The 50,564-nt window shown below is 44.6% G+C and overlaps 1 protein-coding gene across 1 annotated transcript; it reads right to left on the reverse strand.

Annotated features, from left to right (window-relative positions):
* Positions 1–10,295: 10,295 nt before the first annotated feature.
* HIKESHI (heat shock protein nuclear import factor hikeshi) lies at positions 10,296–40,962 on the reverse strand. The gene is made up of 5 exons (XM_040340091.1): positions 40,796–40,962; positions 37,035–37,272; positions 32,640–32,791; positions 16,362–16,480; positions 10,296–10,679 (listed from the first exon to the last, which is right to left on the reverse strand). The coding sequence occupies exons 1-5, from the start codon at positions 40,823–40,825 to the stop codon at positions 10,625–10,627; spliced, it is 594 nt and encodes a 197-aa protein (XP_040196025.1). The 5' UTR covers positions 40,826–40,962; the 3' UTR covers positions 10,296–10,624.
* Between the last annotated feature and the right edge of the window lie 9,602 nt (positions 40,963–50,564).

Raw genomic sequence — 50,564 nt, forward strand, 5'->3', positions numbered from 1 at the left:
CCACCCAAAAACGGAACTTCCACTTTTCGGATTTCCCCCTCCCCCTCTCTGGTGTCACATTTGGCACCTTTCAGGGGTGCTCCCACTTCTGGACATAGATCGCCCCAATATCCGCGGCAATTTACGCCATGTCCGGCCCCTCCTCCATCCCCCTGCTGTCTTCTGGGAGACACACGGGTACCAGAAGACAGCAGGAAGTGGGACCAGCGAGAGTGCGCCGCACGACTCGCGCATGCAAAGTAGGGAATGGGCACTGATTGGCAACATGGATCCATCAGTGCCACCCCTCAGTGTCCATCAGTACCACCCCACAGTGTCCATCAGTGCCACCCCACAGTGCCAATCTGTGCCCAGTGCCCACCTATCAGTGCCCATCTGTGCCACCCATAAGTACCCATAAGTGCCACCCATAAGTACCCATCAGTGCCACCCATATGTGCCGCCTATGAGTGCCCAGTGCCGCCTATGAGTGCCCTTCAGTGCCGCTTATGAGTGCCCATCAGTGCCACCCATGAGTGCCCATCAGTGCCACCCATGAGTGCCCATCAGTGCCTCCTATGAGTGCCCATCAGTGCCGCATACCAGCGCCCATTAGTGCCGCATACCAGCACCGCCTATCAGTGCCACCTCATCGGTGCCCATCAGTACTACCTTATCGGTGCCCATCGGTGCCCATCAGTGCCGCCATATCAGTGCCCATAATTGAAAGAGAAAACTTACTTATTTACAAAAAAATTATCAGAAAAAAATAAAAAAAATTAATTTTTTGTCGAAATTTTCAGTCTTTTTTTAGTTGTTGCGCAAAAAAATAAAAATAAATCGCAGAGGTGATCAAATACCACCAAAAGAAAGCTCTATTTGTGGGGAAAAAAGGACGCCAATTTTGTTTGGGTACAGTGTAGCATGACAGCGCAATTGTCATTCAAAGTGCGACAGTGCTGAAAGCTGAAAATTGGCTTGGGCGGGAAGCTGCGTAAGTGCCCTTTATGGAAGTGGTTAAAAAAAATGGTATCGGTGCAGCTCTAGATTTCAGAATAGCAGAGACAGTGTTGTCAGTTCAAACAGGAAGTAAAAAAAAATATTAGGAGCTCACTGGATCGATGGTACATCAATAGGTATTTTTCTGCACATGCAGTGTTTGTAAAAAGAAAAGCACACGCATTGCAGAGATGTATTGCATATGTTGTGTTTTCCATTTTTGCCCAGTCATACACTTTGATACTCATACCAATATACCAGCATAACACCACCAATGCTATTTTGTGACACAAATACATTTTATTTAAAGCATAAAATAGTAAAGCGCAACATGAGAAAATGTTTAGAAAAAAAAAAAAAAAAAAAAAAATACTGTATGCCAGAAATCACAATTTTTTTATTTCAAAAGCAGCAATAACATATAAAAAAACAGCATTACCAAAACTTCAAAAATGGTTTCATATTATTTGGCCTTATTTTTGATAATAATAATAATAATAATAATAATAAAAAAAAAGCAGATAGTTTCTCATATATACAATAATTGGCCATGTAATCAGTCAGTTTCTAATACTCTAATATTGGAAGCAAGTCAGCAGCAAAAAAATTATAGAAGAGCAAGAAAACAGCGAGACGAGTAAATGCTGGCAAATTTCTACTCCTCACACAGTTAAAGGGAAACTATCATTTTTTTATACAGATCTTTATGAATATCTGAATGTAACTGGCTTGATGTGAATCATATAAATCAATTGTAATATCTGGTTTCTAAATATGGCTTGTTATTATCCATGTGGTGCGCAGCCATGTTTGCCCATTACATATGCAGGCTGTACTTTTTTCTTTTTTTGTAGTGTTGCACAGTGACTGTGTTTTAGGCCAGGTTCACACCTATGCGAATTGAGTGCGGCTTAAACCGCATCCAATACGCAGAACATTTCTAAATACATTGTTTTCAATGAGGCTGGCTCACATATGTGCGATGCATTCGCACTGCGCATTGCAGTAAAACCGTGTGCGTCTTTTAGGCATTGCGGTGCGGCTCAGGTGCGAATTCAAGCCCATTATCTTCTATGGGTACGCAGCTGATTCGCAGATGTGTTCAGTTTTCTTCAGGAATTTCTCTTATTCAGCTCAATACACTTCTCCCCAACTCTCCTCTCATTCGTAACTTCTGCTGAACAGTTCTCTTATCTCTCTGCAGAGATAAGAGAGCTGAAATTCGCACCGCACTAGTGTGATTCCGGCCTTACTGCTCTCTCTCAGTGGAACTTTAAGGCCCCATGCACACGAGAAGCAATTACAAACACCTCTAAACTCACGTTTTCAAAGGCAAAAACCGGCGTTTAAAACGCCCGATTTTGACGCGAATTGCGCGACGATTTGCGGCGTTTTACCGCGTTTGCGGCTGTCAGTGCTTATCTCAAAGACATTGTAGACCCTCCCAAAGTTTAAAACGCAAAAATAAAACGCTTCTGAACCCAAAATTTTGCGTCTGAAAAAAACGGACATAAACCCAACTGCTTTAAAATGCCAAAAAACTTGATTGTGTGCATGGACACATAGGATAACATTAAATGTGTTCAGGGGCAGTTGAAAAAAATGCCCAAATGCCTCTGAACTCGAGTTTACCAGCGTCTTGTGTGCATGGGGCCTTAAAAGTTTCAACCTAATATAGTCACATGCTACAATATCTGTGTATTAGTCTTTAAAACTGATCCCAATTTGCTCTTGGAAACCCCTTAGATCCTGGCCCAGGCTGTTCACGGTGCCTCAGGTGCGCAAAATCACGCATTGGGTACGTCGACCCTTTAAGAGCCGCCAGCAAGTGCACGCCTGCTGCTCCGCGGGGGACCCGCTGTGCGTGGCCGGCAGGCGCAATCGCGTGCACCAGCACAGGGATTTGAGTGTGTGAACACACAAATCCCTATGCTGTCAGGGGAGAGGAGACATGTCGTTTGTTCCTAGTAAGTGGGAACAACGATATGTCTCCTCTCTTACTCAGTCCCATCCCCATACAGTTAGAACACACACTGAGGAAACGTATTTAACACCTTGATCGCTCCCCCTAGTGTTAACCCCTTCCCTACCAGTGACATTTACACAGTAATCAGTGCATTTTTATAGCACTGAAGTTCACTTACTGTTGCGTTTTTTTTTTTTAAAACGGGTCAGAGATTTTTTTTCCCCCCAGAGCAAGTTTCATTTTTGGTTTCATAGACTTCAATGGAAACGCATCAAAAACGCATAAGAAAAAGCAGTGCTTGCGTTTTTGATGCGTTTCTGCTAGTTTCTCCCTCAAGACAACAGATACCTCCCAAAAACGCAAAATGCACTAAAAACACACCGGGAAAAAACGCATCAATTGCAACCTGCGTAGGTGTGAACCAGGCCAAAAGGTGTGTTCGTAGCCAACGTTTAAGAATAGAACTTCCAGGCAGCTAGGGAGATTCACCCTCCACTGGTTGCCCACCCACCCTGGATACTGTTGACCGAAAATAGTATCAAATCCATAACTTGCCACCAGAACAAGTGTATAGAGCAGTCCTGGGCAAACGGGCCTCATCTGGCCCTTTAGCTCTGTTTGTTGGGCCCTCGATGCCTCTACTGTCATCATACCTCTCCAAGCCTGTCAGCTTGGAAGCCGATGGGCTTAGAGACAGCTGACAGAAGTCTGCTTGAATTTTAGCCACGTATTTACATTAGCGTTTTTGCACATTTTTGGACCTTTTTTCATTAAAAAAACAAACAAACACACTCCCTATAATGTAAAAACGCCTTAAAAACATCAAACGTGGTTTTATAATTTTTTTACTTCTCCTGGAAGCTCAAGATGTCGTTTTTTTTTTCTACTGCCCCTAAATGCCTCTGACAGTGTATGTGTGCATATACACATAGGCCAACATGGAGGGGCTTTTAAAGGCAGTTAATAAAACGTCAAACGCCCCTAACAGCAGCTGTAAAAACATCCTGTGTGCATGAGCCCTTATAGTCTAAAGTAGTGTGCTTGGAGTAGTGTGCATAGGAGAACACTAGTTAGCTTCTAGGAGCAGGGCATTTTTTTTTATGACGGCTTCTAGTGTGCATGGAGCTTTACTTTAGCTTTAGGATATTTGCAATGTCGCTGTGCCGTTTCAAGCTGGGGCATGACCCCAGCTTGAAACGGCACTGGGGTCATGCAGCGGGAGTGACGTCACACGACTCCGGCCAGTCACAGAGCTGGAGTTCGCAGCCCCGGAAGAAGAGGGGTGAAGAATGGATGCTCGCTGCCAGCGAGGAAGACGGGGACATCGTGGGCAGTGTTGCCAACCTACCAGTTCGAAATGTACTGGCACGACACCCAAAATTTACTGGCGCAGCCACGTTTTTACTGGCATTTCACAAAAGTTACTAAATTAAATTTTTAGGTGCAAATTTCAGTTTTTAGGCTACAAACAAGTACGCTAGGCAAATAGCAATCTGATTTAAAGTAGATATTAAGGTAAAAAAAAAAAAATGTCTTCTTATTTTCGATATATGGGCAAATTATTTACCCCCTGCCACCAACACCCCCTGCCTTCACCCCCCTCTGCAGTGCCACAATCTCCCCCTGCCTCCAATCTCCCCCAGGCCCCCTGCCTCAATCACCCCCTGCCTCCATCCCCCTCTGCGGTGCCACCAACAACCCCTGTCTCCATCCCCCACCCTCTGCGGTGCCAACATTCCCCTCTGCGGTGCCACCATGCACACCTGGGCGTTTTTTAGAGTTAATGAGCTTTGGAGTTTATTGGCTTTTTTCTGAACGCCCGAAAATTTCCGTTCAAAGTGCAGTTTTTTTGCGGGAAAAAACGCTGAAAAACGCCGATGCCAGCGTTTAGCGTTTTTTAATCCATTGGTAAAAAAAAAAAAAAAAAGCTACACTGAAAAACGCTGATTAAAGCTATTGCAAAAACGCAAAAAAACGTTGAACGGCTCCCTGCAAAGCTACTGGCGTTTTTTTTATAGCTTGTATCAGCTTCAGTGTGCATGGAGCCTAATACAGACATTTGCAAGTGCCACAAGATTTCACCACCTATTGTTCCACCTTCATCCACATTCATTTTTAGACCATATCTGGAGCTGTTGTCGAGCTAAATATCTTTCTGACATTGGCATCTGAATCTTGGGCTTTATGCTGGTTCCAGGGCAATAAAACACTTGCTCAGCATTACTATGAATTGAGAGGACTGCCCTGAAACTAGTATACAGCATGTAAGTGTGCAGGCAGGTTTTACAATGGGGCACGGGCAGCCACCGCTATTTTTAGTGGCGCTTTGCCGTTGTTTTTGTGGAGGTATTCGGCCACTAGCGGAGCGCTTTTAACCCCCCGCTAGCGACTGAAAAAGGGTTTAAACCACCCGCAAAGCGCCAATGCAGCGGCGATTTGCTGGCGCATTTGCTGCTGCAGCATTAAAGTGGTTGTAAACCCCTATTTTTCACTTTTACGTACAGGTAAGCCTATAATGAGGCTTACCTGTAGGTATAAAGAATATCTCCTAAACCTGTAAGGTTTAGGAGATATTCCCCTCGCAATGCGCCACTGATTGCAGCGGCGCATGCGCAGGGGAGAATCCACGGCGAAAGGACCGGCAGCCGCCGGACCTTGGCGATTTTAAATCTCCCGCGCGCACGCGCGACGTCATTGCCGCTCCAGCCAATCACAGCGCTGGAGCGGTGATACCCGGAAGACACGCCGGAGCAAGATGACATTTCGCTCGGCGTGGACCAGGTAAGTGTTCTTCACCTCATCCCGAGGTAAGTATTTCATAATCAACTATTATGCGGTGCATACTAGCTGATTACAGTATGCCTTTTGCCTTGCAGGTTTTAAATAAAAAAAATAAAAAAATAATAATAATTATATATGCGGTTTAAAACCGCTTTAACTTGTAACAGGTGGCTCATCACATACCCCAAAATACAGAGGACAACTAGAGGGAGCACTTACATGTCTTAATATAAAAAAAAAATAATCAAAATATCAAAAGAGCAAATCAAGAATTTTTTTTAAAGTCACATAAAAATATGTTATAACAATAGAACTAAATATACGTTGCCTAAAAATACACTATAGTCTCCCTTTAAAGTGACTATTACGAAGAAAAACAAAACAAAAACAAAAAAAAACACAACTGCTGATAAGTTAATAGTGTTGCCTGTATACTCTGCATGTGAATGAGCTTTAATTGCCTTCTGCCTGATTGCAAGGTTGTTTTGATGAGCAAAGCTTAAAGTGATACTTAAAGTGGAGTTTCCATCCCAAATTTTTTTTTTCATTATTGTGCTCATTAGACCTAAAAGGGTAAAAAAAAAAATATATATATATATATTTTTTTTTTTACTCATCTGGAAATGCCTGTTGCTATGCGGTCCCACGAAATCTGCCTTTGAAACCACCTAGGATTCTGACATCATCTCCCTCTAATGCTCCTGGGAAATGTGTGTCATCATTTCCCAGGATGCAGTGCGCTGTCCAATTATCACTCCCCATCCAAGACTTCCAGGAAGTAAGTGCTTGTAGGCTTCACAATGCCCACAAGCAAAATGACAACGGTGTAGATATAGTTTTATAAACCATCTTTTTTGAATATCTATGCGGATCGGCGGCGGATTGTAAAATAGTAAGTGACCGGATTTAGATAAAAAAAAGAATGATGAAAGGACATACATTTAAAAAATGCTAATTGTGGTTGGAACTCCGCTTTAAAGGCTGTCAAGACCCCTGCCAGCGCTGTCCACTTCTCCTTCTCCAGGTACTTCCTTAGAAAGTCGCTTGTTAAAGCACCCATGTGTGTGTCTATAGAAAACACACACAGTGCCAGTAAGCCACAGGTGTTTTTTTTTGGGGGGATCATGTCATTTTTATTGGGTTTTTTTTCCCACCTTACAGCAAAAAAATGAAGAAAAAAAAATGCAGTGCCCTTTGGGTGACTTACACATAAAAATAAAAAAAATAAAAAACAGTGCATGACATTGCGTCTTACAAAGGTACCCTCCTCACAGGAGTTTGATTGACAGCAGCCTATGGCTCCCGCTGCCCTCGGTGTCTCCTGTGAAAGCGAACAGGTAGCTACCATGTTTCCCCAAAAATAAGACCTACCCTGAAAATAAGACCTAGCATTATTTTCCAGGAGGGCTGCAATACCCCGAAAATAAGCCCTAGTTAAAAATTCTTGTAAAATCCACTCTATTACAGTATTATATAATGTACAATGTGTGTGTTTCTGTAATATAAATGCGGGGAGGAGAGCTCCGGCCGGTCACAGAAGCGCAGAATGGCGCTATAACAAAGGTATTTGGCACAATTACAGGAACACGCACATTGTACATTATATAATACTGTAATAGAATAGATTATAGGATTTTACAAGCATTTTAACTCAGTTCACACTGGGGATTCCTGACAGGCAGGGAGGGGGAGAGAAGACAGCACAATACATAGTAAGACCTACCCCGAAAATAAGCCCTACTGTATCTTTTGTTGGCATAATTAATATAAGACCCGGGCTTATTTTCGGGGAAACACAGTAGGACATCGCTGAAGCACTGACAGGAGCCGGGTACATTTTTAGGGATAAGTAGAACAAGTAGTGGGGCCTTTTTTTTTTTTACCTTAATGCAGAGAATGCATTAAGGTATAAAAACCTTTAGGACTTTGGAGCCACCTTAACTGCTTGCCGACCAGCGCACGACTATATACGTCGACAGCATGGCACAGACAGGCTGAAGATCGTATATACCGTATATACTCGAGTATAAGCCAAGTTTTTCAGCACTTTTTTTTGTGCTGAAAAGGCCCCCCTCGGCTTATACTCTAGTCACTTTTTTGCTCCTGATCTCCCGGACTTTGGGGACCCGGTACCGGCTGGCCGTAAGTCCCCTAGACCCCAAACTTGGCACACATCCTCCCCTACAAGTGTGCAAAGTTTGTTGTCCGGGGGACCTACGGGTGGGGAGCACCGATTTTTCAAAGCCGGGCACCCCTTCCATAGACTCCCATGTTAACCACTTAAGACCCGGACCTTTATGCAGGTAAAGGACCTGGCCAGTTTTTGCGATTCGCCACTGTGTCGCTTTAACTGACAATTGCGTGGTTGTGCGACGTGGCTCCCAAACAAAATTGGCGTCCTTTTTTTTCCCACAAATAGAGCTTTCTTTTGGTGGTATTTGATCACCTCTGCGGTTTATATTTTTTGCGCTATAAACAAAAATAGAGCGACAATTTTGAAAAAAATTCAATATTTTTTACTTTTTGCTATAATAAATATCCCCCAAAAAGATAGAAAAAAATAGTTTTCCCCAGTTTAGGCCGATACGTATTCTTCTACCTATTTTTGGTAAAAAAAAAAATAAGATAAAAATCGCAATAAGCGTTTATCGATTGGTTTGCGCAAAATTTATACCGTTTATAAAATAGGAGATAGTTTTATTGCATTTTTATTTTTAATTTTTTTACTACTAATGGCGGCGATCAGCGATTTTTTTTGTGACTGCGACATTATGGCAGACACATCGGACAATTTTTACACATTTTTGGGACCATTGTCATTTTCACAGCAAAAAAATGCTATAAAAATGCATTGTTTACTGTGAAAATGACAATTGCAGTTTGGGAGTTAACCACTAGGGGGCGATGTAGGGGTTATGTGTGACCTCATATGTTTTTCTAACTGTAGGGGGGCGGGGCTGGACATCATTGATCGTGTTTCCCTATATCAGGGAACAGACGATCAATGAAGCTGCCACTGTGAGGAACGGGGAAGCTGTGTTTACACACATCTCTCCCCGTTCTTCAGCTCCGGGGACCGATCGCGGGACTCCAGCGGCGATCGGGTCCCGCGGTCACGGAGCTTCGGACCGGGTCGCGCGCCCGGGGCTGGGCACTTAAAGAGGACGTACAGGTACATGCTTGTGCCCAGCTGTGCCATTCTGAGAAACAGAAAAAGACTGGAACACCGCTTTAAGACGAAAGGTGACTTTTCAGGTTACTGTTCAGGCGCAATTAACATTTCTAGAAGTTTCCTTTTAGATGGCCATTCTGTACTTTTTGAGTTCAGGTCCACTTTAATGCGACAAAGCTCTGCCCAATCAGAAACCCAATATTCAGGCAAGGGGGTAGGCAAGAAAAGCTACTCTAGGCACCTCTAGTAGCGCATACTTTATGGATATCAGCAGCTTTTGTTTTTTTTGTTATAGTGGAGGAGTCACCAATTTATATTTAAAGCAAGAAGCTAATAAAACTATCACAGTTAAAAAAACAAAAAGAAAAAAAAAAAAAAACACCTTTCAGCACCTTGAATTATTTCATTAAGTCAGGGTTTGACAAATTTGCTTGGAATCTAGGAGCCAGCTAAAAAAGTTAAAAATGCGCCCCGTCCCGACGAGCTTGCGCGCAGAAGCGAACACATACGTGAGCAGCGCCCACATATGTAAACGGTGTTCAAACCACACATGTGAGATATCGCCGCGATTGGTAGAGCGAGAGCAATAATTCTAGCCCTAGACCTCCTCTGTAACTCAAAACATGCAACCTGTAGATTTTTTTAAACGTCGCCTATGAAGATTTTAAAGGGTAAAAGTTTGTCGGCATTCACGGAGCGGACGCAATTTTGAAGCGTGACATGTTGGGTATGAATTTACTCGGCGTAACATTATCTTTCATAATATTAAAAAAAATGGGGATAACTTTACTGTTGTCTTATTTTTTAATTAAAAAAAGTGTAATTTTTTCTCAAAAAAGTGCGCTTGTAAGACCGCTGCGCAAATACGGCGTAACAGAAAGTATTGCAACGATCGCCATTTTATTCTCTAGGGTGTTAGGATAACAAATATATATATAATGTTTGGGGGGTTCTAATTAGAGGGAAGAAGATGGCAGTGAAAATTGTGAAAAATGACATTAGAATTGCTGTTTAACTTGTAATGCTTAACTTGTAATACCAACGGCCACCACCAGATGGCGCCAGCTCACATCTGGTGGTAATAACTTGTAATACCAACGGCTCACCACCAGATGGCGCCAGCTCACAAAAACCCAAAAAATTCTTTATTTTTTTGCCCACCTTTCAAGCCAAGTCGCCAGGACACTATTTCTAGTCGCCATGGCGACCTGGCGCCCGGGATTTGTCGAGCCCTGCATTAAGTACCTTTACTAATCCACTGATGGACGATGGAAAGTTAATCAATGAAAACATTTGGTAACCATTTCTGCTTACTCTTCACTTGGTAATTGGATTTCAATGGCCAAATATTCTAATCCTAACAAAAGTTGACATGCTCATCCAAAATAAAACTAAATCTGTTCTCAGAGCAAATAATTTAATGGCAGCCGAAGACGGATAAGCGATCATAGTAAAAGGGAACCTTAAAACAGGTTTAGTAAGATACTTATTGAAAAAACAGCACATATCTGAGAGAAAACGCGTGAGGGGGGCCAACTGAGAAAAAGCTGCCAGACCCCGCCCCCAAAAAGTCATCCAATGAGATCTGTGTGATGCCTGCCATTCAAAAACACTCCTTGCTGGAGGAAAAAGGGAGGCAGGAAAAGGGGTCCAGCAAAGAAAGTGTTAAAGGGAGGCACAAAATGTAGCTTTCCAATTAGGGAAGGCCGGTGAGGGAGGCAGCCGCTCTACGTCTTCCAGAAAAAGGGGTTCTGTGCCAAACGCCGCTGGAAGTTCTCGTACCTGCAAGGCGACAAGAAAAACAGATTAAAGGACTCGACCACTTGTTTTATTTTTTTTAATTATCAATTTACCGTATTTATCAGCGTATAAAACACGCACCTTCATTTTAAGAGGGAAGTTTTAGGGAAAAAACATATTTAAAAAAAAAAAAACAACAACTTTGAATTAAAATAAGGGTCAGTGCCCATCAATTCAGCCTGATTAGTGGCAATCTGGAGCCTCAATGCGGCCTAATCAATGGACATCTGCAGCCTCGCCATCTCTCATCAATGCAGCCTGATCAATGCCCATCTGCAGCCCATCAATGCAGCCCATCTCCCATCAATGCAGCCCGATCAATGCCCATCTGCAGCCCATCAATGCAGCCCATCTCCCATCAATGCAGCCTGATCAATGCCCATCTGCAGCCCATCAATACAGCCTGATCAATGCCCATCTGCAGCCCATCTCCCATCAATGCAGCCTGCTCAATGCCCATCTGCAGCCCATCTCCCATTAATGCAGCCTGATCAATGCCCATCTGCAGCCCATCTCCCATCAATGCAGCCTGATCAATGCCCATCAGTACAGCCTGATCAATGCCCATCTGCAGCCCATCTCCCATCAATGCAGCCTGATCAATGCCCATCTGCAGCCCATCTCCCATCAATGCAGCCTGATCAATGCCCATCTGCAGCCCATCTCCCATCAATGCAGCCTGATCAATGCCCATCTGCAGCCCATCTCCCATCAATGCAGCCTGATCAATGCCCATCAGTACAGCCTGATCAATGCCCATCTGCAGCCCATCTCCCATCAATGCAGCCTGATCAATGCCCATCTGCAGCCCATCTCCCATCAATGCAGCCTGATCAATGCCCATCTGCAGCCCATCTCCCATCAATGCAGCCTGATCAATGCCCATCTGCAGCCCATCTACCATCAATGCAGCCTGATCAATGCCCATCTGCAGCCCATCTCCCATCAATGCAGCCTGCTCAATGCCCATCTGCCGCCCATCTCCCATTATTGCAGCCTGATCAATGCCCATTTTTAGCCTCAATGCTTACCTGCAGCCTAGAGCTGCACGATTCTGGCTAAAATGAGAATCACAATTTTTTTTGCTTAGAATAAACGATTCTGTTTCTCGATGTAACATCTTCTTCCACAAAAACAAATTGGGCTAACTGTTGTTGTTTTTTTTTTTAAATTCATTAAAGTGTATTTTTTTTTTATTACATTTGAAAAACCGTTGCACAAATACGTGCGACATAAAACATTGCAACAACCACCAATTTATTCTCTAGGGTCTCTAGGTTTGGGTGTTCCAAGTACTGTATTTATTGGCGTAGAACACTCACTTTTTTACCCTGAAAATAGAGGGGAAACTGTGCCTGCGTGTTATACGCAGGGGGCTGTGGAAAGTTTTTTTCCTGAAACTTTCCTCTTAAAGTTAGGGTGCGTGTTATACGCCGATAAATACGGTAATTTTCTAGCAGAAAATAATTTTTTTACAACAACATTTCAGAAAAGATTTGGTCTTTAAATGGTTAAACTTCCTTCATCTACACGCTGGAGTTCTTTCCTTTGAGAAAAGAACGAAAAGATACTTTGTTTCCACTTATTCACATTTTGTATTAAAACTTGACAGACTGCCTGGATTTTGTTCTTCCAGCTGTGAGAACTCTCTGCACTTGTTAGATCCATCTGTTTGCGTATGAAAAAGGGACATACTATTGGTCCCTATGAGATCGCGGATGTAAGCGATGAACATCCGCTGACACCCGATCTCGTCCGCCTCCGCAAAGACCCGATTTTGCAGACGCAAGAAAACCCTATTTTTCCTTCCGTCTGCGGATCGGATGAACACGGACAGGCGGTCCGTGTTCATGCGATCCCCCCATAGGGGAGAGCGGAGGAAAGACAGGGCGGTTCCTGCACAGTGTGCGGGGACCGCCCTGTCATCCGCCGGCTCAGCGGGGATCAACGGAGCGATCCCCTCTGAGCAAACGGAGCATACGGAGGCGGATCAATACTGATCCGCCCTGTGTGAAAGGGACCTTAGGCCCCAGGTAGATGGGGACTCTGCAAAACATACGTTAAGGCCCGGTTCACACTGATGCGAGTTCATAACGAATGTGATGCGTCAAAAAACATTCTAAATTCGCATTTCATCCATAAAGTCACTGGGGTAGATTCAGATAGAATTTACGCCGGCGTATCCATAGATACCAAAATAGTGAAAGTGATTCTGCGCAACGTATCTCACATCGCAGTGACACACAAAATTTAAAACACAAAAAAGTGAAACACGATAAAAATCGAAAAAAATATATAAATAAAATAAATAAATTCAGTGCAATATCAGTGATATAAGAGAGATAATCCCACTAAAATATAAAAACAAACTATATAAGTGTAAACCAGAGTCCAAACTGGGAACCAAATATATAGTCAGTAGAGTGATGTGAAAAAGAGGGCAAGTCCTTAAGTGTAAATAAATAAGCAAATAGATATAACAAATAAAGGCTGCCGGATGAAAGGTTAGACGATGCTGAATCCAGTGAATACAATGGCAAGTAGATGATGGAATATATCCTTCACTAGGCTCTCAAGCCTCTTACCTTCAGGAAGGTGTAAATCAGCATTAGATCTCTCACACAGTGGCAATCCTCTATAGATGGTTTCCTGTCCGTTCGCCCCTTGAGCTGGCACCACGTCTCTTTTAAAGATCCATATAGTACTCCGCCCAAATAGATAAAAGGAGAGAAACAGAACAGAGGAGCCTCCGATGGTGAAGTACAGTAAATTAGGGTGTACTTTATTAAAAGAAAAATCCGTGCTTACAATTAAAAACAGACGTGCAGCAATTTTAAAATGAGCGGCGTTCACAGCGCCGGCTTACGTCACTCCAGGTGTACGCCAATCCCTACGCGTTACGACACAGGGTCACGTGTCTTCATCTGGGGCATCTGATTGGCGAGCATTCTATTGTTTATGTATCTAAGGAAACGGAAATAGTATCGCCGCCATTTTATTGAAGTCCAAGTGTTATATATTATGTGCCATCTATAGAGGATTGCCACTGTGTGAGAGATCTAATGCTGATTTACACCTTCCTGAAGGTAAGAGGCTTGAGAGCCTAGTGAAGGATATATTCCATCATCTACTTGCCATTGTATTCACTGGATTCAGCATCGTCTAACCTTTCATCCGGCAGCCTTTATTTGTTATATCTATTTGCTTATTTATTTACACTTAAGGACTTGCCCTCTTTTTCACATCACTCTACTGACTATATATTTGGTTCCCAGTTTGGACTCTGGTTTACACTTATATAGTTTGTTTTTATATTTTAGTGGGATTATCTCTCTTATATCACTGATATTGCACTGAATTTATTTATTTTATTTATATATTTTTTTCGATTTTTATCGTGTTTCACTTTTTTGTGTTTTAAATTTTGTGTGTCACTGCGATGTGAGATACGTTGCGCAGAATCACTTTCACTATTTTGATTCCTGTTTTTGTGTATGGTAAACACTGCTAGGTTTTGCTGCACTGTATACATTTTGTTTGAGGTATTGATTATTAAGGATTCATATTAGCGCGGAAGCACTTGCCACTATATCCATAGATACGCCGCGTAAATTCAAATCAGTGCCGGCGTATCTACTTTCTGTATTCAGAAAGCTAGATACGCCGACATTAGCCTAAGATACGACGTATCTTAGGGTGCATTCTTACGCTGGCCGCTAGGTGGCGCTCCCGTAGTTTTCAGCGTAGAGTATGCAAATTACCTACTTACGCCGATTCACAAACGTACGTGCGCCCGGCGGTAGTTTTTTACGTCGTTTGCGTAAGTCGTTTTCGTCGTAACGTTGCTCCTGCTATTAGGAGGCGCAGCCAATTTTAAGTATGGATGTCGTTCCCGCGTCGAAATTTGAAAATTTTACGTCGTTTGCGTAACTCGTCCGTGAATGGGGCTGGACGCCATTTACGTTCACATCGAAACCAATGACGTCCTTGCGACGTCATTTAGCGCAATGCACGTCAGGAACTTTTAGGGACGGGGCATGCGCAGTACGTTCGGCGCGGGAACGCGCCTAATTTAAATGATCCACGCCCCCTACCCGGATCATTTGAATTAGGCGGGCTTGCGCCAGGGGATTTACGCTACGCCGCCACAACTTTACAGGCAAGTGCTTTGTGAATCAAGCACTTGCCCGTAAAACTTGCGGCGACGTAACGTAAATGTCATACGTTACGCCGCCGCAGATTTTCCCGATTCTACGTGAATCTGGGCCACCGTTTTCAATGACAGTCATTCACATACATGCATTGCGATTCTTCTACGAATGCGATAAAAAAAAAAAAAAAAAAAAAAGGGTCTTGTGAGAGTTTACAGCGTTGCGAATTTAGTCTCCATAGACATCAAAGTAAATCATTCTGGAATCGCATTGATGGTTCACATATGTGCGAATTTCACCACACTACTCTCCACAAAAACCAGCAAGTACACAGGAAGTTAACACTTTTTTAAAAAAAAAAATTTACATTAAGTTTTCATTGGCTAAAACATTAAATCGCAGAATGTCCAACTCCTGAAATTTGCGGTAAAAAAAAAAAAAAAAAAAAAAAAAAATAAAAAAAAAAAAAATCGCACCTCACACAGGACAAAAAAAAACAGAACAAATTTTCAGCACAGCCGTGTGAACCGAGCCTTAGAGGCAGTTGGACGCTTTTTCCAACTGCCCCTGAACACATCCAATGTTATCCTATGTGACCATGTACACAGTCTCGTTTATTGCCGTTTTTAGGCAGTTGCGTTTAACCACATTTCTTTGAAAGCAAAAAAATGGGTTCAGACGCAGAAGATTTCCACGTTTCAGATGCCAAAACGCGACTAAAGCAGTAACCCACAACACGTTTTTGTCCATAAAAAAACAAAACAAAAAAACATTTTAACTGACAATGCGACGTGGTTCCCAAACAAAATGCGTCCTTTTTTTCCCACAAGTAGAGCTTTCTCTTGGTGGTATTTGATCACCTCTGCGACAATTTTGAAAAATATTTTGCTATAATAAATATCCCCCAAAAATATATATATATAAAAAAAAAATGTTTCCCTAAGTTTAAGCCGATACGTATTCTTCTACATATTTTTGGTAAAAAAAATAAATAAATAAAAAATAAATCTCAATAATCATTTATTGATTAGTTTGTGCAAAAGTTATAGGGCCAGATTCATGAACAATTACGGCGGCGTAACGTATCCCCTTTAAGAAGATGGCAGTGAAAATAGTGAAAAATGACATTAGAATTACTGTTTAACTTGTAATACCAACGGCCACCACCAGATGGCGCCAGCTCACAAATAAATAAATAAAAAAAAAATAAAAAAAAAAATTATATATATATATATATATATATATATATATATATATATATATATATATATATATATATATATATATATATATATATATATATATATATATATTTTTTTTTTTTGCCCACCTTCCAAGCCAAGTCGCCAGGAAACTTTTTCTAGTCGCCATGGCGACCGGGATTTGTCGAGCCCTGATTTTATATATATATATATATATATATATATATATATATATATATATATATATATATATATATATATATATACACATACACACACACACACACACACGTTTTACAGGTTTTCCTTACCATTTGAGGACCACATTGGCTGGTATGAAGACTTCTGAAGGGTTAGGTGTCATCTGTGTCTGGGATATGGCAAACGATGTCGCAAAATTATAGAAGTTGTCCAACATTTTCTGAGTGAACTGGAAGGGGAAAAATAAATGTAAACAAAATTCCAAGGAGAGAGTGAACCACCCTTAAAGTGGTTGTAAACCTCAGACATGAACTATGAACAAAGCACATCCCTCTATAGTGGTGGTTTCCTTACACCGCACTGATGATGGGCAAAAAAAAAAAAAAATTGTGTTTGAAAAACTGTTGCGCAAATACCATGTGACATAAATAAAAAATTGCAATTCTGTTTATTCCTTAGGGCCTCTGCTTTAACCACTTAAGGACCGCCTCCTGCACATATACGTCGGCAGAATGGCACGGCTGGGTACAAGCACGTACCTGTACATCCTCTTTAAGTGCCCAGCCGTGGGTCGCGGGCGCGCGCCCGCGACCTGGTCCGAAGCTCCGTGACCACGGGACCCGATTGCCGCTGGAGTCCCGCGATCGGTCCCCAGAGCTGAAGAATGAGGAGAGCTGTGTGTAAACACAGCTTCCCCGTTCTTCACTGTGGCGCTGTCATTGATCGTGTGTTCCCTGATATAGGGAAGCGTGATCAATGACGTCACACGTCCAGCCCCGCCCCCTACAGTTAGAAACACAGATGAGGTCACACTTAACCCCTTCAGTGCCCCCTAGTGGTTAACTACCAAACTGCAATTGTCATTTTAACAGTAAACAATGCATTTTTATAGCATTTTTTGCTGTGAAAAATGACAATTGTCCCAAAAATGTGTCAAAATTGTCCGAAGTGTCCGCCATAATATCGCGGTCACGAAAAAAAATGCTGATCGCCGCCATTAGTAGTAAAAAAAATTCAATAAAACTATCCCCTATTTTGTAAACACTATGGGCCAGATTTAGGTAGAATCGCCCTACGCTGCGGCGACGTAGCGTATTACATTTACGTTACACTGCCGCAAGTTTTCAGTGTAAGTGCTTGATTCACAAAGCACTTGCTGTAAACTTGCGGCGGCGTAGCGTAATTCCCCCCGCCTAATTCAAATGGGGCGGGGACCATTTAAATTAGGCGCGTTCCCGCACCGAACGTACTGCACATGCTCCGTCCCTAAAATTTCCAGACGTGCATTGCGCTAAATGACGTCGCAAGGACATCATTGGTTTCGACGTTAACGTAAATGGCGTCCAGCGCCATTTACGGACGACTTACGCAAACGACGTGAAATTTCAAATTTCGACGCGGGAACGACGACCATACTTAACATTGGCTAGATCAGGGCAGGTTTAGTTTTACGCCGCGTTAATCTCTACGGAAACAATGTAAAATTTACAGCGACGGGCAAAGCGTACGTTCGTGAATCGTCGTAACTAGTCATTTGCTAATTCTACGCCGACCGCAATGGAAGCGCCACCTAGCGGCCGGCCTGGAATTGCAGCCTAAGATCCGACGGTGTAAGTCACTTACACCTGTCGGATCTAAGGGAGATCTATGCGTAACTGATTCTATGAACATGACAAATCGTATCTCAGAGATACGCCGTCGTATCTCTTTTATGAATCTGGCTCTATAAATTTTGCGCAAACCAACCGATAAACTCTTATTGCGTTTTTTTTTAACAAAAATAGGTAGAAGAATACGTATCTGCCTAAACTGAGGAATAAAAAACTTTTTTTTTATAGATTTTTGGTGGATATTTATTATAGCAAAAATGAAAAAATATTGCATTTTTTTCAAAATTGTCGCTCCATTTTTGTTTATAGCGCAAAATATAAAAACCACAGAGGTGATCAAATACCACCAAAAGAAAGCTCTATTTGTGGGGAAAAAAAAGGACGCCAATTTTGTTTGGGAGCCACGTCGCACGACCGCGCAATTGTCAGTTAAAGCAACGCAGTGCCGAATCGCAAAAACTTGCCGGGTCCTTTACCTGCATTTTGGTCCGGGGCTTAAGTGGTTAAAATAATTATATAATTTTTAGGGGTTCTTAGTAATTTTCTAGCAACAAAATACAGATTATTACATTATTAAAATGCCTCGCCTTCAAGTGGTTAAAAAAAAAAAAAAAAGAACACACAATGTAATTTTTTTACATCCTGACTGAAAGAAAAAAAAAAACATTTTTTAAAAGATTATATTATAGTCATCGCCACATTCCAGAAAATATATAAAAGCAAAATGAAAAGGTACCATCGAAAAATGTCACATACAGAGTTTCAGCAAGTTTATCATCAATATAATTCATCTTAAGTCGTGTTCACGTATGACAAAATTTTTTCGAGTTTACGCCTCCGTTTTTTTTTTCTTTCCCTTTGCATTCTAAGCAGTCGTAGAGCGCCCTCTAGTGGACAGCAAGAACATTTCCGTTACTTAACCACTTAACAACCAGGCCAATTCTGACACTTCTCTCCAACATGTAAAAAATCTAAAACATTTTTGATAGAAAATTACATAGAACCCCTAAACATTATATTTTTTTTTTTAGCAGAGGCCCTAGAGAATACAATGGCAGTCATGTTTAAAAAAAAAACCAGTAAATTTAGCCCATTTTTTTTGCATAATGTGCAAGATGAAGTTACGCTGAGTAAATAGATACCCAACATGTCACACTTCAAAATTGCACACGCTCGTGGGATGGCGCCAAACTTCGGTACTTAAAAATCCCCATAGGTGGTTTGAACAGCGTTTTCATATGTGGGTGGGACTTGCGTATGCGTTTGCTTCTGCGTGCGAGTACACAGGGACACTTTAAAAAAAAAAAAAAACGTATTGTTAATTTTACTTACAACAATGTATTTTGACACTTTAAAAAATAAAAATAAAAATGTGATCACTTTTATTCCTATTTTATTCCTATTACAAGGAATGTAAACATCCCTTGTAATAGGAATATAGCATGACAGGTCCTCTTTACAGTGAGATATGGGGGGTCAATAAGACCCCCACATCTTACCTCTAGGCTGGGAAGTCTAAAATAAAAAAACGATCACCGCTTCACAGCCGAAGCGGCGCAGTTTTTTTGAATGCAGAGGCTGGGTGTGATGTCATAACATCGCGCCCGGCCTCCAACGATCATAGAGACCATCTGGTCTGCTGGAAATCTCTATGATGAACATCCGGGGCCGGCGAATTTGTTCTCCGACTCACCGATTGCACAGGTGAGACGGGAGAAGCACCGGAGGGTGGCGGGTGGACGTCTCGCTGCCCGTAAGAACGATCAAGCGGTGGAACAGCCGTTATGATCGTTCTTATGGTGGAGGGAATCGCCGGCTGAAAATGCAAATATCTGACTGATGCCTGTAGCTGCACCCATCATTCAGATATACCACCACAAAGCCGAGGACGTCATATGACGGCCAGCGGTCGGCAAGTGGTTAAACAAGAGTTTAAGGCTGCATGCACACCTCGGCGTACAAAATCGCGGCGTTTTGTGCAGCGACAAAACGCTGCGATTGTGAATGCAGCCTTCACCCCCTCTATGGAGATGGTTCACATCTCCTATGCCGAACGCCACCTGAAAAAAGGGTCCGGGACTTGTTTTCAGGCGGCAGGCGTACGGCGTAGAGATGTGAACCATCTCCATAGAGGTGCATGGTAAATCATCCCTCTGGCGTCTCAGGGGCGGCTGCGGCGTCGCACTACAGGCGTATATATACGCCTAGGTGTGAACGGGGACTAAAAGTATTGCATTGGATTTCATCTACTTAGTAGTGGTTGCTCTCTTTGCTAAAGGCCCGTATACATGATAAGAAAATCGTATGAAAATTTCCATACGAGGAACAAATCAGTCGATTATCTGTTCGTTAGTATAGTGCAGGGTCTCCAAATTGCGGCCCGAGGGCCAGATGTGGCCCTTTGCAAGCCTTTACCCGGCCCTTGGGGCATTATTCCTCCAAATGATATGAGGAACTATTCCTCCCACTGACACTAGCAATGGGGCACCATTTCTTCCACTGATACCAATGATGGAATACTCCTCCTCCTACTAATACAAATAATGGGGCACTACCCATCCTGCTGACCACCAACCCCCGAGGCCATATTTATTCTCACTGATGTTGGGCCCAGGACTTTTTCTACCCCCACTGGCCACAATCCAGCCCTCCTAAAGTCTGAAGCACAGTAGACTGGCCCTTTGTTTGAAAAGTTTGGAGACCCCTGGTATAGTGTTTCAACAGCCAATTCCAACTGTTCGGACAAAAAAAAAAAGAAGAAACCTGGAGGAGCATGTTAATTTTTTTTTATCAAAACAACGACCGATTTTCCTTCAATGTGTACAGTAATCGTACAGAAATAACCAAATAGAAAAAAAGAAACTGCACATGATTGGAAGAAAAGAACGACCCTACACTATACATTGGGGGTTGTCCCGATACCAATACTAGTATCGATATTTGCGGGAGTACTTGTACTCCCGCAAATACCCCCGATACCAAAATAGAATACTCCCCCGCCGCTACGCCGCATCCCCGCTCGGTTAATACAGGCGGGGAACATTACACCTTTCATTTGAATAGCTGTAGTCTTTCCCGCCGCGCATAGACACTCCCCCTTGCTCGGGTGAACTGTCCAATCCCGAGCAAGGGGGAGTGTCTATACGCAGCGCGATAGACTACAGCTATTCAAATGCAAGCTGTAATCTTCCCCGCCTGTATTAACCAAGCGGCGCGGCAGCATGTAAGGTAAGGGGGACATGGCTGCATATATGGGGGGGGGGGACATGGCTGGATATGGGAGGGACATGGCTGCATATATGGGGGGGGACATGGCTGCATATATAAGGGGGGACATGGCTGCATATATGGGGGGGGACATGGCTGCATATATGGGGGGGGACATGGCTGCATATATGGGGGGGGGACATGGCTGTATATATGGGGGGGGGGGGACATGGCTGCATATATGGGGGGGGACATGGCTGCATATATGGGGGGGGACATGGCTGCATATATGGGGGGGGGAACATGGCTGCATATATGGGGGGGGACATGGCTGCATATATGGGGGGGACATGGCTGCATATATGGGGGGGACATGGCTGCATATGTGGGGGGACATGGCTGCATATGGGGGGGGGGACATGGCTGCATATGGGGGGGGGACATGGCTGCATATGGGGGGACGGGACATGGCTGCATATATGGGGGGGGCATGGCTGCATATGTGTGGGGGACATGGCTGCATATGTGTGGGGGGACATGGCTGCATTTGGGGACACATGTAAAAAAAAGTATCGGTATCGGCGAGTACATGAAGAAAAGTATCGGTACTTGTACTCAGTCCTAAAAAAGTGGTATCGGGACAACTCTACTATACAACATCACTTCCTCTTCTACTATGCTAGTTTGCGGTTGCGTGATTTTTTTTTTATAAATGAACAACCATTCTCACTTACATCATGATACACAACTTTGTGGACGATCGATCATTCGATTAACTCATAGGCCTGGATTCAGGTAACACTTACGCCGACGTATTTTTTTTTTTTTATAATTCTTTTTTTTATTTTAAAACAAATCAGTACAACACATATATATATATAAAAAAAAAAAAAAATACATAACAGAACATTATTACAAAACAACAGTCACAGTCCATCTTATTATTATACATCCCCTTTAACCTTGTTGTCAAAATCAAACATATATCTCCTTCTTACATATCTCTCCCCTTCCCAAACATCCCAGAGAGAGAAAGAAGAAGAAAGGGAAAAGAAAAAAAAACGAAAAAAAACAACCCACCCTGCTTCCCTCTCCTCCGACCCTTCTCCATATTTCTGTGGTTTCTCATTAAATCCCACATATACCCAATCCAAGTTCCCGGGCTCCTTCTATACCATTCAGCCTTATCCCCCTTAACCTTCCCCCCTGTGGTCCATATAGGACTTCCAGGGAGTCCAAGTTCTTAAATATTTTTCCCTTTTATATTGTGTTGTCAGGACTAACTCTTCTAATTTGCTTATTTCCCTAACTTTACATATCCACATCTCCGCTGTTGGTGGGACTGGTGACTTCCACCTCTTCGTTATACAGGCCTTAGCGGCATCTAATAGATGGCATATAGTCATTTCCCTATAGGCTTTTTCTGGTATTTGGTTTAAATGCAGAAGGTAGAATTCCGGATCTTCTGGAATCTCATAATCTGAGCAAAACTGTAAAGCACTTTTAATCTCTGCCCAAAAACTCCTTAGCATTGGGCACTCCCAGAATATATGTAGCATCGTTCCTTTGCTTCTCTGGCACCTCCAGCATTTATCTGATACCTCTGCAAACATTTTGCTTAACTTTTCTGGTGTCCTATACCATCTTGTGAAGATCTTATAGTTTGTCTCTTGTATTCTCACACATATTGATGTTTCATGTGTTCGCCTGTATATACATTGTCGCTGTTCCGAACTGAAGGACTTCTCCAATTCCCTTTCCCATTCCTGAACGCACCTCAGAGGGCCACCTCCTGATCGTACTAATAACTCATAGCTTATTGAAAGACTATGTAGTAATGTTCCTTGTTCGTTACATATTTTCTCAAATTTCATGAGTGGTCTCTCAAAGCTCTCTGGGTTTGGCAAAGTGTTCAGGAAGTGAACTATCTGAAGTGCATTCCAGAATTTCAAACGGAATACATTTCCTATTTCCATCAGTTCCGCTATGGTTACCCATCTTCCCATGTGGATATACCTTGCTACTTGTATACACTCTCTTTTTCTCAACTGCCGGAATACTCAGTCTTCGTATCCCGATGGGAAGAGGGGGTTACCTATCACTGGGTATAGTCGGGAGGTCCTGGGCTCGATGCCCATCATAGGTAGTGCTGCTGCACAGATCCTCACCGTGTTACCCACTATTGGATTTTTATTCATTTCTTTAGGGAGTGAGGCAAACCACAACGGTGCTCTTTCTAGAGGTGTTTTGAATTGCGCCTGTTCGATTTGTACCCATAGCTTCGTATCTGAATGCCTATTCCAGTCTATTAGCCTGTTCAGATGTGTTGCGTAATAATATTTCCTTATATCTGGGACTCCCAGTCCTCCCTGCTGCTTAGTGCTCATTAGTTGTTTCCTATGTATCCGGGGGTTCTTATGTGCCCATATGAACTTAAAGATCACTCTCTGACACTGTTTAAAATACTTTGATGGGATATGTATTGGTAATGTTTGTAATAAATACAAGATTTTCGGGAGTATGTTCATCTTAATAATATTGCAGCGTCCTAGCCAGCTATGAAAACCCTGGTTCCACTTATCCAATAAGATCTTTACTTTCTGTAAGAGGGGTGGGAAGTTCAGCTCAAAGATCTTCTCCACCTTCCCTGCTAATTGTATACCAAGGTATGTCAGAGCATTGTCAGTCCATTTAAACTTAAATTTTTGTTTTAGATAGTTTATCGCTATATGTGGGACGTTTACCCCCATCGCTTCCGATTTATTAAAATTGATACGTAGGTTCGATAAAGATCCGTATCTCTCAAATTCCTTCATTAATTCTGGAATTGTAATCAACGGGTTTGTAAGACTGAACAACATATCGTCTGCATAGGCTGTAATTTTACAGTGGTTCTTCCCTATTTGTATGCCTGAAATATTAGAGTTTGCTCGTAGCGTACACAAAAAGGGCTCTAGTGACAGGGCAAATAGAAGTGGAGACAGAGGGCAGCCCTGTCTTGTCCCATTTGAGATTGTGAGGGGCTCGGACAGAATTCCATTGGCCCGTACCTGGGCTGTTAAGCCTGAATACATGGAGAATATCCACTGTATTATTTTGTTCCCAAAGCCGCCATATTTTAGGACTGCCCTCATGTAACTCCACCTCACCCTGTCAAAGGCCTTCTCTGCGTCCGTATTGAGAAATACGCATTGCGTCTGTGTTGAGTTGGCTAACTGCACCAGGTTAATTGCCTTGATTGTGTTATCTCGTGCTTCCCTGGTAGGGACAAATCCCACCTGGTCCAGATTTATTAAGTCTGGGATATGTTGTTGTATCCTGTTTGCTAAGACCTTGGCAAAAATCTTCACGTCCGAATTTAATAACGAAATTGGTCGGTAGCTTCCACATAGGGCTGGGTCTTTCCCCTCTTTTGGTATCACCGAGATATATGCTAGCAGGGTATCTTTGGCTAAACTGGCCGATGTCCCTAAGGCATTAAATAGTTTAACCATATATCCTGATATCGAGGGAAACAGAATTTTATAATATTGACCTGTAAAGCCATCAGGTCCCGGGGCTTTCCCCCTTTTCATTATGCTTACTGCTACTTTAATTTCCTCCTCGGTTATAACGTCATCTAATTTCTGTCTATCCTCTTCTGAAAGTCTTGGTATTGCGGATTCTGTTAGATACAAATCAATTTGTTCTCTAGTCGGGGGCTTGCTCTGTATATTGTAAAGAGAGTTATAGTATTCCTGGAACTCCTTCGTTATATCATTTGGTTTTGTAACCTTGTGTTTCTTGGGTGAGTTAATATGTGGAATATAGTTACTCAGCTTCTGTTCTCTTAGTAGCCTCGCCAGTCTTTTCCCACACTTATTCCCTGACTCGTATTCAGCCTTTTTGCATCTCTGCATTGCCGCTTTTACTTTATAGTACAGGAGATCTGTGATTTCAGTTCTTTTACTAGCTAGTTCTTTCTCTACATTTGTTGACCATGTTTGCTTATGTTTGCCTTCCAAGATGGCTAGCTCCTTTAATAGCCTGTTTAACTTTTCAGTACGTTTCCTTTTGATCCTAGATCCATGTTTAATTAACACACCTCTAATAACCACCTTGTGTGCTTCCCATATGATTCCAGGGTCGCACTCTGGTATGTCATTAGAATTGAAATAAAACCTCAATTCTTTAATTACATCTTCTAGGACCTCCTTATCTTCCAACAGGCTTTCATTTAGTCTCCACTGGTTTGGTCTGGACTGTCTTAAATCTTTTAACTCATATACCAGGAAGATCGGGGCATGGTCCGACCATGTAATTGATCCAATTTTAGTCGACTGTACAGAGTGTAATTGGGCATGTGGAATGAGGAAAAGATCTATCCGGGAGTATATTTTATGTGGTGCAGAGTAGAACGTGTAGTCTCTTTCTTTATTGTGTAGCAGCCTCCATATATCAATCAGTTGACTTTTATACAGAGTTTGCATAATATGATTTCTCACACTGAAAGATGTGGATGACTTTCCCGATGAGGTATCCTCTTTGGGATCTAAGGGAATATTCAGGTCTCCTCCCATAATCAAATGTCCTTCTGTGAATTCTAATAGGCGTTTAATTGTTTTGTCTAGGAAGGTTCCTTGATGTTCATTTGGGACATACACTGTGGCGAATGTTACCCCTATTCCTCCTATTTTACCCTTCACGAATAAATATCTCCCTTTGGGATCTCTCATGGAGTCTACATATGTCCATTGAATTCTCCCTGCTATCAGAATAGACACCCCCCTTGACTTTGCCTCTTGATTTGTCGCATGGTATGCTATTGGGTATTTCCTATTCTTTAATGTCGGAGTTTTGTCTTCTCTAAAATGTGTTTCCTGTATATACGCAACGTCAATACCTAATCGTTGTAGGTCATGCAGGAGGATTCTCCTTTTTTCGGGTAAGTTCAACCCCTTCGCATTTATTGATAGTACATTTAATTTCTCCATCTATCTTCCTATATTCCCTGTATCAGTTTAGAGCATAAACCTAGAGGGCAGACAATTAAGGAGGAGGGGGGGAGGGGTGGGATTGGTAAAAGTGGGTAAAAAGAACAAAACAGAAAAAAAATAAAAAAAAATAAAAAAAATAAAAATAAAAAGGACAAAAAAAAAAAAGAGAAGAAAAAAAAAAAAAAAGGAGATATTCTCCTTTCCTAATATTAGCTATCCTGCTAATAAGAGTGGAAACACTCACCGTATTAACGGTATTTGAGCGTCAACCTATGTTTGGGGGGCGTGCTCCATAGGTGGCCTTCCGTTGTGCTCCTATGTGCCAGTCTCTTTCCTCCCTTTCCTTCTCCTTTCCTTTTAAATGTAATGCTTACACAAAAAAGATATGAGAGAGTATCCCACTTATAGGGACACCTTCAGTAGAATAGGGTAGAGAGAGAGAAATACAGGGAGCACAAACAAACCAAAAAAAAAAAAAAAAAAAAAACACGAGCTCTAAGCTCCGGGTCTCCCTATGATTCCCATATTTTCCTTCCAATTCTCCCAAAAAAAATATAAAAATTGAAGAAAAGAGAAAATTCCCTTTGCCCCCTGGCTTCTCACGTTCCTTCATTCTGTCAATTGTGGGGGCCCAAGTGTGACTCCTATCGCCAAGTCCCTTTCCCTTCTCTTCTGCTCGTTCCCCCTCTCCATAAGAGAAAGGGAAGGGGAAGACCTACAGAAATGTGAGCATACATTCCTACTATATCTACTATCTAGTAATTATAACACATAACATTTAACATATTTCACATATACATATATACATATATATATATACACATATACACATACACACATACATACATAGAAGGTTACAGCCATGGCCCATACCATTACTTTATATTGTACCCCCCCCTTATATCGAGAGGGTTATCTTTCATTATTCTATTGTTATGCCCCTTTCTCCCCCTTCCCCCCCATCCCTCACCACACCCTCATTTATTGGTCTCCACTCTCCAACTATCCAACTCTAGATGGAGGTGGGAGTGAAGTACAATCCAAAAAATATAATTATAATCACATTTCCCACTAGGGGGAAGGAGACGGAGAAAAGAAAGAGAAGGTTCAGTAATATCCCAACTGTTGGGTATCAAAGGGGGGTTCGAGAGGGGGAAAGAGTGGGACCACTTTTTTTCAATTTTCCAGCTCGCAGCTCTCTGCTTCCTCTCTATAGATATTCACCAATCGTATCATTCCATTTCTTGTATTGTCATTAAATGCATTCCCCAAGACGGGGGGGGGGGGGGGGGGGGGGTCGACCTGCCCCTTCCTAACTCCACAGCATCTCGTCAGGGTCTGCTGGGTATTCTGTACAATGGGGGGCCCCTCTATTGTGCCATGTGCATATTGTGCTCCCCAGATAGCGTACTACATTGGCACCTGGGTGCATCAGTAGTTGTGTTGTGAGTTGTGTGTGTGTGTGTGTGTGAGAGAAAAAAAAAAAAAAAAAAAAAAAAAAAAGAGAGAGAAAAAGAGAAAAAGGGGGGGGGGGGGGGAATCCCCTACCCCTTTGTCGTGAGACTATATATATCGGTGTATCTCTGTGTTAGTAAGTGTCTGTGTTGTCTATATGGTTATGTGGCAATTATCTAAATCGCTATGTGTGTGTACGATGTGTTGTGCACTAGTGTCGTTCCTGTCGTTAATACTGGGTTCGTTAATTGTAATTGGTGTTGTTTGTTTGTTGGGGTGTATCTCACTCCCCGTGTATGTGATGTGAAAAAAGAAAAAAAAAAAAGAAAAAGGGCCCCCCTTCCCCCATACAGCCCTCCTCTGGCGGGCTACGCTTTTTCCCTTGGTGAGTATCTTCCCCTCCCATCCCCCCCTATCCCCCACCTGAAAAGAAGAAATAGAGAAAAAAATAAAAAAAGGGGGCAGAAGGGTGAGGCAGAGAGAGGGGAAAAAAAAAAAAACACACCACCATCTTCCACTCTCCCAGCTCTCTCCACCCTCCCATCCATATCTGCCTATTGGCCCTATACCGTTTACCTTATGCCATAACCTTTCATATTAAATCATACTATACCATGTCTTAACACTCCAATACACTCCATTCCTTAGGATACTTTCCTTGGAATGCAGTCCCCTATATACTGCCCCGTTACACCTGGTTTTCCCCTTTTTCAAAAAGTTCCCCTTTTTCAGAACTTCCCGACCGCCCCCCCTATAAAAAAAAAAAAAAAAAAAAAAAAATTCTTTGGGGGGAAGGTTATATGATCGAAGGGTGGAGGTATTAAAAGGAAAAAAAAAAAAAAAAAGCTCCCCAAAGCTGGTCTCTCTCCATCATTTTTTTCTGGCCATGGCTGTCTCAGTTCCTTCTTTTATCACATTTCTTCCTGCTGGTCAACTACTTCCCTTCAGGGACCACTATTTGTCTCTTAGGGGATCCCCCATCTTCCCTGGTGTCCGCTGTTTGCATGTTCAGTGGGGTCCTCCCTTGCCCTGATTTCATTTGAGGCCTTCCTCTATTACCCGTGTATGTTATTGGTAGGAGCCAGTTTGGTACCTGGATTGATGTTGTCTCAAGAAATATAAATAGTTCTGGAAGCTCCGCTGGGGCTCTGAGCGTAAATGACGCTGCAGACTTACGAAATGTCACTGCAAGTGGGTACCCCCACCTGTATGTAGCCCCTTTTTCTCTAGCAAGGTCCAATAACTGCCGCAGGCATGCTCTGCGCTGAAGGGTGGCCCGGGACAGGTCTGGTAGAATTTTTACAGGCGCGCCCTCATATACTATGTCCTTTATGTCCCATGCTGTCCGGAGAATCGCTTCTTTTTGCTGATATTTATATAATCTACAGATGATGTCCCTTGGCCTATCTAAATTAAGTGACTTAGGGCCTGGGGCTCTATGCACCCTCTCTATCTCAATTTCCATCTGGGGTAATTTTAGTACTAACCCGAAGACTGCCTTGACTTTACTGTCCAAATCCTCAGTATCTGTTGCCTCCGGAACACCCCTAAGTCGCACATTATTCCTGCGACTTCTGTCTTCTAAAACTTCCAACTGTAGTTGCAGGTCTATTAGGGATTCGGCTGCTATGTCCATTCTACTACGCTCCAATTCCTCCACGGCTCTCTCGATGGCCCCCACTCTCTGCTCTATTGAGACTATAGAGCTTTCTCTTAACATCACCTTTTCTGACAGGGCACTTAAATCTTGTCTTACCGCCTGTAGGTCCTGGCGTTGCGTCTCCTCCATATGGCGTATCATTACCTCAATCTCCTGCCGGGTGGGGAGCCGCTCGATGTCCTGGCGTGTCGGGAGAGCTGCAAGCATCGCTTTGATCGTATCTTTATATACGCCGCGTAAGTGCACAGATGCGCTGTCGTATCTATGCGCCTGATTCTTAATGCAAGATACGCCTGAAATGTGGCTTCGTCCGACCGACGTAAGTTCCCTACGTCGTCGTATCTTGGGCGCATATTTACGCTGGCAGTAAGAGGCGCTTCCATTGATTTACGCGTCGAATATGTAAATGACCGAGATACGCCGATTCACAAACGTACTTGCGCCCGTCGCAGTAAGCTACGCTGTTTACGTAAGGCGTACGTCCGGCGTAAAGTTATTCCACCTATAGGAGGCGCATCCCATGCAAAGGTATGGACGACGGAACAGCCGTCGTATTTTACGTCGTTTACGTAGTAGTACGTGAATGGGGCTGGGCGTAGGTTACGTTCACGTCGTAGGCATTGAGCCGTCGTATCTTAGGGAGTATCTTCGACGTGATTCTGAGCATGCGCACGCATGCGCCGTTCGTTCGGACCATCATTTGCATGGGGTCACGGTTCATTTAAATGGATCACGCCCACCTACTTTGAATTAGGCGGGCTTACGCCGAACAATTTACGTTACGCTGGCGCAACGTTGGGAGTGAGTGCTTTGTGAATACTGTTCTTGCCTCTCTATGTTACGTCAGCGTAGCCCATATGAGATGCGCTACGCCGGCAGAAAGATGCGCCGCTCTACGAGAATCCGGGCCATAGTGTGTACTAGACTTAACCACTTAAAGATCGTTCGCCGTCGTTCTATGTCGGCACTTTAACCACTTAAGGACCGCCTCATGTACATATACGTCAGCAGAATGGCACAGGCAGGCACATCAACGTATATATACGTGCCCTGCTTGACGGGAGAGCCGTGTGTAAACACGGCTTCCCCGTGCTTCACTGTGTCGGCGCATCGATCGCGTCATCCCCTTTATAGGGAAGACACGATCGATGATGTCATTCCTACAGCCACACCCCCCTACACTAGTAAACACATACACAGTGATCCCTAAATGTTACAGCGCCCCCTGTGTTTAACTCCCAAACTGCAACTGTCATTTTCACAATAAAGAATGCAATTTAAATGCATTTTTTCTGTGAAAATGACAATTGTCCCAAAAATGTGTCAAAATTGTCCGAAGTGTCCGCCATAATGTCGCAGTCACGAAAAAAATCGCTGATTGCCGCCATTAGTAGTAAAAAAATAAAAATAAAAATAAAAATGCAAAAAAACTATCCCCTATTTTGTAAACACTATACATTTTGCGCAAACCAACCGATAAACGATTATTGCGATTTTTTTTACCAAAAATAGGTAGAAGAATACGTATCGGCCTAAACTGAGGAAAAAATAATTTGTATATAGGTTTTTGGGGGATATTTATTATAGCAAAAAGTAAAAAATATTGCATTTTTTTCAAAATTGTCGCTCTATTTTTGTTTATAGCGCAAAAAATAAAAACCGCAGAGGTGATCAAATACCACCAAAAGAAAGCTCTATTTGTGGGGAAAAAAAGACGCCAATTTTGTTTGGGAGCCACGTCGCACGACCGCGCAATTGTCTGTTAAAGCGACGCAGTCCCGAACTGTAAAAACCCCTTGGGTCTTTAGGCAGCATTTTGGTCCGGGGCTTAAGTGGTTAAAGAGGAATACAGTTATGGCAGCAGATAACTACCATAACCCCGGTATCCTCTTCTTCAGTGGGCGGTCCGCTTTCAGATAAAAAGTGGTCTCTGTTGCGGATTCACTTTTTTCCGGTGCCCTCCGACGATGACCGAAGCCACTTGGGTCCGCTCTCCTCTGTGGTATGGGGGACGAGTGAGGGGAAGATGGCCCCCACCCACGTCAAAACGTCACTTCCGCCCATATCTCTTAGGCCTTGTACACACGGGCAAACATGTCCGATGAAAACGGTCCGCCGGACCGTTTTCAGCGTACATGTCTGCCCAGAGATTTCTGTATGATGGCTGTACACACCATCATACAGAAATCCGCGCGTACACGATACGCGGTGACGAGGCCGCGACGACGTGCGTGGCCCAGGAAGTTCAATGCTTCCACGCATGCGTCAAAGTCATTCGACGCATGCGAGGGATGGCGGCCGCTCGGACATGTACAGTAAGTCTGTACAGACGACCGAACATGTCCGACGGCCAGGATTCCAGCGGGCATGTTTCTAAACATGTTTAGAAACATTTGTCCGCTCGAAAACGGTCTGGCGGACAAATGTCCGCTGGAAACCTGTCCGCTCGGCCGTACACACGACCGAACATGTCTGCTGAAACTGGTCCGCGGACCAGTTTCAGCAGACATGTTCGGTCGTGTGTACGGGGCCTTAAAGACACTTTTTTTTTATTGTATTTTAGTGTAAATATGAGATCTGAGGTCTTTTTGACCCCAGATCTCATATTTAAGAGAACCTGTCATGCTTTTTTCTATAACAAGGGATGTTTACATTCCTTGAATTAGGAATAAATGTGACACCATTTTTTTTTTTTTTAAAGAACAGTGGAAAAATAAAAAAGGTAAAATAAATAATATATTTTTTTTTAAAACAAGCCCCGTCCCGCTAAGCTCGCGTGCAGAAGCAAGCGCATACGTGAGCAGCGCCTGCATATGAAAACGGCGTTCAAACCACACATGTGAGGTATTGCTGCGATAGTTAGAGCGAGAGCAATAATTCTAGCCCTAGACCTCCTCTGTAAATCAAAAACATGCAACCTGTAGAATTTTTTAAACATCGCCTATGGAGATCTTTAAGGGAAAAAGTTTGTCGCCATTCCACGAGCAGGCGCAATTTTGAAGCGTGACATGTTGGGTATCAATTTACTCGGCATAACATTATCTTTCACAATATAAAAAAAATTGGGCCAACTTTACTGTTGTCCTATTTTTTATAAAAAATAAAAAAAAAGTGTATTTTTTCCAAAAAAAGGTGCGTTGCAACTTGCAAGTACGCTGCACAAATACGGTGTGGCAGAAAGTATTGCAATGATCGCCATTTTATTCTCTAGGGTGTTAGAATAAAATATATATAATATTTGGGGGTTCTAAGTAATTTTCTAGCAAAAAAAATTATGCTTTTAACTCGTTAACACCAAATCTCAGAAAGAGGCTCGGGGCTGAAGCGGTTAAGTGATTGATGGTAAACTTGCTGAGACTCGAAGTGACATTTTTCAATGGCACCTTTTCATTTGGACTGCCCTGATGGAGGACTATATACAATGACAAAAACATTCATCAGAACATCTTCCCATAGATTAGTCTGTAGTCTCATACTGACCTGAGTAAACGAGTCCACATTCGACACGGCCGCATTGGCTACTGGAGTTTGCTGCGCCAGCTGCTCAAGCAGTTCAACCGAGATTCCTATCTGTGCCACCGAAGGGGTCTGGGGCAAATTCATGGCTCCAAATGGGTGCTGGCTGCCCTCCCCTACAATGAACACACAGACGTTAAAGCCCAACTCCAGGTAAAAGTTTTAGTTTCTGATTTGGATTTGGAGTAGGGAAGGGTCAGAATCCCATCAGCTTATTTTACTGCCCCCTATGCCCACATCAACTAGATTTCCCCTTTCTGTCCCAATGGTAGGATGTCACAGGGATAGGAAGCGACAGGAAATCTCTCCAATGAAGGCAAACACAGCAACATAAAACACCATAAAGCGGTAGTAAACCACAAATAACAAAAAAATAAAATAATAATAATTCTGCAAGTTACGAGAATAATGTGCTAGTATGCATCGCATTACTAGCACATTATAAAAGACTTACCTGAAAACAAAACCCTCCAGCAGAGCGATGTTCAAACCCCTTTCACGGTTGTGCAACTTGTCATACAACTTGGGACATCAAAGACACATGACAAGTTGTACCCCATGATTTCCAATGATAACTGTTCATAGATGTGCAACTTAAAGTTGTAGCAACTTCGAAGTAGTTCATGCACTACTTTGGTCCAATTTTCATGCAACTTGAGGGCCATAGACTTGGATTCTAACCCTTGTTAACTACTTGCCGACCAGCTGCCGCAGTTCTATGGCGGCAGGTCGGCTCCCCTGCGCGAGAGCCCGTAGTATAACGTCGGCTCTCTAAGAGGCCACTAGGGGCGTATGCGCACCCCCCGCTCGTCCCTGACTCCCGTGCCTCCATTACTAGTAAAAAAAAATATTAATAAAAATGCCATAAAACTACCCCCTATTTTGTAAACGCTATGGCCCAGATTCACGTAGATGGGCACAAAATTGTGCGGGCGTAACGTATCTCATTTACGTTACGCCGCCGCAAATTTTTCAGGCAAGTGCTTTATCCACAAAGCACTTGCCTGTAAAGTTGCGGCGGCGTAGCGTAAATCACCCGGCGGAAATCAAATTCGGCGGGTAGGGGGCGTGTTTCATTTAAATGAAGCGCGTCCCCACGCCGAACGAACTGCGCATGCGCCGTCCCTAAAATATCCCAGTGTGCATTGCTCCAAATGACGTCGCAAGGACGTCATTGGTTTTGACGTGAACGTAAATGACGTCCAGCCCCATTAACGGACGACTTACGCAAACGACGCAAACAACGGCCATACTTAACATTGGCTGCGCCTCATAGACCCAGGGGCAACTTTACGCCGGGAAAAGCCTAACGTAAACGTTGTAACTTTACTGCGTCGGCCGCGCGCACATTCGGGAATTCGCGTATCTAGCTAATTTGCATACTCGACAGGGAAATCGACGGAAGCGCCACCTAGCGGACAAAAAATAAATTGCAGTTAAGATCCGACGGCGTAAGAGACTTACGCCTGTCGGATCTTAGGGATATCTATGCGACTGATTCTAAGAATCAGTCGCATAGATACGACGGCGCTACGCAGAGATACGACGGCGTATCTGGAGATGCGCCGTCATATCTCTTTTGAGAATCTGGGCCTATAACTTTTGCGCAAACCAATCAATAAACGTTTATTGCGATTTTTTTTATGACAAATATGTAGACGATTATGTATCGGCCTAAACTGAGGAAACAAATTGTTTTTTTATATATTTTTGGGGGATATTTATTATAACAAAAAGTAAGAAATATTCATTTTTTTCAAAATTGTCGCTCTATTTTTGTTTATAGCGCAAAAACTAAAAGCAGAGGTGATCAAATACCACCAAAAGAAAGCTCTATTTGTGGGAAAAAAGGACGCCAAATTTTGTTTGGGAGCCACGTCGCACGACCGCGCAATTGTCAGTTAAAGCGACGCAGTGCCGAATCGCAAAAAGTGCTCTGGTCTTTGACCAGCAATATGGTCTGGGGGTTAAGTGGTTAAAGTGTTAACCTTCAAAAGTTGCATGAAAGTCATACCTAAATGTTTTACATGCAACAGTGGGTCCGACTTTGCAGAAGAACAGTAAGTTACATCCAAGTTGCACCTATCAAGTGTGAATAGAGCCTTAAGGTTGAGGTAAGGCCTTTTCATGATTTCTACCTACAGGTAATTCTATAATAAGGCTTGGCTATAGGTACAGTAAATACAGTGCCTTGAAAAAGTATTCATACCCCTTAAGATTTTCCACATTTTGTCATGTTACAACCAAAAACGTAAATGTATTCTATTGGGATAAAGGGCCGCGGCTCCATGTTCATAATGGCCGTGGCTCCATGTCTGAATTGACACATGGAGCTGCAGCTCGGCTCGGGTGCCCCCATGGGAGCTGCTTGCTGTGGGGGCACTCAATGGGAGGGAGGGGCCGGGAGCACCGGAGAGTGACCCGAGAACCCCCCCTGAAAACCAATTGCGGTGGGGCAAAAAATAAATAAATGCCTAAACCTTTCTCAAGTGGGTGGAGTGCAAATTGAGCCATACAAAACAAATGGGCTCAAATCGCACTGCAAGGAATCACATGTCATTTGAACAGGAATGTGGTGCAATTTCTGTTGGAATCGCATGCGATTTTTCGCACCGCTATAGTGTGAACTAGGGTTGTCCAGATACCGATACCAGTATCGGTATCGGTACCGATACCGAGTATTTGCGGGAGTACTCGTACTCGTACAAATACCCCCGATACTAAATAGAATACTTCCCCCCCCCCGCCGCATCGAAAGCCGACGCATCGCACCGCCGCATGGGTTAAACGCTGTGCGGGAACATCACAGCTTTCATTTGAATAGCTGTAGTGTTCCCGCGCGTATAGACACTCCCCCTTGCCCGGGATTGGATGGGTGATCGTGATCTGTCCAATCCCGAGCAAGGGGGAGTGTCTATACGCGCGGGCAAAACAGCTATTCAAATGAATGCTGTGATCTTCTCCATGCGGCGGCAAAGGTATGGGGGACATGGCTGGATGGCTGGAGGGACATGGCTGGAGGGACATGGCTGCATATGTGAGGGACATGGCTAGAGGGACATGGCTGCATATGGGGGGGACATGGCTGCATTTGGGGACACATTTAAAAAAAGTATCGGTATTCGGTATCGGCGACTACTTGAAAAAAAAGTATCGGTACTTGTACTCGGTCCTAAAAAAGTGGTATAGGGACAACCCTAGTGTGAACCCAGGCTTAATGGACAGTCTCTGCAAAACAAATGTTAAGAACATTGGGCCAGATTCACAGAACAAATATGCCGGAGTATCTGCTGATACTCCGGCGTATTTTCAAATTTGCTGCGTCGTATCTTGATTTGTGATTCACAAACAAGATACGACGGCTTTTGGCTAAGATCCGACAGGCTTACGGGTTCGTACGCCTTCGGATCTTAGGCTGCAATACTTCGGCCGCCGCTGGGTGGAGTTCGCGTCGTTTTCCTGCGTCGGGTATGCCAATGAGCATTTACGGCGATCCACGACGGTTTTCGCGTTCGTTATGTCGTCGCTAGTAATTTTTTCCCGTCGCAAAGTTAAGGCTCGTTTTACCTGCCTTAACTTTACACGAACCATGTTAAAGTATGGCCGTCGTTCCCGCTTCGAATTTCAATATTTTTTTTTTTTTTAGCGTAAGACGTCCGGGAATACGAAAGTACGTTACGCACGTCGCCGTTCAAAAAAATGACGTCACTTTGCGCAAAGCACGGCGGGAATTTCCTAACGGAGCATGCGCAGTACGTCCGGCGCGGGAGCGCGCCTAATTTAAATGGTACACGCCCCATTTGAATTGGGCGGGCTTGCGCCGGACGTGTTTACGATACACCGCCGCAAGTTTACAGGTAATTGCTTTGAGAATCAGGCACTTACGCTGAAAACTTATCTGGCCCCAAATGTTAAGAACATTCTGCCCACATCCCGATGACCCTGCTGGGCTTCATGGAAAAAGTTGTCAGGAAAGGAAATAAAGCAGGTGCAGCCAGCAGTCCCCTCCCACCAATGAGCTGAAGAGTCATTCCATCTAGTAGGAGGCGGATCTTTCATCGATATGTCCATCCTCCAATCATAGAGCATGTTTCATTGACAGAAGCTATAGTAAGGCTTCCATGAATGGAGAAGGGGCGGTTTTGATGAGTATTTGATGAGTGTTTAGCACTTATAATCCCCACAGCATGGAAAAATCACAGCTGCCGGGGATATGGGGGGGGACGGGGGGCAGAGGAACATACATTTCAATGAACAGAGCAGCCATCCAGCACAACACTTCTCATTCAATGTACGTAAGGGTTTCAAATTGGAAAAAAAATAACCGGATCTAAATCTTTACAAGAATCTTTCTCTTACCAGATTTTAAACCAGAAATTTTGAAGATGGCGCTGGGCTTTTCATTGGTAATAAAGCCAAGCAGCTGCCATACAGGCATCCCGCTGTGATCAGGGTATGAGATGTAGACGGAGCCGCCCATCCTCTCCGGGAACGGGATGGTCCCCAACATGAACACCACCACGTGGTTGATGCTTTCATAGTCAGGCAGGTTGAAGACAAACTTATCTTCTGCTATTTGCTGGGCATCCGTCTGCACCTGAGGACAAAAAGAAAAAGAGAACCTGTCATCTGCACGCTAGAGGTGGTTGCCGGGTGATGATCCAGTGTTGCCCCTCCTTTGGTGAACCTGCATTACTGTGTGTATCGTGTACAAGCAACATATACAGGTGCATCTTAAAAAATGAGAATATCGTCCAAAAAGTTATTTATTCCAGTAATTCAATAAAAAAAAAAAAAAAAAAAAAAGAGAAAATCCTAGATTTTATATAAATTCGTTACACACAGAGTGATATTCAAGCATTTGGAGGATTATGGCTTACAGCTAGTGAAGACCCAAACTTCATAATCTCAAAAAATTAGATTATTGTGAAAAAGTTCAATAGTGTAGACTTACGGTGTCACGCTCAAATCAGCTAATTAAACTCAAAACACATGTAAAGGTTTCCCGAGCCTTTAAAGTAAAGCCTCAGGGGAAAAAAAAAAAAAAAAAAATACACCCTTTTATTCCCTAGGGTGTCTGCTAATATATATATATGCAGCGTCGCACCGATTAGGACGGTACCATTGCCACGAAATGAGATTTGCCATCGGATGAGATGGTCCGCCTCCATCACATCCTATTGGCTCACTCCTGTCACGTGACATATTTAAACGTCAAGTATCGACGCGAACATCAGTCTCAGCTAGGCTATCATAGGGAGAGGATCTCCTCTCCCTGTGATAGCTGAAGCTGCACGGACCTGGTGCACGGAGCTATTTGCGTAGTGCTGCGCCTGCGCACTACTACTTTACCTGCACCCGATGCTCTACTTTCTGTTCCCCGTTCCCTGAGCCTTAATGGGGGACGGGGAGTAGAGCTGCGGGCGCGGGGTGTAATTAGCTCTGGCGGGAGGCACACTGACAGCGCTATCGGGCATTGGGATCCCGATAGCGCTGTGGATCTATCGCGCTCGCGGGGAGGCATGACAGCGCTATCGGGCACAGGGATCCCGATATCGCTGTAGATCCCGAAGTGACATTGTAATAAAGGAGAACATTAGCCTAGTAAATGTATGAGCTTCTGTGGCCCGATTCCGAGAGCGGAATCGGGCCACAGAGGCCATGTGAGCTCCGTGCAGCTTCAGCTATCACAGGGAGAGGAGATCCTCTCCCTATGATAGCCTAGCTGAGACTGATGTTCGCGTCGATACTTGACGTTTAAATATGTCACGTGACAGGAGTGAGCCAATAGGATGTGATGGAGGCGGACCATCTCATTCCATGGCAAATCTCATTTCGTGGCAATGCACCGCCGATTTGACATGTCTAATCGCACCGGTGGAAATGCTTACAGCACTCAAAGTGTTCCACAGTGGATCACTTTTCAGAAAGTGTCTGGCCCGTTTTTTTTTTTTTAAAGCGGAGCTCCGCCCACAAAAGTCCGCTTATCTGCCACCGCGGCGAGATCACTCACATTCAGGAAGTGCAGCGCGCATGCGCAGTAGGCAACTCCTCACTGCTTTGCAGGGAGAAGAAACGGCCGAAAACACAGAACTCTGTCAGTGATTGGACACCCGTGTTGTGTCCAATCACACCCAGAAGACAAGTGGCGATGTACAGGTAAGTTGTTTGGCCTGCCTGTGCCTTTCGCCCGCAGTGAAACTTCTGTGGGCGGGCAGCAAGTAGTTAACCAGCTCAATACCGGGCCTGTTCTGGCACTTCTCTCCTTCATGTAAAAATCATATTTTTTTTTTTGCTAGAAAATTACTCAGAACCCCCAAACATAATATATATCCCCTTAACGCCCGCCGCACGACTATTTACGTCCGCAGAATGGCACGGACAGGCAGAAGGACGTATATATACGTCCTTGCCTTCTAGCGGGTAGGGGGTCCGATCGGGCCCCCCCCGCTGCGTGTGGCGGGCGGGTTCCCTCGGGGAGCGATCCGGGACGACGGCGCGGCTATTCGTTTATAGCCGCTCCGTCGCGATCGCTCCCCGAGGCTGAAGCACGGGGAGAGCCGTATGTAAACACGGCTTCCCCGTGCTTCACTGTGGCGGCGTATCGATCGAGTGATCCCTTTTATAAGGGAGACTCGGTCGATGACGTCAGTCCTACAGCCACACCCCCCTACAAATGTAAACACACACTAAGTGAACACTAACCCCTACAGCGCCCCCTTGTGGTTAACTCCCAAACTGCAACTGTCATTTTCACAATAAAGAATGCAATTTAAATGCATTTTTTGCTGTGAAAATGACAATGGTCCCAAAAATGTGTCAAAATTGTCCGAAGTGTCCGCCATAATGTCGCAGTCACGAAAAAAAAAAAAATCGCTGATCCCCGGCCAATAGTAGTAAAAAAAAAAAAATTTTATAATAATGCAATAAAACTATCCCCTATTTTGTAAACGCTATAAATTTTGCGCAAACCAATCGATAAACGCTTATTGCGATTTTTTTTTACCAAGAATACGTATCGGCCTAAACTGAGGAAAAAAAAAAAATGTATATACGTTTTTGGGGGATATTTATTACAGCAAAAAGTAAAAAATATTGCATTTTTTTCAAAATTGTCGCTCTATTTTTGTTTATAGCGCAAAAAATAAAAACCGCAGAGGTGATCAAATACCACCAAAAGAAAGCTCTATTTGTGGGGAAAAAAGGACGCCAATTTTGTTTGGGAGCCACGTCGCACGACCGCGAAATTGTCTGTTAAAGCGACGCAGTGCCGAATCGCAAAACCTGGCCTGGGCATTTAGCTGCAAAATGGTCCGGGGCTTAAGTGGATATATATAATGTTTGGGGGTTCCGAGTAATTTTCTAGCAAAAAAAAAATATGGTTGACATCGGTGCGATTCGACATGTCAAATCGGCGGCAGTGGTACCGTCCTAATCGGTGCGACGCTGCATTTGCAGTGCGGCACCAATTTCAAAAAGTAGCTTCCGTACTCCTTTTCGCGATTTTGGGGTGTTGCGATTTCCATTGACACATACGCAGAAACCCGCACACGTGTCTGTGAAACCGCGGCCAAAATCGGGACTGACAGGTGGGAGTGAAATCGGCGTCATTCCCGCAGCTCAGTGTTGGTGTTGCTCGGTGCACCGCCCGGCAGCTTTCAGTCTCTCGTAGAGTTTTAGGGCTCATTCACACTTGAGATTCGGGGGGGGGGGGGTGGGGAGGATAAAACTCAGCAGTTAAGCTGCTCTTTTACCCCCCCCCCCCCAACAGATACCATCTTTAGCTACAAAGGGTGTCAAGGCCTCAATGTTTTGCTTCGCCCATCGTCAAGTGATCAGGGTCGCTGTAAAATCGCTGTGCATGCGGTTGCGGATGATCCACGTTCAGATCGCTCTTCAGAGGCCGTAGAAAGTGTGATGGAGTCCTTAGTGGCTGCGGGCGGTTATCAAACCGCAACTTTGCGCAGTACTAAGCGGTTTGGTCCAGCGCAGGTTACAATATTTCACACACAACACCTGATCTCAGGTTGGAGACTGTCCTTGTCTTTCTCCAGGACTATTATTGTTTTGTATCAGCCCTCCCCCAGTGAGGACACATTACACACACAGCTGTCACTTACCAGCCTGCCAGCCACCAAACAGCCGAACATGTCTGCTCCCCAGCCCTGTGTGCCTCCTCCCGGAGTGTGCCAGCTCCCTCTCGCCCTCACCCTCACTTAACACACCCGATCCCGGCCAGAAACTTCCAGAATCCCTCTGATTAGGCTACCAAAACACAAAGCGTGCCCCGCCCACTCCCTGACTACGCCGCCGCCATGATGGAAGCGGGCAGGAGCGCTGCGGCCAATGGGCGAGCGAGCCATTTGCTTGCCTGTCGCCGCCCCCTCACGGCGCATGCTCCAGTTGGCGACGTGACCCGCACGGATCCGGCCATTTTTGAAAAGGGAAAAGCCACCTGCCAGATAGGAATGAATGAACGAACAGGTCTTGTCTTGTCTTGTCCAAGCAGTGAAGTGACGCTCATTGGGTTTAATTTAGATATAAAAGAGAAAAAAGAAAAGCCGTGCTAGGTGTGTATGTATATATATATATATATATATATATATATATATATATATATATATATATATATATGTATATATATATATATATATATATATATATGTATATATATATATATATATATATGTATATATATATATATATATATATATATGTATATATATATGTATATATATATATATATATGTATATATATATATATATATATATATATATGTATATATATATATATATATATATATATATATGTATATATATATATATATGTATATATATATATATATGTATATATATATATATATGTATATATATATATATATGTATATATATATATATATATGTATATATATATATATATATATATATATATATATATATATATATATATATATATAAAAAAACATTGTTATGTGCTTCAAGTCTCAAATGAACCACGAAGGAAGTCATCCATTAACCACTTAAAGTGGAGGTCCCCTTAAAAATAAACTTTTAACATTGCATTTCCCACATTAATGACAATTAGAATCGGCTGGTTTTATTAAAAAAAAACGTCCGTATGTACCGTTTGCTATATGCGTTCTCACCGCCGCTTCCGGGTATGATGGTGGGGCTGGGCGTTCCTAATTGATGGACAGGCATCCGACCGACGCATACATCGCATCACGAGATGCCGAAAGAAGCCGAACGTCGGTGCGGCTCTATACGGCGCATGCGCACCGACGTTCGGCATCTTGTGACGCGATGTATGCGTCGGTCGGATGCCTGTCCATCAATTAGGAACGCCCAGCCCCACCATCATACCCGGAAGCGGCGGTGAGAACGCATATAGCAAACGTTATATACGGACGTTTTTTTTTTAATAAAACCAGCCGATTCTAATTGTCATTAATGTGGGAAATGCAATGTTAAAAGTTTATTTTTAAGGGAACCTCCACTTTAACCCCCGCACCATATTGCTGGTCAAAGACCAGAGCACTTTTTGCGATTCGGCACTGCGTCGCTTTAACTGACAATTGCATGGTCGTGCGACGTGGCTTCCAAACAAAATTGGCGTCCTTTTCCCCCCCACAAATAGAGCTTTCTTTTGGTGGTATTTGATCACCTCTGCGGTTTTTATTTTTTGCGCTATAAACAAAAATAGAGCGACAATTTTGAAAAAAAATAATATTTTTTACTTTTTGCTATTATAAATATCCCCCAAAAATATATAAAAAAAAAAATTTTCCTCAGTTTAGGCCGATACGTATTCTTCTACATATTTTTCGTAAAAAAAAAAATCGCAATAAGCGTTTATTGATTGGTTTGTGCAAAAGTTATAGCGTTTACAAAATAGGGGGTATTTTTATGGCATTTTTATTAATATTTTTTTATTAATGGCGGCGATCAGCGATTTTTTTTTCGGTACTGCGACATTATGGCGGACACTTCAGACACTTTTGACACATTTTTGGGACCATTGGCATTTTTATAGTGATCAGTGCTATAAAAATGCATTGGATTACTATAAAAATGCCACTTTCAGTGAAGGGGTTAGCACTAGGGGGGGGGAAGGGGGTAAGTATGTTCCCTGGGTGTGTTCTAACTGTAGGGGGGGGTGGCCTCACTAGGGGAAATCACCGATTGCTGTTCATACATTGTATGAACAGAAGATCAGCATTTCTCTCCCTGACAGGACCGAGAGCTGTGTGTTTTTACGAGTACCCGGCGGCGATCGCGCACGGGAGTCGGGGGCGAGCGGGGGCGCGCGCGCCCCTAGTGGCCTGCGAGAGAGCCGACGTAGAACTACGGGCTATCGCGCAGGGGAGCCGACCTGCCGCCGTAAAACTACGGCGGCTGGTCGGCAAGTAGTTAAATGATAACAAAGTGCAAAGTATGAATATATTTTAGCCATTTTTGCGATACAGCGCTGCATTACTATTTCTTTCTGAGATTTGGTGTTTACAAGTTAAAAATTTTTTTTTTTGCTAGAAAATTACTTAGAACCCCCAAACATTTTATATATATATATACACATAGAAAATATATATATAAACACCCTAGAGAATAAAATGTCGGTCGTTGCAATACTTTATGTCACACCATATTTGTGCAGCGGTCTACAAACGCACTTTTTTAAATAAAAAAGTAAGACAACAGTAAAGTTAGCCCAATTTTTTTTTATATTGTGAAAGATAATGTTACGCGAGTAAATTGATACCCAACATGTCACGTTTCAAAACTGCGCCCGCTCGTGGAATGGTGACAAACTTTTACCCTTAAAAAAATCTCCATAGGCGACATTTAAAAAATTCTACAGGTTGCATGTTTTGAGTTAGGCCCCTTTCACATTACAGCGGGAGCCGCGTTGGCGGTATATCGCCGCTAAAAATAGCGGCGCTATACCGCCGGGATTGCCGCGGGAGTCAGCCACTAGCGGTGCGGTATTAACCCCCGCTAGCGGCCGATGAGGAGTTAATACCGCCCGCAACGCGCCTTTATAGAGGCGCAATGCGGGCGGTATTGCCGCGGTTTCCCATTGTTTTCAATGGGAAGGAGCGGTGAAGGAGCGGTATACATGCCGCTCCTCTCACCGCTCCAAAGATGCCGCTGACAGGAGATTTTTTTCTCTCCCGCCAGCGCATCGCCTCAGTGTGAAAGCTCTCTGGCTTTCACATTGAGTAGGAAGTGAAGGAGTTTTTCAGGCGGTATAGCAGCGCTATTTTTAGCACTGTACCGCCTGAAAAACTTCTCAGTGTGAAAGGGGTCTTACAGAGGAGGTCTAGGGCTAGAATTATTGCTCTCGCTCTATCGATCGCGGTGATTCCTTCACATGTGTTGTTTGAACACCGTTTTCATATGTGGGCGCTACTCACGTATGCGTTCGCTTCTGCGTGCAAGCTCGTCGGGACGGGGCGCTTTAAAAAAAAAAATCCTAATTTATTTTACTTACTTTGACACTGTTTTTTTAAAAAATATATATATTTTTGGGTCTCTTTTATATTTATTACAAGGAATGTAAACATCCCTTGTAATAGAAAAAAGCATTAAAGGTCCTCTTAAATATGAGATCTGGGGTCAAAAAAGACCCCAGATCGCTTCGTCCAATGACGGAGCGATCACATGTAAACAAACCGGCATCATATTGTACTCTGCAATACCACGGCCAGTACTCTGCAATACCACGGCCAGTACTCTGCATATACCCCGGCCAGTATTCTGCAATACCCCGGCCAGTACTCTGCAATACCCCGGCCAGTACTCTGCAATAACCCGGCCAGTACTCTGCAATACCGGGAAATACTCTGGAAAAAAATGCGTTTTAACCACTTCCCGCCTGCCGGCCGTCATATTGTAATAGGAATAAAGGGGTCAAAACATTTTTTTGGGGGGAAAAACGTGTCAAACTTAAATAAAGTAAAATTAACAATAAAAAAACATATATTTTTTAAAGCGCCCCTGTTCCCGTGAGCTCGTATACAGAAGCGAACGCACGCACGGGAGCAATAATTTTGGCCCTAGACCTCTTCTCCAACTAAAAAGATGTAACCAGTAAAAATATTTAAAGCGTCACCTATGGGGATTTTTAAGTAGCGAAGTTTGGCGCCGTTCCACAAGCGTGTGCAATTTTGAATGGTGACATGTTGGGTATCTATTTACTCTGCGTAACATCATCTTTCATACTATGCAAAAACATTGGGCTTACTTTAATGTTTTTTTGTTTTTTTTAAAAGCACAAAACAGGGGGGCGTGGCCTGGCTGGCATGGTGTGAGGAGTGAATCGAGGGAGCTCCGCTCGCCCAACATCCGTAATTGTTCATCCTGGGGCTGCTACTGCCTGCTAATCTCTTTAAACTAGGGTACTTTACACCCTTCCTGGAGAGGAACATGTGGCCGCCGAAAAAATCCTCGGATGCGATCGCTAAACTCGCTAAATTCCGCCTGCCAGACAAGGAGGCCGTGGAGGAAGATGGCGCCGGCTCCTCTGCTCAGGCGGGCTCGGCGGCTGACAACACAGCCAGAGTCCTGGAGGCTATCTCGGACTGCAAGAGCTCCCTGACATGCAGAATAGAGGAGGTGAAGGTGGATGTCTCTCTTATCAGGCAGGACATGCAGAAGCTAAGGGACCGGGTGACGGAGGCGGAGACCCGTGTCGGCCGCGTGGAGGATGACATACCGCCATTACAGATCGTGACCGAACGCTTGCAGCACCAACTTACCATGGTCCTGGCGAAGCAAGACGACATGGAGAACCGCCTAAGGAGGTGTAACTTACGGTTTGTCGGTCTGCCTGAGGGTGCGGAGGGCTCTGATCCGTCGACGTTCCTTGAAGACCTCCTTGCGACCACGTTTGGCCGATCCGAATTCTCCTCGTCCTTCGTGGTGGAGAGGGCCCACAGACTGGCTGGCAAGCCTCCTCCTCCGGGCGCCCCGCCACGCACATTCATAGCGAAGCTACTAAATTTCTGGGATCGGGATGCTGTGCTCCGTCTCACCAGGATCAAAGGTAACATCCCCTTCAGAAACGTGGAGGTCAGGGTCTTTCCGGATTTCTCCGCGGACGTGCAGAGGAAGAGGGCCCTCTTCACAGAAGCCAAGCGCCAGCTCAGACTCCGCCACTATGCCTACGCTATGCTCTTTCCGGCCAGGCTTCGAGTCGTCGGCGAGGATCGCACACACTTTTTTGACACGTCTGAAGCAGTCTTCACCTGGCTTGAGAATGTGAAGCCGCCGCCTCGAGACCCCATACAGGCCTGAGGGACTCTCCGTCTGGATCGCGGCTGCTGATCATGGGGATCTGGATTTGTCCCCCTACTGCCCTCTTTGCCTACTTCGTTCGGGCTCCAGGTACTGTACATAACTCCCCCTCACCCAGACTCCTACAGCCCATGGGATAATTACTGGCTCCTTGTGGTCCGCGGCCTGGTGCCCGCACCTTCGCCTCCCCATCCCCCTTCGATTATCCTTCCTAGGCCCTGCCTGAGCCCCCTCTCCTGGAGCCACCATCCCTGTCACTTCCACATCGCCTCCTGTGCCTTGCCTATCTCCCTAGTCCACCACGGACGCTATGCTGTGGACACCACACTGAAGCCATATACATTTGCCCCCTTTTCTTTCTCCCCCCCCCCCCAAAAATTTTCTTGTTCCAGTTGGCGAGCTGCCCCCCCCGTGTTGGTGCCTGGATCGGGAACCCACACCTGCATATCCTTATTTTCCCCTTCTACTCATCCGCATGGAGTTCACGGACTGGGGGCCCTTCCCCTTGCACTATTGCTGGTTTTCCAGCGATTGATCGTCCCCCTAGTCGCAGAGTACCCACCGGGATCTGCTGTTCTAATTGTTGGGAGTCTTGGCTCCCTGACTCAAGCTTGGTTTCCCTGGTCTGGCCGGGCCCGGTGGGATGCGTCGCACTGTTCAGCCGTGGCCCACGTGCCCGGACACCCCAGCGTACATCGCAACCTCTTTTGTTTAGTTTATGTTTTGTTTGATGTTCTGTTTTTTTTGTTCGTTATTGGTGTAATGCAGAATGACATGTATATTGCTATCAAGTGGGCTGATATGATTTTCACTGTTGCTATATTGCTATGTGTTCACTGGTCCATGCTGGGGCATGCTTGTCCGGGCGTCCTGGGCCCTGCGCACGGTGTCTGCGGCTTTCCCCCTGCTGAGGGGGGGGCTGGGGGCGCCGTTGCGTGGGCTCATGGCGCCTGGTACAACGATCTATGTAAATACTTGCTATGCCTACTGTGAAATTTTTGACATGGAATGTGCGGGGCCTTAGGGCCTGTCCCAAGCGTAACGCAGTTCTCTCTTATTTGAAAGCCCAGCATGCAGAAATTATGGTGCTGGTGGAGACGCACTTAACGGGCCAGCTTATGATGACTCTCAAGAAGCCATGGGTGGGGTGGGTGTACCAGGCTCCACACACGCCCAATTCAAGGGGAGTAGCTATACTGGTTGCTAAAACCGCACAATTTGTTCTGCTTTCACTACGGTCTGACCCCCTTGGTAGATTTTTATTTTTACATGCAAAAGTACATGGCCTGGAGCTCCTCATCCTTGCCATATATATACCGCCCCCCTTTCAGTTCTCTGTGCTGACGGAGGGGCTGGGGTTTATGTCTCAATATCCTACTGTGCCCGCAATTTGGCTGGGAGACTTTAATAATGTACCTAACAATGACCTAGACAGGATGTCCCTGACGCCCCCCGATCGTCCACCACCGGCCCAGACTAGATTTGGCAGACTTCTCCTCGACCTGGAGCTAGTGGACACGTGGAGACACGGGCATCCGCTTGATAAGACTTATTCCTGTTTCTCCCCGGCGCACGGCTCCCTGTCGCGGATTGATCTCATCCTAGTATCCCGCACTCTCCTCCCCATCTTGGGAGACGTGGGATTCAGCTCCCGAGTCCTCTCTGATCACGCACCCTATTGGATAAAACTTAATACCGAATCCCCCCCGTCCACTTATAACTGGAGGCTCAACCCCTTCTGGCTATCGGTCATCCCCGACTTGGAGGAGGCTGGTGCCGAATGGGACCTCTTTTTTCAGACCAATAGAGATACCGCACCCTTTGACGTTGTTTGGGACTCCTTTAAATCCCATGCCCGTATGTTCTTGTCCCGGCACATATCTCAATATCGGCGGAATTCGTCTCGGGTGGTTGAGCAGGCAGAGGGGTCCCTGGCCGAGGCGGAGCGGAGGTTCGTCGCCGCTCCGTCCTCATCCACGGCTGATGTATTGAAATTACAATCTCGGGTGGTGAGTGGCCTTCTCTTTGAAAGGGCTGAAAGGAAGATATTTTACAGCAAGCAGAGGGTGTATGAGTATGGGGAGCGCGCGGGACGATTATTGGCCTACTTGGCCCATCTGGATCATAGACCCCCCACGGTGGTTTCCCTCCGCAACGCGGGTGGGGTGTTGCTCTCTGATCCAGATGAGGTGGTTGGGGAATTTCGCTCATTCTTTGCAACGTTATACTCCTCGGTGGCTGAGGTCCCTGGTGGGGAATCGGCCGAGCTGTTGGCTGCAATAGATTTGCCTGTGCTCTCGAGACCCCAAGTAGTTGCCCTTGAAGCCCCCATCACGACGAACGAGATAGTGCATGCAATCTCCCTGCTTAACTCCTCTAAGGCGCCGGGATCGGATGGTCTGCCCCTCGAGTTCTATGCAACATATAGTGAATCCCTGGTGCCTAGGCTCCACGAACTGTTCTCACATATTTTTCAATCAGGCTCCCTGCCCGCATCAATGTCTGAGGCCTATATTGTACTTATCCCTAAACCAGGTAAAAATCTTGAACTCCCTGAGTCCTACCGTCCCATATCCCTTCTCCAACTAGATATCAAGATCTTGGCCAAGATCCTGGCACTGCGCCTGAACGAGGTGATCCTTACCCTTATCCACCCGGACCAGGTCGGTTTCATGCCAGCCAAAAATGCGGCTTACAATCTGCGTCGGCTACATATGAACCTGCAGGCTGACCATGACCAGGTTGGTTCTAGAGTTGTAGTGTCCTTGGAATGGAACTATCTATGGGAATGTCTAGCGCGATTCGGTTTCGGGCCCAACTTTATTAAATGGATCACCCTTCTTTACCAGAACCCAAGTGCCAGGATCTTGGTCAATGGTAGGATCTCTACTCCCTTCCCCCTTTCCAGGGGCACCAGACAGGGGTGCCCCCTTTCCCCACTGTTGTATGCCCTGGCGGTGGAGCCTCTGGCTGCATCCCTTAGGACTCATCCGGGCGTCGGGGGCCTCAAACGGGGTGACCTAGTGGAAACAATTAGTCTATACGCAGACGATATGCTCTTATACCTGGCAGACCCGGGCCAACCCCTACAAACTGCGCTCGCGGTTATTGAGAACTTCGGTCACCACTCTGGTTTGAGGATCAACTGGGACAAATCCCAGATCCCAGATCCTCCCCATTGATGCGAGCGCACCGTCTGAGCTCCAGGCATCCTCCCCCCTCCTTAGGGTTAGCTCCATGAAGTACCTTGGGATTCAGATCTCTAGATCTCCTGAGGACTTCGTCCGCCTGAACATAGAGCCGTTAATGCTATTCCTGAAGTCAAAGACACAGATTTGGGCCAGACTGCCCCTGGGAGTCATGGGCCGAGTGAACTTAATTAAAATGGTCCTTCTCCCCAAATTCCTGTATGTCCTGTGGCACTCCCCGGTCTACCTCCCTCTCAAGATTTTTAAAACCATAGACTCAATCCTTAAGTCGTTCGTGTGGGGCCCCACTAGACATAAGTTATCTTGGCAGATATTGAAGAATTCCACTGAGTTGGGTGGGGTTGCACTACCCGACCTTAACTCATACTACCTGGCAGCGCAGCTGTCTCATTTTTTTTATTTTGACAAGCAGGACCGTGACCGCTACCTCACGCTGATATGCTCCCATTGTGCTCCCGGACTCACTCACCCCTTTCAGGTCCTCTTTAGGGGCTTGGGGGGTGCTGGGACTCTGGGTAGCCGTGTGGGCCTCCTCTATCACCATAGCAAAATCTGGGAGGTAATGGGCAGAAAATTGAAGATACCGGTCACCCATTCTTATACCCCCCTCTGGGACAACACAGATCTGGGTGAATTGCTTACCATCCCGGATCGGGTTCTTTGGATGGATCGGGGAGTAAGGTACCTGTCAGACGTCTACCACGGCCCTATATTAAAATCGTTTCAACAGCTTAAGGATGACTTTGACTTACCCAATTCTATGCACTTCCGTTACCTCCAGCTTCGTCACGCCCTCCATGCCCAGTTTGGGGCCTCGCCTCCGGGTGTTGAGCAACTTGAAGTGCTCCGCACCATAACGGGGCGAGACTCCCGTAAACTTATTTCGATTCTCTATGATTCCCTACTTAGGCCCGGTGCCGTTGTTTTGGCATACAGGCTTAAGGAATGCTGGTCTGGGGAGGTGGGAGAGCTGGAGGACGATGAGTGGGAGGACGCGTTAGATACCACAAAGAAGGTCTCACCTAAACTATCAGATCGTCTTACCCACCTCTACATTTTGCACAGGTCATACTTGACCCCTGCCCGCATGGCCAAATACAAATTGGGATACAGCCTGCTATGCCCTAGATGTGACGGTACCCCCTGCACATTCTTTCATCTTATGTGGTCCTGCCCGGTCATACAGGGATACTGGTCACAGATTGTAAAGTTCATACACGACGAGATGGGGTCCCCCTTGACATTGTGCCCTAAGCAGTGCCTATTGGGGATATTTCCTGACCCCGACTCGGACAAATATCACAAAATATTCCTTCAGGAATCATTATTTACGGCGCGATTATTGATAGCTCGCAAGTGGCTCCGAACCCTACCCCCGACTATC

The sequence above is a fragment of the Rana temporaria genome, chromosome 2 (genome assembly GCF_905171775.1).
Source record: "Rana temporaria chromosome 2, aRanTem1.1, whole genome shotgun sequence".
NCBI lineage: Eukaryota > Metazoa > Chordata > Amphibia > Anura > Ranidae > Rana > Rana temporaria.

What these genes read in the sequence shown, in the direction of transcription:
- HIKESHI (XM_040340091.1), bottom strand. Translation starts at nt 40,825, where the DNA reads ATGTTCGGCTGTTTGGTGGCTGGCAGGCTG. An exon ending in GTTTGGTGGCTGGCAGGCTG is followed by an intron (nt 37,273 to 40,795) that starts GTAAGTGACAGC and finishes TTTTGTCCTCAG; the next exon opens with GTGCAGACGGATGCCCAGCA. An exon ending in ATGTGGACTCGTTTACTCAG is followed by an intron (nt 16,481 to 32,639) that starts GTCAGTATGAGA and finishes TTCCCCTTCCAG; the next exon opens with TTCACTCAGAAAATGTTGGA.